This window comes from Natator depressus, chromosome 1, assembly GCF_965152275.1.
Source record: "Natator depressus isolate rNatDep1 chromosome 1, rNatDep2.hap1, whole genome shotgun sequence".
Lineage (NCBI taxonomy): Eukaryota > Metazoa > Chordata > Testudines > Cheloniidae > Natator > Natator depressus.
Genome location: NC_134234.1, coordinates 151,556,880 through 151,628,968, shown reverse-complemented (window position 1 = coordinate 151,628,968; position 72,089 = coordinate 151,556,880). Strand labels below are relative to the sequence as shown.

The window sequence follows — 72,089 nt, the reverse complement described above, 5'->3', positions numbered from 1 at the left end:
CTAGAACTTTGTAGTAAAGATACATCACTAGGATCATGTATGTGGGATGAATTGGAATCACAAACTCAAATTGCCTCACAGTACCTTCTCTTGAATAGACTACATAGAAAGTGACACTGACGATTATAAATCTTAGTGTCAAAAGGGGGATTATGTTGGATCATATTAAAGAAGTTCTGTATTAAAATCACAAATGAGTTTGATTCCCCATACTTTAAATTCCAGGGTATTACTAATTAAGAGGTCTCTTGGTTTTTGGTACTGTTTCTCTCCCTCTATGTGTGAAACTTGCAAGCTGCTAATTGTGTTAGTACATTCTAAGACAGAGTCTGCTCTCAAAGCAATTCTTTGTAACAACCACCACTCACACAGAGAGGGACTCAAAGCGATACTCTGTAACAACAGAAACAGCACCCAGAGACTCCCCACCCTTTTGTTGAATTCATCTCCTTTATTAACAATTGTGATTAAAATAGAGATAGAGTATGTATGTGGATGGATGCTTGGTGTGGATAATAACTGACTGATCAGGCAGGTGCCAGCCTAAGAATCCAGTGTCCATTGGCTGAAGAAAGCGTCAAGTGGAAATAACCAGAGGACCCCCAGAGGGCAGACTGGAATCCACCCAACAGCCTCAAGAATGAGAGAACCAAAGAACAAAGATAACATCTGGCAGCACGGAGCCGTCAGGAATGTGACATCTGCTGATTGATTCAGCAAAAGCATGATGAAGCAATTCCCATAGAATGGCACAGGAAGAAATTCCTATAAAAATGGACTCTAGAAAGTGAGAACTCTGGGGTCTGATTCTGCAAACCAACTTCCAGGAGCATCAGATGTGCATCTGACAAGGCCCTGCTCCCTTCTCATGTCCAGGCCACCTGGCCAGTGGCTTGGCATGAGCAACTCTAAGGCTGGTAACTATGATAACAACCTTGCAGAAACTGTGTGTGTGTGTGTGTGTGTTTGTATGAATGAATGTGTGAATAAATATGAGATTGAATGGAAAGTTATAGCTATAACTAACTGCTTACTATGATTCTTTCTGTATCCACAATAAATGTGGTATTTTGCCTTTTCCCCTTTAATAAGTTCCTGCTGGTTTTTATTTTATTGGTATAACAAGGTTATGGGGCAAGTGATGCTGCTTTTCTACAATTTCATCCCGTGCACGTCAGCGGAAGCACTCTATGTAGAAGTCCAGTCTGTTGTTTCGACCTTCAGGAGGAGTCCACCCAGAATCCTTCTTTTTGTAGTGCTGGTAGGAAGGTCTCTGTGGATTAGTATGTTGTTCAGAGGTGTGTTGGAAATATTCCTTGAGTCGGAGACGTCGAAAATAGGATTCTAGGTCACCACAGAACTGTATCATGTTCGTGGGGGTGGAGGGGTAGAAGGAGAGGCCCCGAGATAGGACAGATTCTTCTGCTGGGCTAAGAGTATAGTTGTATAGATTAACAATATTGCCATTGCTGTGGCCCCTTGCGGCATGTAGTAGTTTAGATAGTTTAGAGTCCTTTTTCTTTTGTAGAGAAGCAAAGTGTGTGTTGTAAATGGCTCGTCTAGTTTTTGTAAAGTCCAGCCACGAGGAAGTTTGTGTGGAGGGTTGCAGAGTAACAGCCGTGTTAGTCTGTATTCGCAAAAAGAAAAGGAGGACTTGTGGCACCTTAGAGACTAACCAATTTATTTGAGCATGAGCTTTCGTGAGCTACAGCTCACTTCATCGGATGCATACTGTGGAAAGTGTAGAAGATCTTTTATACACACAAAGCATGAAAAAATACCTCCCCACACCCCACTCTCCTGCTGGTAATAGCTTATCTAAAGTGATCACTCTCCTTACAATGTGTATGATAATCAAGGTGGGCCATTTCCAGCACAAATCCAGGGTTTAACAAGAACGTCTGGGGGGCGGGTTAGGAAAAAACAAGGGGAAATAGGTTACCTTGCATAATGACTTAGCCACTCCCAGTCTCTATTCAAGCCTAAGTTAATTGTATCCAATTTGCAAATGAATTCCAATTCAACAGTTTCTCGCTGGAGTCTGGATTTGAAGTTTTTTTGTTGAAGAATTGCAACTTTCATGTCTGTAATCGCGTGACCAGAGAGATTGAAGTGTTCTCCAACTGGTTTATGAATGTTATAATTCTTGACCAGAAGAGTTCCCAGAAGTCACCTACTACAGGACAAGCCTAACAAAGAAAATAACAGAACGCCACTAGCCATCACCTTTAGCCCCCAACTAAAACCCCTCCAATGCATTATTAAGGATCTACAACCTATTCTGAAGGATGACCCAACACTCTCACAAATCCTGGGAGGCAGGCCAGTCCTTGCCTACAGATAGCCCCCCAACCTGAAGCAAGTACTCACCAGCAACCACATACCACACAACAGAACCACTAACCCAGGAACCTATCCTTGCAACAAAGCCCGTTGCCAACAGTGCCCACATATCTATTCAGGGGACACCATCACAGGGCCTAATAACATCAGCCACACTATCAGAGGCTCGTTCACCTGCACATCCACCAATGTGATATATGCCATCATGTGCCAGCAATGCCCCTCTGCCATGTACATTGGTCAAACTGGACAGTCTCTACGTAAAAGAATAAATGGACACAAATCAGATGTCAAGAATTATAACATTCATAAACCAGTTGGAGAACACTTCAATCTCTCTGGTCACGCGATTACAGACATGAAAGTTGTAATTCTTCAACAAAAAAACTTCAAATCCAGACTCCAGCGAGAAACTGTTGAATTGGAATTCATTTGCAATTGTAAGGAGAGTGGTCACTTTAGATAAGCTATTGCCAGCAGGAGAGTGGGGTGGGGGGAGGTATTTTTTCATGCTTTGTGTGTATAAAAGATCTTCTACACTTTCCACAGTATGCATCCGATGAAGTGAGCTGTAGCTCACAAAAGCTTATGCTCAAATAAATTGGTTAGTCTCTAAGGTGCCACAAGTACTCCTTTTCTTTTTGTGGAGGGTTGGTTTTTTATGAGAGTATCCAGTTTTGAGAGCTCATTCTTAATCTTTCCCTGTTTGCTGTAGAGGATGTTGATCAGGTGGTTCTGCAGTTTCTTTGAGAGCATGTGGCACAAGCTGTCAGCATAGTCTGTGTGGTTTGTAGATTGTAATGGATTTTTTACATTCAGTCCTTTTGGTACGATGTCCATCTGTTTGCATTTGGAAAGGAAGATGATGTCTGTCTGTATCTGCACGAGTTTTTTCATGCAGTTGATAGATTTCCACTCCATACGGCTAAATGCAGTGCCTTGCATAATGACAGGTTTCAGAGTAGCAGCCGTGTTAGTCTGTATTCGCAAAAAGAAAAGGAGTACTTTACATATTATTCTATTTCAGGTCACCATAAAACCCCTTTTGGGAAGTCTGTCGTCGTCCATCCTGACAACATGACCTGTCCATCTAACCTGAGCTTTGATGATCATTGTCCCAATGCTGATTGATTTTGGTCTTTCAAGGATGTTAATGTTTGAGACTTTGTCTCATCAGTGAACCTTCAGAATAGAGTGCAGACAGTGCAGATGACTTTTTTCAAGTTGCTTAATGTGTCTGTGGTAAACTGTCCATGTTTCGCACGGTTAGAAAAGGGATGCTCTCACTGCTGCACTGTATATCAGTTTTGTTGACTGTTTGATGGCGTGCTGACTGAGTATCCTATGGTAAACTCTTCCAAAGGCCTGCCTTTCATATTCTATTTACAGTAAAAGCTTTGTTATCCAGCATGTTGGAGCAATGGGAGGTGCCAGTTAGTTAAAAATTCCAGTTAACCAAGAGTTATACTTGCCAATGGAATACCAATTTTCAAAGAATTAGAAAACAATAAAATTAATAAAGTATAAAATAATATACAGGTACTCACTAATCCAGTATTAGTACTGCAATGCAGAGTGGTTGGTTTCTTGAAGCACTTAGGTGTATACAGGTAAAGTTTTCTATACAGTAGAAACAACGAGGAGTCCTTGTGGCATCTTATAGGTTAATAAATTTATTTGGGCATAAGCTTTCATGGGCTAAAACCCACTTCATCAGATGCATGGAATGAAAAATACAGCAGGCAGCTATAAATACACAGCACATGAAAAGATGGGAGTTGCCTTACCACTCAGTAGGCTCACATGGTAAGGCAACTCCCATCTTTTCATGTGCTGTAATATATGTACCTGCCTACTGTATTTTTCACTCCATGCATCTGATGAAGTGGGTTTTAGCCCACGAAAGCTTATGCCCAGATAAATGTATTAGTCTCTAAGGTGCCACAAGGACTCCTTGTTGTTTTTGCTGATACAGACTAACACGGCTACCCCCTCTGAAATCTACACAGTAGGTTATCTTATGACACTACATATCACTGTGGGCAGTGCATGGTGTACACCCAGATCACTAAAAATACACTTAACACTAAAACTATACTGACCATAATTTAAACTTTCTTTAATGATTCAGAAGGCACTTCAGGATCTTGCAGTGCCTGAGGGTCATCATTATCAACATCAATTATCATTGTAGAAGTAGAAGGTGTAGGAGATTGGGCTGAATCTGTAATGATCCTATGACACACCCTGGAAGCTGCTTTTTTGAATAAATCCCTGATATCAGCTTGCTTACTTGTCTTCTGCTTCTTTTGCATAAAAGTAGAGTGCAGAATGTGCAATTGTATAACTTCCTGGGCAGTACACTCGTCCCAGTTACTAGATTGAAGATTTGTATTGGGAGATATCAGAAATGCTGGCTAATAGAACTTTCTGGTTGATAAAGTGCCGGATAACACAGCTTTTACTGTAATATTTCTTGATCCAGGGAATCATTACTTGAGATGGGGCTGCCAAGGTATGAAAAGTGATTGACACTCTTTAGTTCTGTACCATCAATGGTGATGTTTGGCTCAGTGGTAATGGATGATGGAGCGGGTTGGAAGAGGACTTCAGTTTTTTCCAGGCATCTGATGGTGAGTCCAAACTCTTTAGTTGCCTCTTAGAAACTGTCAAGGATAAACTTAGGTCACTTTCATTATGACTAAGTTGAGCACAATCATCTGTAAAAAAGTCTTACGGGTTCCTAAGCCTTCAGAGACTGAAGAGTTTTCTATCAGTTCTGTGCCCCTTATGTAGATGCCATTTTGAAGATTGTCCAACTGCATAACTCAGAACATCTGCAAAGAGATCAAAAAAGGCTGGTGCCAGTACACAGCCTTGTTTCATCCCATTAGATATGGAAATGGTTTAAAAAGGCCACCACCAGAGTGTACTTGACCAGTCATGTATTTATATAATTGACATGGTGTTAATGAATTTGGTAGGACAGCCAGAGTTTTCTAGAATTTTTCAGAGCCCACTTCTGCTCACAGTGTCAAACACTTTTTTTAGATTAATGAAGGATACTCGCCTACTTTGTAAAGTGCTTTGAGATCTACTGATGAAAAACACTAGAAAGAGCTAGGTATTACTAGCAACCAACTAATATATTGGCAAAACCACAGGTGCAATCTATTCTCAGTAGGTTTAATGAAAAAAGACTAGCTGAGTGGAAGCCTCAATAGACAGTATATATAGTATCTCTAATGAGTTTGCAAAACGTGTTTTCAGTGATTTTGTACATGAATGCACTCAAATAGCAAATGTTTTACAGGCTTGGCCTGTGTACTAATGAATCAGATCTACTCTGACCAGCCTCACTAAGGTCCATGCAGCTGTGAGTAGAATAGAATAGGAGAGCGTAGGTAAGGATTACTCATTTGGCAAGTGTAGAAACATTAAAGGAGATGTTATTCTACTGATTATTGTCCATGATGCCCAGGATATTCTGCGTTATACACCAATGAATACTAGCAAGGACGAATAACACTTTTTATGGGAGGAGTCACGTACTGTTGGAAGGCTACAGGTGCAATGTAAAGAATTCCCACTGGAAATCATTAGATAACTCTGACGTTTAATTCAGATTACCAGCATCCCCTTCAGGGTGTAAACTCCTCGAGGCAACAGCTGTCTTTGTTTGTGCAGCACCAAGCGCCCTGTCACTGCCCTATATATACTATATGCCCTGTATGCTATCAAGACATTGACCGCTGACTCTGCTCTGCCAACAATGCCATTTGTCAAATTTTCTAAGAGGTACTGTGGTGCTTTCTGGTATGCAGTGTTTGTGACTATTAGTCTATATAACTGTTTCCTACTTAAAGATTAACTATGAAAAATAAGTTATTTTTGATAATAAATGTTATAAACAAGTGCAAAAGAACCAATAAGTCTAAATTAGTCCATACCAAAAGGCCTACTAATATAGCTCAAGGACTATGTTAAGATTGGACTTAATAATTAAAAAATATAGGGCAACCACGTTACTTATTGCCAAATTTGGCTTTATGGAAATGGATTTAATAAGTAAACAAAATAATGAGGGGATGAACTATGCTGCCCACTTTTCCCCACCTCTTTTTTAAAGGAGACTTTAAAAAAGCATCCTGGCTTCTCAGCTAATCTCATGTTCCTTGACCCCAAGACAGAAGGAGCAGACCAGAGTGAAGGAAGGCCATGACATTGAGTCATCAGACCAGTGGGGATACCCAATTGTAATTGAACTGCAGTCTGCAGCGGAACGTAAGACCCTGTTCTGTCTCCCTTCCCTTTTGTGTTACTTTCCCCTGCCCCACTGTTTTTTTTACTTTTATGCTCTCTTAGCTTTTCAGTGGATCCCGACTTCAATTGCACTGCATGCGTTACCACAGTAAAATGAAAAAAAAAAACCATTCAGCCCTGCTCTTTTCAAGGAAAAAACAAACAAACAAACAAAAAACAACCAGATAATATCCCTGACCGAAATGTAAGCCCAAGTTCAAGCAAAAAGTGTCATGGCCGATGTATCTATCTAATGCCTTGCCTCCATCCGTGACTGGCCAGCCATGAGTGTTCCAAGAGCACCCAAAAAAGCCGTATTTCCCCCATCCCTGGCATGGCATGCCCCATCCCTGGGCTAAGTCCCTCAGGGGACTATCTAACAACCTATGCTAAATTAACTACACTAATTATATACAACTATATGCACTAAAATCACTGCTGAAAACAGATAGGAAAGACCACTGGTATGAACCACTTGCTGAGGCAAGAGGACATTCCCGTACCATCACTGGCAGTAAGAAGGAACTGAAGGGAGGCTGGCAGAGCATATGCATGTGACTCCAGAGGGCGCTAGAGCTGGCCCTGCGGATACCACTGGGGGAAAATCTTCCGGCGCTGGTGCATGTGATGAGCGCACATACCTGACCTAGAATGGACATGAGCAAGCACTCGAAGAAGAACCAGGCTTATACAGTCCAGTGAGCTCTTGAATTCCTCACCTCTATCCCCATCCTAGATTCTCTGCCTCCAGGTTTCTTCCCACTAATGGCATTTACTTCCCTATGACTGGCTAACTGGAAGGGCCTGCCTCAGGGTGGTAGATATCAAAGGGCAGGGGAGGTTAAGCCTCCCCTAACCCAACCCATGGCTCTGCCCTGAGACCCTGCCTTCACTCTCCCTCTCCTGCAAAGCTGGTGAGGGGGCTCAGCTCCAGCCAGTGGTCTGGAACTCGGGGCTTGGGCCGGTAGTCAGGGGCACTGTTCCCTCTAAGCTGATCCTAAACCCCGCGCACATGGCGAAACACCACGCGCACAAAAATTTGCACAGAAGCACAATAATTGGCACAGAAGACATTTTTTGCGCACATGGCCAGTCAAAAATTAGAGGGAACATTGGTCAGGGGTGGCGACGGCTTGAGGTGCTGGCCATGGGTGGGGGAATGTTTGGGGCTCTAGTGGATGGGGGGAACGGGTCCTTGGATGGAAGGGCCAGGGGGCTAGCCTCCCCGAAGGAGGGGTTCACCCACCGTCCAGGCCTGTCCTTTTTACTCATCCTGTTTTGGTCTTTCTGCCATTCTCAACACTGCCAGACAGTGCACTTTTGAGACACCGTGCTTTCTTGGTTTCCCTACTTTGCTTGTTGCTTCTCCAGTAGCTCCATTAGTAACTCCTTTGCCTCCTCTTCTGCCCTGTGCATGTTGCTCAGGGTTCTGTCCTCAGGCTGTGTCTAGACACCCACCATGGCTGGCTTACGTCAGCTGGCTCGGATTCACAGGGTTTGGGATACGGGGCTGTTCCATTGCTGTGTAGACTTTCGAGCTCGGGCTGGGACCCAGGGTCGAGGACCCTGTGAAGTGGGAGTGTCTCAGAGCTCAGGCTCCAGCCCAAGCCCGGAAGTCTGCACAGCAATAAAAAAGTCCCACTGGCAGAGACCCGCAAGCCTGAGTCGACTGGCAGGAGCAAGCCGTGGGTGTCTAGTTGCTATGTTGACATACCCTGTGCCACTTCCCAGGGGATCCAGGGTTCTGTGGCACCTCACCACCACTTGCCCTTCGTGCGTGTTGATGAGAGTCTTGTCTGTGCCAGCTGTGGATCAGCTCCCTAAAAACCACCACCCTGTGGCAACAAAAGCACTGGCTTCCAGGACTCTGCAACCCTCTGCCTCTCTGGCCAGGCTAGTTATATTACAGAGAGACAAGATGGGTGAGGTAATATTTTTTATTGGAAGGGCTTACTGTGGGGGGAATCCGGGTGTGGGGTGAGAGGATTCTGTGTGGGACAATCTGGGTACAGGCAGCCCCGGGGGGGGAGGAATCTAGGTGTGGGGGGATAAGACAATTACCTTTTCCGTAACTGGTGTTCTTTGAGATGTGTTGCTCATGTCTATTCCACAATAGGTGTGCGTGCTCGCCACATGCACCGGTGCTGGAAGTTTTTCCCCTAGAAGTACCCGTAGGGGGAAGCGCCCCCCCCCGCACCCCCTGGAGCGGCGCCTTCCTAGCACGGTATAAGGGGCGCTGTGCTCCCCTCACCCTCATTTCCTTCTTTCAAGACAACTCCGACAGAGGGGAAGGAGGGCGGGATGTGAAATAGACATGAGCAACACATCTCGAAGAACACCAGTTACGGAAAAGGTAACTGTCTTTTCTTCTTTGAGTGATTGCTCCTGTGTATTCCACAATAGGTGAGTCCAAGCTATATCTGTTGGAGGTGGGTAGGAGTTCACAAGTTCTCGGGATGGAGGACAGCCCTGCCGAACTTGGCATCATCCCTGGCCTGGGAGACGATCGCATAGTGCAAGGTGAATGTGTGAACCGAAGACCACGTGGCGGCCCTACAAATGTCCTGGATGGGGACATGGGCCATGAAGGCAGTCGAGGAGGCCTGCACCTGAGTTGAGTGTGCCCTCACAATGGGTGGCGGGGGAACCCCCACCAGCTCATAACAGGAACGGATGCATGAAGTGATCCACTTAGAAAGCTGCTGAGTTGAAATTGGCTGACCCTTCGTGCGCTCAGCCGAGGCAACGAACAGTTGCAAAGACTTTCTGAACGGCTTGGTCCGCTTGAGGTAGAAAACCAGAGCTCGCCTCACGTCAAATATGTGGAGACGGCGTTCCTCGTCGCATGAGGCTTGGGGTAGAGGACTGGCAGAAAAATGTCCTGACCCATGTGGTAGGCAGAGACAACCTTCGGGAGGAACGCGGGGTGTGGACAGAGATGGACCTTGTCCTTATGAAAAACCGTATACGGCGGTTCGGAGGTTAGGGCCCTGAGCTCCGAGACCCACCTGGCCGACGTGATAGCTACCAGGAAGGCCACCTTCCACGAGAGGTGAGACCAGGAACACGTGGCCAGCGGTTCAAACGGGGCCCCCGTGAGATGAGCCAGCACCAGGTTTAGGTCCCACTTCGGAACCAGGGGCTTGGAATATGGGTAGAGATGGTCCAAACCCTTAAGGAACCGGCCAGTCATAGCACGGGAAAACACCGAGTGCCCTTGCAACGGGGGATGAAAGGCCGATATGGCCACCAAGTGTACCCTGACTGATGAGGGCGCAAGTCCCTGGGCCCTCAGGTGGAGGAGGTAATCAAGGATAAGCTGGATTGGGGCGGCCGTCAGGGAAACACCCTGGCCTGCTACCCGCCTCGAAAACTGAGACCACTTCACCGCATAGGAGCGGCGAGTGGAGGGTCATCTACTTTTGAGGAGGATGCGCTGAACCTGTTCGGAGAATGTCTTTTCCTCGCAACCTAGCCACTGAGCAGCCACGCCGTGAGGTGAAGCATTACTAGGTTGGGATGGAGGAGGCAGCCCTGGTCCTGAGAGAGCAGGTCCGGACGGGGCGGCAACTGCCATGGCGGAGCTACCACCAGCCCCGAGAGGGTTCCGTACCAGTGTTGCCGGGGCCACGCCGGGGCAACGACGAGGACCCTGGCTTTGTCCATCTTTATTTTCTCCAGGACCTTGCTGATCAGAAGGAACGGGGGAAAGGCGTAGAGGAGCTGGCCTGGCCAGGACAGGGTAAAGGCATCAGAGATAGCGCCCCTCCCTAGGCCCCCCCCGGCGCAGAACTGGGGGCATCGTCGGTTCTGTCTGGTCGCAAATAGGTCCACCTGGGGAGGACCCCACCTTCAGAAGAGCTGGTGAGCTACTTCCGGGTGTAGAGACCACTCGTGCTGAGAGGAAAAATTCCTGCTCAAGTGGTCCGCCCTGACATTCCGGGTGCCCGGCAGGTGAAAGGCTTTTAGGTAGATGTCGTGGGCTATACAGAAGTCCCACAGAATGAGGGCTTCATGGCAGAGGGCAGAGGATTGGGCCCCACCTTTCCTGTTGATATAGAACATCAAGGCCGTGTTGTCCGTGAGGACCCTGACTACCTTGGCCTCCAGGTGTGAGCGGAAGGCCATACACGCCAGTTGCACCACCCTGAGTTCCTTGACGTTTATATGAAGGGGTAGGTCTTGCAGAGACCACAGGCCTTGGGTCTGAAAGTTCCCCACATGGGCCCCCCAACCCAGGTCCGACGCGTTGGACACCAGCTCCAACGAGGCTGTGTCCCTGAACGGGACCCGTTGGAGCATATTGTTTGGGGCGGACCACCACCGCAGAGAGCTCATCGCCAAGTTCGGCACGGTGAGGACTTTGTCCATTCTGTCCGTGGCCTGGGAGAACTGCAAGGCCAGCCAGAGCTGGAGGGGCCTCATTCTGAGTCTGGTGTGACGGACCACATATGTGCACGCAGACATGCGACCCAGCAGTTGCAGGCAAGCCCTAGCTGTTGTCACCGGGAACCTTGTGACTGAGTCGATGAGCTCCTTTCAGGGTCTCGAACCTGTCTGGTGGAAGAGAGGCCCTGGCCAGCGTTGCATCCAGTAGCGCCCCGATAAACTCTATGCATTGGACCGGGACTAACGTGGACTTGGTGTTGTTTATCAACAGGCCCAGGGCACTACATGTGGACAGGAGGAGCGCCACATGATCCCTCACCTGTGACCGGGAGGTGCCTTTGACTAGCCAGTCGTCCAGATATGGGAATATTTGGATCCCCTTGCATCTGAGGTAGGCCGTTACCCCCGCCATACATTTTGTAAAGACCCTGGGGGCAGTGGACAGACCAAATGGTAGGACCGTGAATTGGTAGTGATTCTGTCCCACCACGAAATGGAGGAAGCGTCTGTGCCCCTTGAATGTGTGGATGTGGAAGTACGCGTCCTGTAGATCGAGAGCAGTGTACCAGTCCCCGGGATCCAGGGTGGGAATGATGGAGGCCAGGGAAACCATGCGGAACTTGAGTTTCACCGTGTAGTGGTTCAGGCCTCGCAGGTCCATGATGGGCCTGAGCCCCCCTTTGGCCTTCGGGATAAGGAAATACCAGGAGTAATACCCCTTGCCCAGGAACTCCTTGGGCACTGCATCTATAGCTCCTAGGTCCAGGAGCCGCCCCACCTCCTGCTCGAGCATAGCCTCGTGAGAGGGGTCCCCCAGGAGGGATGGGGGCGGAGGGCGGTTGGGCGGGGAGGAGGTAAACTGAAGAGTGTAACCTCAGGAGATGGTGTTGAGCACCCATCGGTCCAAGGTGAGCCACGACCATTCCTGGAGGAAAGCACGTAACCTACTGGAGAAAAGGAGCTTTACTGGGGGTAGGTCCCTGCTGAGAACTGGCAGGGTACCCCCGAGTGTCCCGTCAAAAACGCCTTTTGCCCGCCTGCCTGCCCGTAGAAGACCCAGGCTGGGGGGCAGGCTGGGATTGCCATTGCGCACGCTTTCTATAGTCCCGCTGCTTTTTGTGGGTGGCCTCGGCGGGAGCCTGCTGCAGCTTGAACTTGGGTTTTGCCGGAGGAGGGACATAGAGGCCCAAGGTCTGGAGGGTCGTATGGGAGTCTTTCATGCCATGCAGCCTTGTGTCTGTTTCCTCAGCAAACAGAGCCTTCCCATCGAAAGGGAGATCCTGCTTCACTGGAGAGCTCAAGCCATGATGCCCGTCTCATGGACACCGCTGAGGCCATGGACCATGCAGCCGTGTCCACTGCATCCAAAGCGGCCTGCAGGGATGCCCTTCCTCCACAAGGGCCTTAAACTCCTTCTTATCGAGCTCCCGGAGGGGGTCCTCAAACTTGGGGAGGGATTCCCAGAGGTTAAACTCGTAGCTACCCAGGAGAGCCTGATGGTTTGCTACTCGTAGCTGAAAGCTTGACGACGAATAAACTTTTCTCATGAAAGTATCCAGCCTCCAAGAGTCTTTGTTCTTGGGGGTTGGGGCTGGTTGCCCCTGTTGCTCCCTGTGGTTGACCAACTCAACCAGGCTCAACCAACCAGGAGTTGGGCACCTGGTGGGTATACAGATACTCGTGTCCCTCAGTGGGTACAAAGTACTTGCGCTCCGCCTTTTTAGAGATGGGAGCCAATGAGGCCGGTGTTTGCCACAGGGCATTTGAAATTCTTGCCACCCCGCCCGGTGCTGAAGGGAACAGCACATTGAACAGGGAGTCTGAGGGCTCTTCCATCTCCTCAGCCTGGAGGTGGAGGCTTGCGCCACCCTTTTTAGGAGGTCTTGGTGGGCCCGGTAGTCCTCCTGCAGAATGGAGGGGGACGGGGCAGCAATCAGCTCCTCTGGATGGGCGAGGCCCGTGTGGGGCTTTGGATATCGTCCAGCATCGGAGGATCCACCACCTGGTCAGACTTGGGGCAAGGTACCGAGGACACAGGTCCCCATGACCTTTTTTCTGGTGGTCGAAAGATGGACGCTGATGGTGCTTCTGAGGCCCCGGCCATTGAGCGAGCCCCCACTGCGCCACGGTGACCACTGGGCCGGCCATGACGTTTGGTGCCATTGCGCTTGCTGAGGTACCGGCAGGGCCGGCTGTTCAGGCTGGCTAGATTGGCCTGTAGACGGGCGGCTGTGAGGGGATGCCGGGCTGGCGTAAGATCCGCTGCTGCCTCTGGACCAGGAGTATCGTGTGGTGCCAGGATCTACATCGGCCATGGGACCATGATCTTGACATGGAGAAGCGGCACCTACCGTAGTAGCTGCTCAGTGAATGGCCTTGATGGGTGGACCCATGTCAGCGACATGCCAGCAATTGACGCCCGGGGCTACAGAGCTTTGGTGGGGACTTGGAACGGGAGTCTGAGCGGGAACGGCGTCGACGATCATGCCACGACCAACTGTGATATCTCCTGCGAGATGAGGACCGTTGGTGATGTCCGCCACAGTCCCGTAGGTATTTGATTCGCGAAGACGAGCGGTGCCAGGAGTCCCAGTGGGGACGGCACCCATCCAGACAGTCTGGGCAGCGTCAAGGGCAATCCATGTGGACTGAGCCCTGAGCGGTTGCTGGGCGGTGTCAGGAACGTTTGCTTGACCGAGACCGGTACCAGGCCAGTGGCAATTGCAGTGATCCCAGCAGTGGCTTGCCTCTGGAGTGTGGGGCCAACATCAGCATGGACATGATGTCCCTGGCTGCCTGGAGGGCTTCGGGCATAGATGACATCCAGAGAGGCCTGCTCCGAAGGGGCTGGGCTACTTCGCTCAACGTGAGTCAGAGGCCTAAAGCCTGATGGGGATCGAGGACTACCCGACATGGGCCTAGCCTCTGTCCTAGACTTCCCTCGGTGCTGCTGCGAAGAGGGAGTCTTCGCCTCTTGGCATGCCCCGTGGACAGGGAGCGGTGCCAACTGAATGATGGTACCGGAGGGTTTCTGCTTACTGACACCGTGGTGTGCCAGGGTCGGGGCCAGCGCCGACTCCATCAGGACTGCCCAGAGCCTAATGTCCCTTTCTTTTTTGGTCTGGGGCTTGAAAGACATGCAGATCTTGCACCTTTCGCTGATATGGGTTTCTCCCAAGCAATCTGTGTGCGGGTTGCTCCTTGGCATAGAGTGCCTACAAGAGCCACACACCTTAAAGCCTGGGGCATGCCCTGGCCTGGGCTCAATGTCTAACTAAACTGACTGACTACAGGTACTACTGAGTTCTGGGGACGAACTGCAGCAAAGCTGGAGCTGAGCAGTTCTGATGCACCTTCACTGATGGCAAGAAGGAACTGAGGGTGAGAGGAGCGCAACCCCCCTATACTGTGCCAGGCAGGTGCCACCTCAGGGGTTGGGGGGGCACTCCTCCTTAAGGGTACCGCTAGGGGAAAAACTTCCAGCACTGGTGCACATGGTGAGCATGCACACCTATTGTGGAATACACATGAGCAATCAGCTGAAGAACTGGATGCACGGAGGTGCGTTTCCCAGGTGAAAGTGGTGAGGGCTCTGGGGGTAGGAGTCTCAGCAGGGGCATTGAGGCTCAATGGGGTGGTATTTGAGTATGGAGAGCTAGGGGGGTTCTGGGTTCCCCTAGGAGTAACTGCAGCTTACTAGTTATGCCTTGCACCACAGTTTGGCTGACCACACAGGCACAGTGCTTGTATATATAGTGACAAAGTTTATTAGTGCTTCATATCAGAAATAAGTGGTTATATATAAACTAGTTCTTCAACTCACCCAATGTTGTCTCTGCTTTTTTCAAGCAAGCCTGGCTGAGATTGCTTTTCCATGATGCAAACCTGCTGTCTGTTAGTGGCACCCAAACTTTTCCACTTGCACTTGTCCATCCCACCCCTGCAATGGACTCTTCATGCCCCCCTGGGGCTGAGTCATGGTAAGAGTGGAGCTAGATAGCACTCCCCGGGGAGTTTGAGGACTGCTGCCCAAGATTAAGGATGCCAGTCTTTCTTTCTTTGCACTCCTATATATATGAGCATGTGCCCCTCAGGATTTACCACTTCATGTTAGGTTTCAAAGTAGCAGCCAAAAGAAAAGGAGTATTTGTGGCACCTTAGAGACTAGTGTTCTGTGTCTGCCAGCTTTTCATTCACATTTGACATAGACACCCCCCAATTGTAGGACATATGTACACAGTGCTTCCCCTGGCAATAAGTGGCTCTCTCACTGGCAGAGTCTGCCTCAAAAGCAGGTCCCACCTAGGGCATGTGTCTTACCTACATACTTTAGACTAGGTGAGGAGGCTGGTGCACACACATTCTTTTCCTATCTACACTGGTATGAAAAGCACTATGACAGGCTTTCAGTACAGAACCAGGGGGAAGCCAATGTGCTTTGCCAGTCAGCATCCAGGTTTCTTTGGTCATTGTCTCCTCTGTGCATCCAAATCTCTCTCTCCCCCCACTAATCTCTCCTTTCAGTCTTATGGTGTAATGTGTCAGTACTAGTTCCACCCAGATTGTTGGAGGTGGTGTTGCCAGATTTGCTGGGATAAGTGGCATCCTGGGTCTGATTTCTTACCTGCCTTCTATTTGCTGGTAGACCAGAAGGGGTGGTGTCTGCTCACCCACTGAGCCTCATCCTTTGGGCTCTTTGGAAAAGGGCAGCTCTGGGTCTGAAGTGATATGTTACTCTTATGTCCCTGAATGTATAAGTCCTGCAGGCAGAGGATTTATTGGGAAATTGACCTCCCCCCACCCTAAAAAAGGCATCAGCTATGCCTATTGACCAAAGAAATGAGTCTATTAGAGGTCAGCTATAGTTTAAATCCTGAGAGTTTACATAAGGCACCTCGCTCCCAGTCCCTAGGGGGTTCTTTTGGGTGTGGCAGGTCAGGGTTAGGACTGTCAAAAGGAGGGCAAAGATGAACTGTCTCTACAAACTAGGCTAGATTAATTTGTCTCCAAGCATCAAATTAATAGACTGCTCACCCATTCCCTCTCCACCCTGGGCAGGCAGGTTCATGGGTGCTTTGCCCCTTATATGCTGACGTACAGTGCCAAGTCATTACTATGAAAAAAGAAATGATGTTCCAGGCATAAGGATGGAGCCTACTGTCAATGTTGACTAGATCAAGGACAGTTGCAGGTCATTTGAAAGTTACTGCAACTGCTCCAGAATTCATTTTTGCCATGAATCTAACTCAGATGCTATTGTGATGACCATTTTTTAGTAGTGCTTAATTCTTTAACCATATTTGTGAGCTGTCTTCTGAAAGTAACTTCTGCATCACACCACTCTTCCCTTGAGACATTTGCCTCTTACAGTGGAAATTAATCCTGTTTTACCAAGTCTGTCCACTAAAGTTCATGAAGGCATTCTGACTACAAACCTTGGGTGGGCTAATTAGCAGCTCTGATTCCATTCCCATTCAAGTCAGAGGCAAAAGCCACCTTGACTTCATGGTAGCAGGGCTAAGAAAGTGCATTGTGGTAACAGCTGAGAGTCCTTTTCCTGAGATACTGTCATCCTAGTTCCTGGTTTCAGAGTAACAGCTGTGTAATCTGTATTCACAAAAAGAAAAAAGGAGTACGTGTAGCACATTGGAGACTAACCAATTGAACATAAGCTTCAGCTCACTTCATTGGATGCATACTGTGGAAAGTATAGAAATCTTTTTTTATACACACAAAGCATGAGAAAAAAAAATGGGTGTTTACCACTACAAAAGGTTTTCTCTCCCCCCACCCCACTCTCCTGCTGGTAATAGCTTATCTCAAGTGATCACTCTCCTTACACTGTGTATGATGATCAAGGTGGACCATTTCCAGCACAAATCCAGGGTTTAACAAGAGCGGCGGGGGGGGGGGGGGGGGGGGAGGAAAAAAACAAGGGGAAATAGCCACTCCCAAGGTAACCATTTCCCCTTGTTTTTTTCCTCCCCCCCCCCCCCGCCGCTCTTGTTAAACCCTGGATTTGTGCTGGAAATGGTCCACCTTGATCATCATACACAGTGTAAGGAGAGTGATCACTTGAGATAAGCTATTACCAGCAGGAGAGTGGGGTGGGGGGAGAGAAAACCTTTTGTAGTGGTAAACACCCATTTTTTTTTCTCATGCTTTGTGTGTATAAAAAAAAGATTTCTATACTTTCCACAGTATGCATCCGATGAAGTGAGTTGTAGCTCACGAAAGCTTATGCTCAAATAAATTGGTTAGTCTCTAAGGTGCCACAAGTCCTCCTATCCTAGTTCCTGTATCTCTAATACAATTGTAACCAATTTCTCTGCAGTGAAAGGCCAGTTGAATCATTGGGCAGTAGCTGAAGCCCTACTTTATCATTGAGAGAAAAATGCATTGACCTTGTAATGTATTTTGGCAATAGTTTGTTACTTTGAGGCTCCTTACATTTTTCTATTTGGTCTGTTTTAGATTAAGACAAGAGAATGTAAGGGGAGGCTTTGCCCATGCCACCCTTCAGGCATAGGAGTTCCCCATAAACACTCACGAAGCAGCCTTGTCCTTCAAATGGCTCCTGTCCTGGTGCCTGTGGAACAACTCTCCACCACGGCTAGGCAGCAGATATGCTTTACTAGTTTTTGTAGTGTTCAGTGTTCTCAGTTGCACTCCCATTATCTACCTTTTTTTTAATATTTAATTCTTCAGTATTATATACACAGCACCTTGTACAATGGGGCCCATACATGACTGATGCTGCAATGTGGAATTATTTGAATATTTACCTCCTCTCCCCAGAAAACCAACTTAAAATGATCCCCATCTGACTTCTGAAAGTTTTAAATTTTCCTTATAATGTCAAGTAATAATTGCTTGAGCTTCACCTCTTGTCAGATGGAGAAGATTAGAATGACCATACTTGATCAGACTAACAGTCCCATCTAGCCCCATGTTTTTCAGAGGCAAAGAAAGAACAGGGTGTTTTATCATGTGATCATTCTGTCTTCTAGTCCCAGCTTCTGGCAAGGCCAAATATCCCCACATCTGCCAAATCATTTTAAAAAGCATGCTAACATTTTCAGAAATGCCACATGTAGAATTGCACCAAGCCTGAAGACATCTGTCCATTTAGCTCAAGGGCAGTCCAAGGGCCCCCATTTCAGTTCTACAGCTTTAGTGCACCACATATGGCCGGCCAGCCAGCCTTTTCATCAGTTGCACATGCCTTGCGCATTGAAGGGAGTCTATTCCAGCATTCCTTTGCTATTTCTAACTTTGAAACATTATAAAACTGATTAACAAAACTTCTAATTGTGTGTAAAGACTGCAAAGTTTTTGGAGCCACTAAAAAACAGTTCATAAAACAGAGCCTGGCCTGTTCCATTGCAGAGATGGAAATTTAGTTAGAGGGCCATGTTCATTTTAACAAACCCTTGCTAAAGACAATAGCTCTAGCTGAACAAAAGCTAAGCATTAGGAGGGCTATACCACCATTAGAATTTTACCCCATTTCCAAGACCAGTACATCTCAGCAACATGTTGGAACAGTACAATATTTAGTTCTTGCAATTTTTCTACAGTGGAAGCTCTTTCCATTAGCCAATGCACATTATCCCTGAATGTGTGGTTGTGACCCTTTACAGTTTCAATTTGGTAGATTCCACCAAGCATAGGTGGTGCTTGGAGGCATGACTAATTGCCACTCAGCAACAGTGGCTGTGCACTTCAAGATCTCACCCCTTTTCAACCTAACAGCCAGTTTTCCCTGTGTAATAGGTCTTTTACACTAGGCAGATCCTGATTTATGAAAATTCAGGCTAACCTGACTTTAAGCTGTTTCATATGTGTGGTGTACCATTTACTACAGTAAATTTGTAAGTCAAGCTGCAGCTGTAACATGTCCAAGACAATGTAGGGTTTCCTGGAGAAGCACACACTCAGGTCCTGGACATTTTTTTAACCCTATTAGAACAGCCTAATTTTTTGCTATGATCTAGTCTCTCCAGGACTGCCTGGAATCTGCAGCCCCAGGGAGGTGAAGCCTAATGTGTCTAACACATTTTTGCACCCTCCCAATTCTAGGCTACTCTAAAAGTTTAATAGCTATTACTGACAGTCAGGGGCCAGCAGCTCTGCCCAGAATCTCAGTGCTGCTGTTCCACCCTCTCCTACCCACTGCATACCCTAAACCCCCATTTGTGATGGGGTCCTCAAAAAAGACAGCTTGTGGCAATCTGCCCCAGATTCAGCAAGTTGTGACCCCTGGCCAAATCAGAGACTTTTAGAGCACCTTTACCTGGCATTCAGGGGCTGGAGTAAGGGATTGGGGGGCACGGGGAGACACGACACGACCAAACCAAACAAAAAACCCACAAACACACTCACCTTCCCTGTCTATTTACTGCAGACTACAGCTCTCCCATATACAAACAAACAACTGAGGCAACACTTACCCCTCTCAACTGATAGCTATACAGGATAACTCTGCCACTATATTTTGTACTTGCAACTTTGTAGCACAGAGCTGGCTGAGATAATGGAACACAGTCTGGCACCTGACATCTTTATGCAAGATCAGAGATTGCACCAAATTGTTCAGTTTACAGATATGACATGAAAAAGTGATGCTTAAAAATGAGTGGACTCTGTGCAGTTCAACTTTTTATTTTAATAAAATCAAGAGTAATGCACAGCACATGCAGTGCTAGCATCTAAACTAATACAATAAGCAATTACTAAACCTACAGTGACTTGAAGTTAAATTTTTACATTCAGCAAGTTTAAACCCATTCTTTGCATGTGATTTTTAATCCTTATTTCTGAACTGAAAATATTGTTGGCTGATAAAACTTGCTAAAATGCACAAGTCACTGATTATGCCAATACAACAAAGATAACCACATGTTTGAGGATTGCAATGTGCCAGACATTCACTGAAAAATAAACAAAAACAAAAAACCACACACAACTAAACAAAACTCACGCAAACAAACATCTGAGAATCTGGACACTTCACATCAGTGTTTAGAAGTGTTTCATTAATATCTTAAGACAAGTGTATCAAAACCTTGGCATGTTTAATTTTAAGTTGCCAATTTTTGTTTTACTATCAGAAAGTTATGGCTACACCGCCAATGCCGGGTCTGCTTAATTTGACTTAAGAGTTTAATATGACTTAAACATTAAAAGCTCACACTACCCCGAAATATATAATTTCACGCATACGGTGACATTCAACATTCAAGTGCCAGTGTTTTTGTACTGTCTTTTGGTCAAGTTTCTTTAAACTTTCAAAGAATCACTTTTAGGCTTACAAAAATAAATATTTGTCAAAAATGTTCAATAAATATTACACAAAACTAGCAGCAAAAAGTATCTAGAAATCTCGTGTGCAAATAGTTTTCTTCCCAGCTATCATTCCCATGGTCCCAAATAAATTTTAGAATCTAGTTCCTTCTCCTTAGACAAGCTGCGTTCAATCTCCAAGAGACAAAATAAGATTGGAAGTTAAGGACACGCACACAAGACCTATATAAAATTCTCTGAATGTGCAATAAAAGAAGTATTTTGTAAAAAGTTATGGGCAAAATGTACAAGGGCCTAAACCTAGACTAATTGAAATAGCACCATAACAAATGACCTCAATACTGTCAAGTGCACCTACTTAATAAAAGTTTTAGAACAAGGCACAATACACTTGAAAAAATCTATTGCACTTTAGGAGATTTTTGCCATTTTCCTATGCCACTGTAGATTAAGAGTTGATAATGGCTCTGGCCACAAAAGTTAGCACAGAAATTCCAAGTGGCAGAGGCATTTTACTGGTGGACAATACTTATCTTTGGCCAGATTTAGCATAAACAGACTATAAATACAATGGAAACCTATGCAACTAAAACTGACTAAAACTGCACTTTAATAGCAGAATTGAAACCTTGTGCAGTTATGTACATTTCCAACCTCTGTGATCTCAAGATTTGTTTGTTACTCTTCTGGAGCCATTTTACAAAGTCTACAGTAAGCCAGTTTAACATCTCAACGCAGCTTGAACAGAGTAATGTGAATCTGCATTAAAATAAAGCCTGCTGCATAATTCTTCCTGTTCATACCCTCTTGACCAAAAAACATCAACACTAGCATGCGTTATTAGACCAAAATCAGTCAGGCCCTTAAGGAGGACCAGTCACTGTTGTGGTCAGCCATTCTACCATTTCAATTTCATATGGCAGGCATTTTTAAAAAGTCTAAATAGATGAATTCTCCTAAAAACTATTTCAAGTTATCAGACCTTTAAACGTTCCCTGTAATATTCTGCCCACATTTGGCTAGCTCACATTAATGATCTGCCTAAACATTGAAAAAGGAATTGCTGTATTTACTTGCATTAACTTCAAAAACAGTGCTTTTAATGTATGCATGTATCCATACATCATCTCATCATGACTGGAATGGCTTATTAAAGACTATCAGGTTCTAAGTACCTATCCAGGATAGAGTGAGCAAATCAGAACTTTAACTTAGTACAGTTTTGCCACATTAGAAACTAATTCCATTGATATGCTTCAAGATGTTTGTTTTTTTTTTTTTTTCAAATCTGCAAAGTATCAAAAGCCCTAATGCAGGCTACCGCATAAGTTTTTGTAATATTATGGATGAACCGATGATTCCTGTTTAAGTTGTATCACACCTGTGTGCCAAGGTTTGATTTTAGCTCAAGTTCAGTAATTTTGATTTTGTCAACAATTGATATCTTGAGCATTACTGAGCCAACAGGACATCAAAATAAAAGTTGTCTAAAGTTAAAGGCACAGTACATTAACAAACAAATGATCCTCAGTCACAAAATTAGAAATGCAGTTTGGGGTTGGGGTGGCTGGGAGGGGAGTTAATCCTGACTACAGCAATGGAATCTTCACCTTCAAAATAGGGCTGCTTGTTCCTTTTGTTTCTTCTGTGACCTTGAGCTCCCTTAAAAAAAATTTCAGTGGAGAATCACAGCTGGTAATGTACTGCGAGTTCTTGAAGCTACACAAGGTATAGTCTGGCTAAGTTACATGTGGTTTCCATATTAGCTTGTTTGGTGGGATGTCTGCTGCAAGCAGACTCAGTTGCCCCACCAGTCAACCCCCTGGGAGTTATAGTTTCCTCCATATCCATCACTGTTGTAGAAGCCGCCTCCATAGCCACCACCTATTAGGAAAGAACAAAACCACATCAACTTACTAAAACCTTTATGTCCTTACACAGGCTACCCCCTTTTCTCTTCTTCCCTGGACAGAAGCTTTCTGTGGACCAAGATGGGGGGGAGGGCAGGAGGAAGAAGAGAGGAGGCAGCGGATGAGAACACACTGACAATACATGGTATTGTAAAGCTAAAAATTAAGATTGGGAAAGCTTCAGTGTGTAACCAGTTTACAATAATTTTGGGTACCACAACAGATATATTGCGCCAGCTAAATCATCCTCTGAATTGTAAAGTTCAGTGTAACAGGCTATAGTAAATTCACAGTCCTTACACAGACAAACATTTAAGAGTTGGCTACTTTATAAAAATTTGTTTTAAGACAAGACCTGGTTTTCCGAAAAAAGTTCCAGAGCTTGTTTTGAAGCTGCCATCACCAGCCCCCTCCTTTGTACTGGATTACAAGGGGACAGACAGACAATTACCTCCAAATCCTCTGCTGCCGCCATGGCCGCTGCTGCTACTGCCACCACCACCGCTGCGGCTGCTGCTTGGTCGACTACTGCTAAAGCTACTACTGCTGCCACCGCTACTTGTTCGATAGTCTCTGGCACCAAATCCTCCACTGAACCGACTATACAGAAAGAGAAACATTCACAGCTTGTTCTTATTGCGGTCTGGCAGAATGCAATTATTAAGACAGCTGCTTTGAAATCTAGGGCAGAGTTTTGTAAAGCTGTTTGAAATGAATTTTTGCAGAATACAGCAGTGCCCTTATTGCTTAGTTTCAGCACCACTGTTTGTTGCTTGCAAGCCTCTCACTGCGACTTGGACAGCCTCATGCTGTCCATGTTCCATTTGAAAGCAGCAAAAGAAAAGACGCTACTGTCAATCTATGTAGCTTACTTTTCAGTTGACTAAACCATAACAGATGGCAAGAATGTAGACTCCTAGACTACCGAGAGAGTTGCTTCTTTAGAGTTCAGCTATAGGTCTGATACAGCACAACCCCCCAGTTGTACAGGGGTGAAGAGGACGCAGCTGAAGAGCAGTACTAGCTATTTAAGGAACTAGTGACAAATACCACTAATTCACTCAAAACTGATAACTACAGATTAATATGAAGAAAAAATGACTGACATTTCATAGGCACTTTTGGTTTTTAACCACCCCCCCCCCCCCCCCCCCCATTATGCTGCTCATTTATTCTGCTGCACCATCTAGAGTTGTTTTTCTATACGAAGGAGTTCACTCCCTCTTAATCTAAAGATGGCTACAATATCTTCAGCCCCCATGTTCACGGGCTTGGAACCCACAGTATAGTAGTGCAACAAGAAATATTCTTGTCCATATGGCAGCAATTCATTTATTGGTTAATAGGACAGAATGAATATCTTACAGCAGGAAAGTGTCTCAGCTGATGCAATATGATTGAGACCTTGCTTTTTACTGCATAATAGTGGAAGCTATTAAAAAAATAAAAAGCACATCTATCTATTCCAAGTGGTAAAGCACACTTGGTTTTCCAATGGTTTCTAATGTGTAAAAAAAAAAAGCTTGTCTTATTTGTTCCTCTTCCCAAAATGATTATTCAGCTCTTAAAAGAGGAGTTATTCCTATCTAGTTTAACTGGATTTTGGAGATTTTAGCATAGAGGGGACTTTAATGACAAGATGTGGCTTCCTACGGGGGGCTCATTTTGAAACAAAAACTGAAGAAAAAACTTCTAACGGAAGAGCAAATTCTCAGAGATCCTTTATAGTAGAGTTGGAAATACAAATAAGGCAAATGTTAAGACCAACAACTTGGAGCAGTTTAGAGGACTCACACTGCAATCACAGACAGCAATACTAAAATATCTCAGCTAAAACTGTCTTCCATGTTATCTGAAGTTTAATTAAAGCAAAGGTTTAGGCAATAGGAACCTGAATCTGCAACCGTGGAACTGGCATAAAATGGATTATGCCCTTAAGTAGTCAGAGTCCTATTCAAGTTACCTCTTCGAACGCCCACGACTGCTACCACCCTTATGAATCTGCTCATAAGCCATGTTTTCCAACCACGATGGTACTTCCTGTTTTGCTTCAACAAGGAGATCCAGCAAGTCCTTGGTGATGTTTATGTTCCTCTCATTGAAGAATGAGGTGGCAAGCCCTTTAAAAAAATAAAATTGATTCTCAACATTAGGTAACTTAGTATGATGCTTCAAGACACTTTCTGTGTAGCTCAGATGAATGTGTACTTGAACAGGAGGAAAAAAAAAGTACTTGGTGGGTTTTATATTGAACAGGCTAGGCTTGTACTGAACTTTAAAGATATCTGAAATTGGTCTTAGGACAGGAAGCTGCCTAATAAAATAAGTATCCGTCACAGACACCACTAGGCTTGAAGTAGAGCAGACAAACTAGTTAGTTTCTCTTTACTTGAGAGCACCTCAGGCAATACAAAACATTAGAATACTATGTAATTGGGGTATTGCATAGGAAGATACCTAGCAGATGCTGAATTTCCTCTGAGATGTACAGTAAATCAGCAAACATCCAAATGTTTGTTCCTGTTTCCCTCCCTGGGAATTCACTTTGAGAGTTCTCTCTCAATGAAGCAGAAGTGTCAGTGAGCCTTCTCTTGTGGCAAGCTGCCTTATTAACCTGATGTTAGGTAACCAGCCTACAGGACTTGGTATAAATTTTATCCAGATTATGGTGTTATACTAGCCTTTGCAGCAACAACCTGACTGCATGCCTGACTGCAAATATTTTTATTTGTGTTTTAACAGAACATGCATAAATGGCAGTTGGTCCATGTGCACTTGCATGCAAGAATTTAGCAGCTTTCTTAAAAAGAAAAGCCAACTGGAGCTCTGCTATACTGGTTTCTAGGGCTGTTATTTAATCAGTTAACACATGCTATTAACTTAAAAATTAATCAGTTTTAATTGCACTGTTAGCAATAGCATACCAGCTTAAATTTATTAAATATTTTTGGATTCTTCTCTACATTTTCAAATACATTGATTTCAATCACACAACCATTTACAGTGTGAACTTCTATTTATTAAAAATATTTCTGCTATAAACAAAAGAAATTTTTCAATTCACCTCATACAAGTACTATAGTGTAATCTTTGTTGTGAAAAGTGCAACTTACAAATGTAGATTTTTTTGGGTTCCGTAACAGCACTCAAAAAACAAAACAGTGTAAAACTTCAGTGCCTACAAGTCCATTCAGTCCTACTTCTTGTAGAGTCAATCACTAAGACAAAACAAGTCTGCTTACATTTACAGGAGATAATGCTGCCCTCTTATTTACAATGGTCACCAGAAAGCAAGAACAGGCATTTGCATGGTACTTTTGTAGCTGGCATTGATTGCAAAGTATTTAGTGCCCGAGATGCTAAACATTCACATGCCCCTTCATGCTTTGGCCACCATTCCAGAGGACATGCTTCTATGCTGATGCTGCTTGTTTTTTTAAAAAAAAAAAAAGCATTAAATTTATGATTGAATTCCTTGGGGGAGAATAGTATGTCTCCTGCTCCATTTTACCTGCATTCTAACATCTGAGACTGCTATAACCAATAACCCAGCACATTGTTCATTTTAAGAACACTTTCTTTGCGTTTTGTCAAAATCTGCAGTGAAGGTACCAATGTGAGATTTCTAAAGTTCGCTACAGCACCTGACCCACTGTTTAAGAATCTGAAGTGCCTTCCACAATCTAAGAGGGATGAGGTGTGGAGCATGCTTTCAGAAGTCTTAAGAGCAAACACTCCTGATGTGGAAGCTACAGAACCCGAACCACCAAAAAAAAAAAAAAACACACAACCACACCCAACCTTCTGCTGGTGGCATCTGAATCAGATGCCAAAAGTGAACATGCATCAGTCTGCACCACTTTTGATCACTACTGATCAGAACCCCTCATTAACATGGATGCATGTCCTCTAGACTGGTGACTGAATCACAAAGATATATGAATCTTCACTGCATGTGGCACAAATATTTTGCAACACTGGTTATAACAGTGCCATGTGAACACCTGTTCTCACTTTCAGGTGAGAAAATAAAAAGCGGGCAGCTGCAACTGTAAAACTTGTTTGTCTGACTAATTGGCTGAAGTAGGACCAAGTGGACTTGCAGGCGCTAAAATTTTAGCTTGAAGCCAAAAATAAAACAGGTTTTTTGGTACATAATTCTACATTTGTAAGTTCAACTTTCATGATAAAGTCTGCACTACAGTACTCGTATGAGATGAACTGAAAAATAGTATTTCTTGTTTATATAGCACAGTTTGTAATATATAAAGTTAGCATTTTACACTTGTTGTAATTGAAATCAATATATTTGAAAACTTAGAAAACATCCAAAATTTAAACAGCATTTATTAACCGTGATTTACTTTTTAATCACTTGACACCTACTGGTTTCCCATACTGCCTTCCTACCTATTCTACCATGGCTTTAGACATGGGGGAAGGGGGAGAGACTGGAGCAATAAAAGACTTGCACAGAATTTTGCTCAGTTTAATAAAACTGGAATTAAGATTACTGCTACAAAGACTAGACGTGGGTTTGTCTGAAACAGTAGGTCAAGTAAGCTTTCTTTTGTAGTTCACGTTTACTCTATAGCTAATCTATATATAGTGTTACTTATAACCCACTGGAATACTACACTTGAAGAGCATCTTCTAGCAGACAATTCACTTTTAAGAGTCTTACCAAGGTTTCCCACACGGCCTGTACGACCAATGCGATGCACATATTCTTCAATGTCACTTGGCAAGTCAAAGTTTATGACGTGTTTCACATTTGAAATGTCCAATCCTCTTGCTGCAACCTAATGGTGAAGAAGTTCAACTGTCAGCTCTTAGCAAAGCTTCACAAGAATGAAGTGAAATTTAACATACATCTTCAGTAAGAAAAGTTAGGGACTTACTGCTGTGGCAACCAGAATTGGGCTTCTGCCTGAGCGGAACTGGTGCAGAGCTTCTTCTCTGTCTCTCTGAGAGCGATCTCCATGGATGCTTGTACAAGCGTATCCTTCGTGGTAGAGAAAGTCCTCCAGAGAATCAGCTCCCTTTTTAGTCTCCACGAACACCAGAGTCAGTGAATCTTTGCCTAATGCAAGAAGTTAAACTACAGATTTACCACCAGCAATGCTACATCTGCAAATATTTAGCACCCCCAACTGGTAAAAGGTAGTTTCTGTATCTTCTGTTGCAGTTTAATTGTGTATTTATTACATTACTTCATTCAATGAGAGATGGAGTACCAAGGCCATTCCCCCTCCCATGATCTTTATATTACCCAAGAAGTTTATTTGCATGCATACTGTTTTAAGTCAAAGCAAAAACATTCACAACATATGAAAAAACAGGGAGGAAAAGACTAACAGCTTTTCCTCCACCTAACATAGATTCTCATTACCTGAGCCATTAGAGCTGTGTTGAAATTCTCCCAAACAGTCTTTACCTGTGGCATTTAGCAGGTCAAGCAGAAATGACCGTTTGTCTGACTCTTCCACCCACACTACTTTCTGTGTGATGTTCTCAGATGTAGAGCCAACTCTGCCAACAGCCAGGAAGATATATTCATCCAGGAAGTCACGGGCAAGCATCTAGGAGGTAGACACAAAAAATTCACCATTTTTCCCCCCCCACAAGGACTGGGGGAGTTCAGAAAGTACTACATTAAGCTTGTAGGTCAAAAAAGCCGCAAGCCAGACAGTACCTGGATTTCCTTGGGAAAAGTAGCACTGAACATCATGGTATGACGAACTCCCTTTGGTGGCATAGTATCTTGTTCAACAATACGGCGAATTTGAGGCTCAAACCCCATATCAAGCATGCGATCAGCTTCATCCAGTACCAGGTATCTGGGAGTAGATGAAGAGGATCAAAATTGCTTAAAATGAGGAAAACCTGAGGTTTTTTTTTGTTTTAAAAAAAATCCACACACACACACACACCAGGCTATTTTTTCCAACCGCCATTAATTTAATGTAGTATGCCAGGATTATTCAATGATAGCTTGTACAACCCAATGTGAGTCAGGAAGTATTTATGAGCTATATGCAGCTTTAAAATGACAGACATAGTCAATTTAACAGTATTAAGGCATGCTTTTACAAATGTTTGGCAGCAAAATTCTCTGCACATGCAGTATGATCATTCCCCCTGGAACCTCAGCTTGGAGCAGGGTTTCTCAACAAATTTTGGTTGCCTCAGAGCGTGGCCACCAACTCTTGGCTTACTATTTTTCCTAAAATACTAATTAATTTTAGGAAAAAACCAAACATGCATATAAATGTCCCAAACCATTGTAATTTATGAAGAGTCTGGGTTTTTTGTTGTTAACTCAGTAATAAAAATAAAGTAAAGTAGTTGTCTCTATTCTTTACCTAACCTAAACAGAACAGAAACAAGAATAAGGTGTTTTGCATGCTCTTATCTTTGGTTTCTTTTGCTGGCCTTTAAAAAAAGGCCACACATTTGCTAGCTAGTAAGCCTGCTGCTGTGAAAAGTGGTATTTGTATGTTTGCTCCTATGAAAAATATTAATGAACATACAAATATCACTTTTCACAGCACATTTACTCAGCACTGGCAAGCTAGGGAACAAATTAAGCTGTGGACGGGGAGGAAGGCAGCAGGGGCCAGCTCAGATTTGGAAGGTGGGGGATGAGCCTGGAGCCAGCACCTGAAGCCCTGTGACCAGGAGCCCAGTGTCATGCAGCTGAAAGATGCAGCAGAGGCCAAGGGTGATAGGTGAGCCTGGGACCAGAGGCCAAAGCCCTGTGGCTGGGGCCTTGGGATGGAGTCCACTGCCACACACACCCAGAGCCCAGGAATAGATGAGGCAGCAGGGGGCCATAGACTACAGGCAGGTGGTGGTGAGCCTGGGGCCAGCACACAGGCCACTGCACGGCTGGGGCCAGAGCCTGCTGTCCTGTGGCTGAAGTCCAGGGCCGAAGGAGGCAGCAGGAACCAAGTGTGGGTTTTTTGGGGGGGGGGGAAGGGGGGAGAGAGAAAGTGATAAGCCTGGGGCCTGCTGCTCACCACCACGTGGCTGCAACCACAAGCCCAAGCCCCACCGCCCCAGGAAGGTAGAGAACACACCAGCTGCCTGCTCCTCCAGCATTTCTGGCTCCAGAGGGGGCAGGACCCAACTCCTTCTGGCAGGCCCAGGGGACCCCCCCCAATCACCACCCAGGAAGCAGTAGACCCAAGAGAAGGCTCTGGTGGCCATGTTTGAAAAACACTGGCTTAGAGTGTCCCCTAGCTTGCCAGTGCTGTGTAAATGTGCTGTGAAAAGTGATATTTGTATGTTCATTATTCATACAACAGGTATAAAGGATTTGCATTGTGAAATCTAACTGTTCAACTAGTAAGCCTTTCCTAAATAACTGTCTAGCAAAACATCGGACAATCCTATGGATTACTATTATTTACAGTTAGCTGTTGTGTTTGTACACTGAAAAAACATCTAAGTCCCAGGATCTTGTCAGAAATTCTATAGACATTTGTAAGACTGTCAAATTCTGAGACCATTTCACCTACTTGCAAAAGTCCAATCCAATCTTTCCCCTCTCCATCATGTCAACCAGTCGTCCTGGAGTTGCCACAAGCAAGTGACACCCACGTTCCAAGTCACGTATCTGTTGACCAATGTCAGCACCACCGTAGACAACACAAGGACGAACTTTGGAACGATATGCAAACTGTAAGAACAGAACTAGTTATTTTCTGTTTTTTTAAAAAGCTCAGGATATTGTACTAACAAGTTGCCAAAGATACCTTTCTGGCTTCTTCATAGATCTGCACTGCCAGTTCTCTAGTTGGAGCCAGGACTAGAGAGATTGGGTATTGCTTACGGCGTCCATACCTTCCATTTTCCTGAAGGACAGACATTTAGAATAAATACTTGAAACTAGAGCCATTTCAAACCCTGCACACATGCTTCTCCCATAATTCTGAAACTTTGCCACCAGCACAGCACTCTTGGCTGAGCTTGGATCACAGACCAAATGGACCATCAGCAGCTTTCTTTGCTCTAAAGTGGACCACTACCTGCAACTGAGGCTCTCAATGCTATTTATATTTCAAAGGACCTGTTGCTGAGTTGTTAAAAAGGAGGAGTACAGGAAGTCTTCCACTGCAGAACGTCTCAATCATGCTTTAGGCACTGGTTCTAAAGACTTGTGTCCCAGGTACACTATCAGGTATACCAGGTGACAATGCTAACAGCGTGTCTTTAGGGGGCAGAACTGCAGAGATTTTAAAAACTCCTGGTGAACATTACTTATTTTTAAGTCTGAAAAAAGGGATTCAATACTCTGACTTTTTTATGGGGGGGGGGGGCGGTCTTATTGCTGCACCAGGGAGTAACTTTACTTAGAAATAGCCACATTTCAGGGTGGACGGCTAAGGCTACAAGACATGCTTATTACCAGTATGTTCCCCCCCCCCAACCTTCATTCTGGAAACCACACTGCAAGTGATCCTCTCTTCTTGAAGATTATGTGACTAGTCCTAAGAAGAGTTTAGTCCCTAGGCTATCAAGAATTGCTCTGTAGTCCTCTACGGGCATAAACTAAATAGAAATTTGGCAGCAAGCAGTTTTGTTTTAAGGTGTTCCTCTTGTTATAAGAGCCTGATAATTATAGTATGAATGTCTGTCTGAATGAAGACAGGATTTGTTCATTAGATGGTAATACGCTTTTTGTTTGTGAGCCAATACAAAAAAACCAAGAGGACCATGATGCCTATAGGTGAGCAGACAAGCAACAAATGAGCAGCTCTCTGAAACTGCCCTCTAAATTATTGGGGGCAAGAAATTGGGCACAGGCCTCTCTGAAACAGACTGCTTGTTAGTATGAATGCTATAACTGGACATCTCTAGAAAGATGAAACAGAAGAATTGCAGACAAGGAAAGCATCCTTTGGTGGACTGAGCTTGTTTTAACATTTCTGGGATTGCACATCTAAGAACTTGCCTTCATAGCCCTCAGAGCATCACCTGGACCATCTGTATAGATCTGACTCAATATTGGTAGAAGAAATGCAGCAGTTTTCCCAGAACCTATAAGAAATACAAAGGTTAATCTTGACAATAAAAGCATCAATACTTCCATCGAGTTATCAGCTGCAACACCTTACACAGTATTCTAGACACCTAGCTGAACTAGACTGTGCTCCTGACATTGCTAACAAGGCAAGAGATAAAAACGGTTACCTTTTTGTAACTGGTGTTTGAGATGTTGCTCATGTCCATTCCATTTTCGGTGTGTGCGTGCTCACCACATGCACTGGAAGTCCCCCCTGCCAATGGTATCTGCAGGGGACGGCTCTGGTGTGGCACATGTATGCACAGGCATAAGTAGTGCTGCTGGCTCCCCTCCACCCTCAGTTCCTTCTTGCTGGAAACTCCAATAGTGGGGAGGAAGGGGTGGGGTGGGGTCATGGAATAGACCTGACTACTACCTTATTGTAACTGGCGCTCTTCAAGATGTAACAGTCTTTTCTTTGAGGTCCATTCCATTGTAGGGGACTCCCAAGCAGTACCACTGGAAGCAGGTAGTGTTCATGGACATGTTGATTGGAACAGTGCTCTGCCAAAGTCAGTGTCATCTCTGGCCTGCTGAGGAGTGATGGTGAACTGCACTGTAAACATGTACAGTGAAGACTGCATGGCAGCCCTGCAGATGTCCTGGATAGGGACATCTGCTGCCTTCCTGGTGCAAAACACCTGAACCCTAGTCAAGTGAGCCTTTGCTATCAGAGGCACAGCCTCCACTAACTCGTAACAAGAATGGATGCAGGTGGTAATCCAATTTGAAATCCTCTAAGAGGACACCTGGAGGCCCTTCATCCTGCCAGCTGTCATGATAAAGAGTTGGGTTGGTCTGTGGAAAGACTTGGTGTGCTCCCAGTAGAATGCCAGGGCATGCCAGAAATCCAGAGTGTGAAACTGCCTCTCCCTATTGGTTGAGTGAGGCTATGCACAGAACACCAGGAGGAAGATATCCTGGTTGATGTCGAAATGCAACACCACTGTAGGCAGGAAAGCTGGATGGGGCTGCAACTGGACCTTGTCTTCACAGAATACCATATACAGTGGCTCTGAAGTGAGGGCTTTAGTTTGATACATGCCTTGCTGAGATAATTGCTACAAGGAATGCAAAGATGGCATGACAGATGGGAAAGGGAGCAAGAAGCCATGGGCTCAAAGGGAGGGCCCCGTGAGCCTGGAGAGGACTAGCTGAGGTCCCATTGGCAGAAAGCTATTCAAGGCCCTTCAGGAATCTGGCTGACATCTCATGCGAGAATACAGATTTACCTTGGATGTGAGGATGGAGAGCCAATATGGCTGCCAAGTGCACCTTGACTGAAAAGGCAAGACCCTTGTCCTTTAAGTGAAGCAAGTAATCCAAGATTAACTGTAAAGATAACTGGGTCAGGGAGATGTTGTGCTCAGATGCCCAGCAAGAGAAATGCTTCCACTTTGCCAGGTAAGCTGCTCTGGCGGAGGGCTTTTTGCTTTCTGAGAGAACCTCCAGTACCTGACTAGAGCCGACTTGTTCCTCTGGATTCAGCAATGCAGCATCCAAGCTGTGAGGTGGAGAGGTACAGTTGGCTCCTGCACCCCCAACAATGCTCCTGTGACAGGAGGTCTGGGTGGTTGGGCAGAGGCCATGGCCAGTTCCATGAGACAGTTGGAAAACAGGAGAGCAGGATCCAGGACACAGGCTGGAAAGTCACCCTTGACCACACCCTCAAAATGCCTGCTTACCACCCACTTGGTTATGGGTGGAGCTCAAGTGAGCAGAGGATGGTGGCTGGTGGTCTTGCTGGTGCTTTAGCCCTTGCCCTTCTTACAGAAGGGCTCTGACTGTGGTTGGCTCTCAAACCTATAGGTCTGTTGCAGCTTAAACCACTTCCTTACTGGCACGTACAGGCCCAGTGTGCAAGGTAGCCCTCAAGTCTTTCAGGCCGTGCCATTTACTGTTTGTCTGCTCTGAAAACAATGTCAGACCATTGAATGGAAAGTCTTGGATCGACTGTTGAACCTGTGTTGAAAGGCCTGACAATGGCAACTAGGACCCCTGCCTCATTGAAATAGCTGAGGCCATGGTTTGGGCTGAACCTCTGCGTCAGTATCCCTGGCTTGCATCTGAGGCCACTTGTAGGGCTGCCCTGGCCACCATCCTGCCCTCATCTAGGATAGCCAGGAAACCCTTCCTGGGCTCCTCTGGCAGGGAGTCAGAACTTGGCCATGGACGGCCAGTTATTAAAATTATAGCAGCTAAGCAAGGCCTGGTGGTTGTCCACTCAGCTGGAGATGCAGAATGTTTTTTTCTACCAAAGAGGTAGAGCCGCTTTGCTGCCTCCTTCAGCATTGAGCACAACACAAGGCCAACCAGGATCATTAGCTGCTGACACAATCAGTGAGCTTGGGGCTGGGTGGGTATAAAGATACCACATCCCTGTTAACTCTGCCTACTTGGAAATGGGGGCAGTGAGGCAGGTGCCTGCCACAGGGCCTTATGATTTTCATCACTCCCTTGTGCACCAGCAATGCCACTGGCAGGGGCTGCTGCACTCAGTACATCAAATGAGAACTCCTTGACTTCCAGCCCCATGTTTGAGGTGACCATCTTCAAGAGCTTGTGGTGAGCCTTTGCATTGTCCTGTGGGAACTGGGTGAAAGGGCTTTGCTATTGCCTCATAAGGTGAGGATGAGGAGGCAGATGTGTGTCTGCCAACTCTGCCATGGGATCCTTAGCCAAGGCTGGCTAAACCCAGGGAGCCTGCTCTGACTCTACATCTGAGTCAGGGGGTGGGCAAGAGGCTGTTGCTGACAATTTGTTGGATACCTATGATCCTGCGATGGTTGGGGAAATCCCTAGGGGTTCCAGGGTTGGCAGGGGGCAGGCCACTGGCCCTGGGGCCATGCTGGCAGGAATGCTGGTGCCCTTGATGGGTGGTCCTAGGCCACAGGCAGAATCTCCTCCCTGCTGTTGGAGCCTGAGGAGGGAGGGAAATACACATCTGGGGGACCAGGATGGTGCCAAGGCTGCCTATCTACCCTGATCATCAGTTCCGGCCCTGAACCTCTGCAGAGGATCTGTACGAGGGTGATGGCTCCCAGTGCCATGATCCTGGCCCCAGTACCCTGGCAACTGACACCTTGTGTTTAGTGAGTGATGCTGTTCTGTTGAGCAGGAATGTGAGTAGACTGACATGTCTGAGACTGCCGACATGCTTGTGGTGAATTGTACCAGTGGTCCAGCAATGGGGATCTAAGGACAGGTGTCTCAATCCTCTGGATTGGTGCCATGTGCTGGGAGGGTAGCTCAGGTGCTCAACTGCTCAGCCCTCTCAGATCTTTGCTCTTCTCCAGCCCTCTCCTTCCCTTTACAGGATGTAGGAGAACATCCCCTCCCAGCCTCTTTGCTTTTTAGCCAGTAGCAGCAGATGGGTGCTTGTCTGAGGCCGGCGCCAGCAGCACGCTCTGCAACCAGGCAGTGGTGCTAGGAGCAGAATCCAATCTGGTTGGCTCCGAGGCTACGGAGCACCCAGAGACGAATATCCCATTCCTTTGTGTTCTGAAGCTCTTACAAATGTGACATTTGTAGCTAATGTGAGTTTCCGCTAAGCACTTCAAACAGCTCCTATGGCAGGGATCAGCAACCTTTGGCACATGGGCCACCAGAGTAAGCCCCTGGCAGGTCAGGCCAGTTTGTTTACCTGCAGCATGTGCAGGTTCCCACCTGACCACTGTTCACTGTCCCAGGCCAATGGAGGCTGTGGGAAGCGGTGGCCAGTACATCCCTCAGCCTGTGCCCCTTCTTGCAGCAGTGAACTGTGGCCAGTGGGAGCCACAATCTGCCGAACATGGCAGGTAAACAAACCTGCCTGACCCACCAGGGGCTTACCTTGGCAGGCCGCATGCCGAAGGTTGCTGATCCCTGTTCTGTGGGAACTCACTCACTGGCATGGGTATCTTACAACAGGCAGAAGATTTGAAGCCTGGGGACCAGGGCCTGCCCTGTCCCTACGCTAAGTCCTGTTTGGGACTAACAAATGCACTAAAACTACACTAAGGGAACTATAAAATAAAATTTCTAACTATATACAGAAAGTTCACAACTAGCCACAGCTGAAAGGAGTAAACTGGCACAGGCAAGGAGACATTCCAGCAGCGTCACTGGCAGTAAGAAGGAACTGAGGGTGGGGGAGCCAACAATGCTCCTTATACCAATGCATACGTGTGCCACTCCAGAGGGCGCCAGAGCTGGTTCCCTATGGATACCACTGAGGGGAGAAAAAACTTCTGGCATGAGTACATGTGGTAAGCACACACACACACACCCCCCCCACCCCCACAATAGAATGGACATGAGCAACCACTCTAAGGGCATATCTAAACTTACTTCCAGTGTGATCAATCCCGCAGGGGGTGGGGGGTTGATTTATTGTGTCTAGTGAAAACACAATTGACTGCTGAGTGCTCTCCCGTTGACACCGGTACTCCACTGGAGTGAGAAGCTTAGGCAGAGTCGACAGGGGAGCAGCAGCAGTCAACCTACTGCAGTGAAGACACCACAGTAAGTAGATCTAAATGTGTCTACTTCAGCTATGCTATTTTCACAGTCTAAGTTAGGCAGCTTCAGCTGACTTAGCTAGCCTGCCACCACACCTGCCCAGTGTAGACCAGGCCTAAGAAGAACCAGGTACTCAAGGCAGATAATTTTACTCCCCCTACCTTTCACTACATTCTGAGTTAATACTGATCCCACTTGGGCCAAAGAAACACTATAAAAACATGGCAGTTGTCTCAATAGACAGAAGCCACCATCTGCCATTAAATTATGTACTAAGCCTTAAAAATGCTGTATTCTAAGTACTAAGAGGCACCTGGCACCCTCAGAAGAGGACATGACAAGTCAGTCACCCTCACCTCTATTATTGGTCAATCCAGATTTTGTGCTAGTGTGTTCTTGCTCAAAGGATAGCAGGCTACAGTTCCCAATATGAGGGAAACTCAGGAGCACTAAGTTTGTCTGTCATGAGCAAGCAGCTGCTTCCTTTTTATTAATTTTTATCATCTGCAGTTTGAAGATTTGATCCAATTCCCACCCATTTCAAGCTCAACTGGAAAGTCAAAATTGTTATAGGTGCAAGGTCAGAAACCTACCTGTCTGGGCACAGGCCATCAAATCTCTCTTGTCCTTGATGATAGGTATAGCATGTTTCTGAACTGGAGTAGGACGGGTGTAGCGAGTGAGCTCAATGTTGCCCATGATAATTTCTCCCATGTCAAGGTCACTGAACTGTAACAGACATGGGGGGGGGGGGAACGAAAGGAGAGTTAATGGAGAATTGACTTCAGAACCTTCTCACTGAAAATATAAAAAAAACTCAGCCCAAGTGACTCATGTATCTATAAGATTAATCTGCTCAGTACATGTACACAAAAGAAACTTAGCAACATTTTAAAAACTTGACATATTCAATGATGTACTTGTTCCTCTTTGCCTGTGTATAAGCAGCATAAAAGTTTAAGACCAAGTAGAAGTCAGGCTTCCAAGCAAATGAGACTTATGCATAACCATGGAACTAGTGGTCTCATCATGTGACATCCCATCTAAAAATCATCTTAGAAACAGCTTTAAAAAGTGATAAAGCCCAACCTCATCCCTACAACTAAAGAAACAAGCAGCTCTTGCACCACTTATAGACCAAGGCACCTTCCAGTAAAATCTTTCAAGCATTTAAACTGTGCCCCACCTCCCCCAAAAAACCCCCACACACCACACGCAGAAGAGCATCACTAGCTCCTTCTCTTCCCCCTTCCCTTGAAATCTTTAAAGTACTGCAGTGATCCTTAATTCAGAGTTTAATCTTGCACAAAAGAACAGTGTGGTCAACTGAGAAACCTGCAAGTCATGATTAGTTCATCATAAAGAGATGCTAGAAAGGCAGATACTAATCAGATATTGCAGAAGTTTATTAGTTGTCCCAAAGCTCTTGTGGACTGACTACATGGCAGGTCTCCTGATCATGGACATACTGGCAGGCCATCACATGTGCTGAGAACCACTAAAGTCATAAAAACCCCAGAAAGCAGTGTTCAAGCAGTATCCAGAAAGCAGTGTTCACCTGTTGCTGCCCTACTTCGCCACAGAGTAGAATTTATCTATCTGTACAGTAACTGAAGTTGAGATGTTTTATCCCTATGGGTGGTCAGTCATAGGATTGATACAGAATTCTGAAAAACACTCAAGCAGGAAACAAGGATGGGGTATAGGGTCACCTTGTCATGGTAAAAAGGCAGTATAGAAAAGGTCAGCCATGAGTGCCCCCAGATTCCCTACCCTTCTGGCCAAAGTTATGGTGATTAAGAATCAAGTCTTCAGGAACAGGTGGAGGAGTGAACAGCTACCCCACAGGTTCAAACAGAGGGTTCCTTAAGTGAGGAAACAGATTATACAACACGCTAAGGAACCTGGCTATGGTAGAGCGAGGAAAAAAAAAAAGTCCTTTGACTGGTGGATAAGAGGCTATAATAGCAGCCAAGTAAATTACACTAGAGCTTAGGTGATAACCCTGGTGCTTTATAAATCCAGCAGGTAAATCAAGTATATCTGAGGTGAGATTCAGAAAGGAATCCAGATTGACGGATACACCAGACTTGAAAGCACCTCAACTTTTGTAGATCGGTTCTCTCCTTGCTGCTCAGGAGTAGGGAATGAACCTCAGGACAGTAGTGCAACTCTATGCCAGAGAACCAGTTAAGGAACTATGCCTTATAGTATAGAAGTGAGATGGGTTATGGTACCAGTGTCCTGCTGTCTCCAGAGATTTGCTACAAGGGAAAGACAAAGGCACTCAGATGTGAAGCAGGTCCAGGAATCATTCTTGCCTTAGCTAGGAAGATGCTATTAGGATAGCTACTACTTGCTTATTTCCATTTGTTCAAAGCCCTGAAGATCAATGGTGTGGAAGCAGGTGTACAACTGAGTGGCCTAGGGATAGAGAGGGTGTCCCCACCCATGGAGATTAAACTATTCCCTCAAGAGCAGAAGGGCTGCAGAGATCTACTTCCAGGAAGACTTGATTGGCAAAGACTTTAAAATACCAAGTTGCTGAGTTCCAATTCATGGCCTTGGAATTGCCTGCTCAGACAATATGCTATGGAGTCCATTAAAAAAGGGACCCCCCCCCCCCCACACACACATCTCCTTGCTTGCCTCCCCCCTAGGACTTTCACCTCTGGTCCAACCCACACAGCTGGTCATACCCTGGACCTGTGCTTAGGCCTAAGCACAGAGGACATTACAACCCAGCCACAACCTTGGACAATTACCTCATTATGGCAAATGACCTTCCAGTGCCTGGGCAACAAATAAAAACGATCCTATTCAACCAGACACTTATGGATTCCAACAAATTCCAACACCTGCTAAAGGACAACAGCTCCCCACCCACAGGACAAGGAGTTAAGGACTGAACTGTTACCATTCTACACTGGCCTCCAAACAGCCCCTTTCATCCCCACTGCCTACACAAAATGGGCATGTGTTGCAGGGTATCAAAAAAACCAAGAAGAGGTGTGGAAACTCAAGTGCCCATGGTGGGAAAACAAACACTGACTCAGACATGATGAAACAATGAATCCAACCAAAAGCCTACCTGCATTCCCAGAGTTCAGCATAGGGACTCATCAAGTAGTTCTGCACACCCCCTAAAGGAGTTCCAAGGAAAGACCCATAATCCAATCCTTGCCCTTCCTGGCTTGTGAATGGGTCATGCACAACTGATTCAGAGGAGAAGTCTTCTGTTCCTCCTTCAAAACATACAATAGTCTGACCAACAAAGAAACCCAACCTGGAGATTTCAGCCATGGCCATCTACTGCCCAGTGGCAAAACTCCCATTCCCAAGCAAGCTCAGAGAAATGAGCAAGAGACCAACTACAAGCTCATCTAACTTAAGACAGCATTCTAGACCAGGACATGGAACTAAAACAGCTTTAGAGAGCATTAGTGCCACTTTCAGTCAATAGATACAGGACAGACATCCATTCTCATTGGCCTCTCTGCAGCATTCAATGCAGCTGTCTTACTAGAGATGTGATGAGTCCAGGGTAATGCACTAAAGTGGCCTGAGTCCTTTCTGGAGGGATGCACCCAAAGAGTAGTGATGGAAACTACACCTGCACCACTAGAACCCTTGCTTGCAGGGTTGTACAAAGATGGTCCTTTTCAATATCAACATACAACTAACAGGTGAACTGTAAGATCACATGGACTCAAGTACAGCAAGATGCAGATTACAGCTCTACCTATCCTTCAGCACAAACACCACAAGATGGCCTCATCCAAGCACTGGGCTAACTCACGGATTAAGCTGAACCTGTGTAAAAGACAGGTGGTGCTAGTGGGCAGAGAAAACTATTGAGTTCACAACCATGGTGTAGATTGCAAGTTCCCATTTATAATGGGTCAGTTCATGGTTTCACATCGCAATAGCCACAAGTAATGCTTTTTTTATCATCTCCAGTTGGCCAGGAGTCTGTCCCATGGTGGTGAAGACCTGGCCTCAGTCATTCATGACTGTCATCTCTCAGCTGGACTACAGCAATACACCACCACACTTGGGCATGAAAAAACCTTCAACACTTTGTAAACTCTGGCTAGTATAAGACACTGCAGCTCATCACCTCACAACACAAGCTACTGTGAGCATATCACATCTGTCCTTCACTCTAAGTTGATTCAAAATTTTATGGGAAGCCAAGTTCTAGGTCTCTGTTCCACTCCCACCATACCACCCCCTGCACTGCCCCAATGAGCATCCCACATCTAGATCCCCAAACAGCTGAACCCATACCCCCACCCAACCAAGCCCCAGCACCTTGACACCCCCTGTGCAGCATCCCATTGTCCCTGCACCCAGAACCTCCCAACAAGCCTGTGCCTCCAGATCCCCACACTGAGCTGCCCACACCCAGAACCCTCTCACCCCACACTAGGATCCTGCTGAGCTGAGCCTGTCCCATACCTGGTGTGGAGGGGCAGGCCCTTGTGCTGCATCACAGTTGGGTGCAGCCTCACTGCTGAGTTGGGGGGGGGGGGGAGGGAAGGGGAGGCAGGACCAGCTACAGGGTGCTCCCCATTGCCATGCTGAAGCCTCTACATTTTATTTGACAAATAAAATTTGCGGAATTAATATACTGTGCAGAGATTTTTTTTTTGGTGCAGATTTCCCTCAGGAGTACACAACAGAATTCAAGGGAAAAAAAAAAAAATCTGCACAGGAGACAAAACCTTCTCCATGGGTGATGAGACAGTAGAATGAAGTCTCCCAGGAACTGAGGGCCATAAACCTCACCACCTTCTACTCTAAGTGCAAGGTGCATTTATCTACTATAAGCACATTGCAACAGGTTTCACACACAAAAACCCAACAACTTACAAAAGACACTTCACCACATATGCTTTGAGTGAAATCTTTCCAGCTGCACACCTATGATGGAGCTATTAAAACATAATGGAAGCTGTCAAACAAGTGAATCTCACCATTCAGAGCTTGCTTACCAACTGCTCGGTCATGCTTTCTGATTCAGCAAAGTATGGTGGATCCGCTATGTATCAGGAGGAAAAAGTTGCTGGACATAGTGTAAGCATTAGAAGAACCACCAACTCTGATTCATCAAGTTTCACCTGGAAGTTTACTTGGTATATGGTAACAGTCTAGATTCAATATTAAAAATTTATAAAAAGCTTACACTTTCAATATGTGGAGGACAGTTGCTGCCTGTTGCCTCAACAGGAATGTCATCATATTTCTCAAAGTTAATGCCTGTATTGCCTCCGGAAAAGAGCTCTCTGAAAGCAGAAGAAGATCGAAGAAATCAGTATTCCACTAGTTAACCTAGATTTGATTGGCATGCCGATACCTAAATGGAGTTACATTACTCACTGTTCCAGACGATCACTTGGTGGAAGTGGTTTTGACCAGTCATCTTCATCTGACTTTTCAGACCAGCGACTATTTCCACCACGGTCAAATCTGCCAAAGCCACCCCTATCACCACGACTGCCAATGCCATCATAGTCACCGCCTCTTCCACGGTCCTCAAATCTAAACACAGCAAAAAACCTAGTTAGAAATCTAGCTCAACAAGGGTGGTTGTCCGACATGGAAACTGAGGCCCATTATGTTTAACTGCATATTAATTCCACATAGTGGGTAGAATAAGGTAGTGCGATTCCAGATTTGGAATATAAAATTCAACAAGCAGGGCCCTGCCCATTGAGCTGGTGTATATTACATATACTTTGTTTGGTAAAAAAGTTAGTGACTGATGTTTTTTGGGGAAACCTTAATAGTGCTGCTTCATACATTAACTGCTCAATTGTTTGTAAACAAGAGCATGGACAGCCTAATAATCAAAATAGGAAGCTAACTAATTACAGGAGTTAATTTTTTTTAAAATACTGTTACTTAGGAAGCCTTAAGTTGAGAGAAACTGACAGTTTACCTGTAGAATGGCAATTCAGAATTCTCCCTTTTACGTGAGTTTGAATTACAGGTTTTAGTGGACACCTGTTCTAGAAAGGTGAGAGTTTTGTACAACGGGGAGGCACATTAAGCAAAGTCATTGAATTTACTTTATAGTAAAAAAAAATTCACAACCGGCAAGTTTAACTTGCTCCTACATTTTATTCCTCACACAAATGGAAATTTTCCAAACTGAAGTACACTTGGCCCTTTGTCATGTCAATAAGTGCATTATACAGGAAAGCTCCCTCTTTGTAAAATGGGCTTTGGATAAGAGGTAGGGAAAAAAAAAGTCCTTACCTGGGTTGCGTTTAGTTTTAGGTCTGGTAAACCATGTTTGAGAAAATTCAGGATACAGGACTAACGAGTCGAAAAAGGTCATTCTCACCACACTTGTGCATACAAACATGAGGTGTTTAGAACTGACCAAATAAAGGAAGAGAACCTGCAAGAGTCTTGCCCAATTGTTTTATTAAATTCACTAAGATTGTTCTCAGCTACACTTTTAAAGAGAAAAATTGAGAACACTCTAACTTCAATTTTGTCATTTTACATTAAGCACTTCCTCCCGATAACTAGTAAGTGTTCATCATCCTATTGCCATTTCCACAGAAGTGGCAAATCACTACAACTCAAATGTCATTAGCTAGTCCAAAGACTCAAGCCAATTCACTCAGTATTTCTCAACCTTTGTACTGGCAACCCCCTGCCTTAAGCTTGGGGCTTCAGCTGCCCTGCAGCGTGGGGCTCCAAGAATCAGCTGCCTCACGGGGCTGAAACCATGTACTTTAGTTTTGTGGTGCCCTAGGCAATTGCCCTGCTTCTTACCTGCTAATGCCAGCCCTGCTTACAACCCCTAGGTTGAGAAACACTGCTTTAAGTTATTTACAACCCTGCCCACCCTGAAAGACTAGTTTTCCAAGCAGGGTTCTCATTCTGCTGCCCCAAATTACTAAGTAGCCCTGTTTCCATGTCATATTGAGACCTGAAGCTAGAGTGAGGTAAGATCACAGTTCTACCATAAAACTGGTATTAGTGCAGATGTTAAAGAAAAGTTTTGCACTGCATGGAGCACGAAGATACTAACCTGCCTCCTCTTGACCCACTCCCACGTTCACTAAAGAAGCTTGATTTTCCACCACGGTCACTCCGAGCACCAAAGCTGCTGTATGCATCCTTGTCTCTACCAGAATTCCACCCACTGTCAAATCCTAGACATGGAAAAGAAAACGCTTACTTTTCTAGTCATAAAAAGTCAGTACGTCTCTGTTCAGGGTAACAAGCCAATTTTAACACACAAGAGACTCCATTCAATCTAAAGCCACCATGAAGGTGCACACGGGTTAGGAGCTAGCCAAAAAGAAAACGTCAGAGTGCATTCTCCCCACCCCCACACTTTATTATTAGAGTGATTTAGCACAGGAAATAGATTTCAGACACATGGCTTGCTATACTCATGTAGTTAGAGGATATTGGAAAGTGGTACAGTATTAACAAAGTGACAGGTCAAGCAAGAGACTCACATTTTAGAGTCCAACTATGCAGTTATTTAAATCTACACTACACAACATAAAAACAAGGACTTAGTACAGGGATAGTCAAACTATGGCTTGTGAGCCACATACAGCTCTTAGTGTTGAAGTGTAGCTTGGAGTCCCCCCACAAATTCTCCACCTACCAGATGGAGGGTGGGCAGGGAGAAGGGAAGCTTGGGACCTCTGCCTTACAGCAGGGTGGTGGGGTTGGGACTTCTGTCCAATGGGGAGGGGGTCTTGGAGTTTCAGCCCCATGGAGTGCACCTGCCAAGGCTTGGGGCTGTAACAGGAGCAGAGCTGAAGCCCTGAGCCCTGTCAGGTGCACCCCAGCTCTTGAACTTCTGAGACTGTTGTATGTGGCTTGGAGTGTCAGTAAATGTGGCTACCCGACTTAGTATAAAATAGTCTCAGTATGTTGTGCTCATAACATCAATACCTGAATTGTTGCAGTTTAAAAAAAAACCCAATGGAAAGCAAATTGAGCTCTAATTTACTAGTCTAATCATATTCTGGGAAGGAATGTCCACAGGTACTTAATGAAGCCACTCTTCACCACTCCCCAGCCATAGTATCTCCTTCCTTAGAGTTCCACTGTACTGCAAATAATAAGACACCCATGACTGGCTCAATCGCTATGTTAGCATACATTGTTAACAAAAATTGGAACTACTAGCAAACTGCTACCCTTGAAAAGTCTAGCTTTGGAGCTGGGGAATCAAGCTGCTTCTCCCCCCTTCTTGTGCATAAGTCTGAGTTCCAACCTCCTTTGGCTGCTGAACAAAACAAATTTCTCCAACCCCTACAAGAAAAGCAGGCAAAACTCCCCAGTCCCCATCCAAAAGTGAAGGGGTCAGTATGTCTGTGTAAAATGATATCTTTGCATCCAGAAGTTTTGAAATTGTGACCTGTAGGATCTATTTTGAATGAGCCTTCTGACCTTCAAGAGCAGGAAAATCAGACTATAGACTGTCCCTATCTTTCTTTGACTACCTGTTTTGAGACAAGAAATGAAATACTAAGTCAAACAACTCCCCTTTCCTGTAAGCACACCAGGAGGGTTAAAAGTGAAATATCTAATATGAGACCACAAATGCTAAAGACAGATTTGCAGATGTATGGAGTCATGAAGAACAAAGTTAAAGTTTTTTTGATAGTTGTAAGTAATTCAGAGAGACTAAAAGCACCGACACATTGGTTTTGATTTGGGAATAGTTCTAGGACCATATTTGCATTTTGGTAAGGCAACCTGCAGTCTAACATCTCAAAAACCTTTATCAGCAAGACAGTTTAATGACTAGAAAAGGCACCCCTTACACACAAGCAACAGTATGCTGTCATTTTGTGGGTGCTTTCCAGGGACAAAGTTAAGAATCTGAGATTTTGATTACTCAACTTGAGCTAGAACACTGGTTTGTAGTTATGGCACTGGACTGGGAACCAGGAAATCAGTTTAATTCCTTGTTTAAGTACAGACTTCCTGCATGACCTTGGGCAAGTCACTTTGGTAGCATTTCTCTCGTTTTAGACTGTAAACTGCAGCAAACTCCCACCTCTTGTATTCTCCATTTACAGTGTAAACTCTTCAAAGCAAACCTTCTATCCATGTATAATATAGCAGCAGCAAACATAATGGCACCCCAATCTCAATTAAGGCCTGTAAGCCCTACTGCTTGTATCCTGGTATGTGAAGACAAGCAGATCAGCACTAAACCAGAATTTCATAAGCCACAAGCATTCATGTGAGATCTGTCTCACATGCTACAAACTTAAAGGGAACTGAAACTTTCAGGAGTAAAACTTATTCTAAAGTTGTTACGGCAGAGTAGTTCTCATCGTGTCTCCTGCAATTTGGTGTGAAGTACAGTTGGCTGAAAGGTGACAGTTTAACAATCCCCTCGCCCACCTCTGTCATCATGTCCAGATCCTCCTCTAGATCCAAACCCACTGCGATCACGATCATAGCCATTCATCCGGCTGTCTCGGTCATAGCCATTCATATAGGCATTACCTCCGCGACCAGAGTCCCAGTTGGGGGAATCTTTGGCAGAGAATAAAAAGTGAAACAATTAAAGGAAAAATGTCACTCATGCCAGTGAGCAGTTTGCAAGCTCCATAGCACCAATCCAGAGGTGGTGTGTAATCTTTACTGCCAGAATGCAAAAAGCTGCAGCAATACAGAATCCTTCCAAAGACAGGGGATCCTTTTAGGTCGCTATCCTTAATTGGGGTTACAGGCCACCTATTGGGAAGGATCCATGGCAAGAACACAGTTTCTAGTTTACAAAAACTTGTTCACAAACTGTTAACTCTTATTGAGGAGATTCCAAACTCAGCCAAAATCAAGTCTGAGTTTGTTCAAAAGGCTTCTTTGAAAGCTAGTTTAGTTAGATGGGTCAGAATGTTAGTGACCTGGAGCGAACATCAAGACTATCCTGTGCACTATGGTTATTGTCATACTATAAGTTGGAGCCTGCTGCAAGAACTCTGGGTTGTTGAGAATAGCTCCAGTACTTCATATGAAGGTAATTGAAAAATAGTAACTGAAGGAGATTTAAGATTCTCCCCCCTCCAACCTTATGTGCTCCTTAGTTAACAGGTTAGAATAAAGAAAGCCTGACAGCTTGGTTTAAGAGTCAGGAAAGCCAGATTTTAGTATGTTACACAGGATGAACTCCTAAGAATTTTGGATTATTACGTAGTATACTGTGTCACATAAGCAAAGCTTGTTAGTCAGACAAGCCTTACTAGCAAGGCAGTATTGGAAGTCAGCTCATCGTAAGAATGGTTTTAAGAAAGGGGAATAAATGTGGTTAGCAATGAATCAATGACTGGGTCCAGAGAGAGTTAACAGCTGCATTACTGGAGAGGTCTCAACTGTTAAGATTTCACTGGTGCAGAAAGAAACAGATCCTAGGAGGTAAAGATTTTGATATCCTTATTTCCTATATGGAATGATGCAGCAAGACATGGGCATAGTGAATTAGTTTCAGCAAGGTTTAGACCCAGTCTCACTACACAAAGCTGTGCCAGTTTTAAAAGTCAGTCCAGCTTTCAGTTGAAATAGCACAGCTTTGTTTCAACCAGGCCTTAGTAAAGAGATATGCAGCCACTCAAAGACAAACATCTATACCAAGGCAGTCAATGTCATACTAGCTAGAGAAAGTAGTATTCAGAGCAAGTCTTCAGTCTGAGTGAACTGTAATCTTAAACTTGTGAAGGCAAGCAGAACAGATTACAAGTTTAAGGAATGAGCTGTGCAGTTAATGCGCAAGAACTAGGAGACAGTATTTTAAATGGTGAACTACACTAGTGATGAAAAAACATGGCAAGCAAGATGCAGGATTTTACCTAGTGTCATTTATACCCATGCAAGTGTCCAAGTTAGACTGCACACACTTTCCTCTGCATGAGGAAGTGCAACTCAAATAAGCCAATGGAAGTCAATTTTAACTTTGAGTCTCATTATGCATGGCGGCTTTCATCAGTTTCCAAATACAGAGAAGTCTCAAACCTTGGTGCAAATAGAACTGCAATGTTAGAAATAAAAGTCTGATGGGAGTTGACTTACTCTGCAAGTGTTTGTTGAGACCTTGGCTTTATAACTATTTACTGGCAATCTTTGCCAAAGTCATTTTACAAGGCTTTCCCAGTAATAGAATGGCAACCTTTCATCCCCCAAATTACTACCAGACCCCACTGCCTCAGACAGCAGTTCTAGAGAAAGCCATGCTAAATGTTGTACTATGGTATAGTGGACAAAGGCTTGGGGGAAAAACAACAATTAAAAAACCCAAACATGCTTTTAAACCTACTCTTCATCCATCCATGGTGATTAAATGCAGAATGGTGCTGACTTAGGGTAGTTGCGCTCTTAGCCAAATTAGCTAAGGATAAAAGTCTACAAGGGTGCCATTTCTTACCAGTGTAGCCCCACTGTACTCATGAAAAGCAAGAACTCATCTATACGCATGTTTTTCTACTGCTTTAGAATTGGTATAAAGGTTACCATTAATTACAGCCCATGAACAATAGCCAGCATCAAAATGCTTTGTTTTGGAAGCTTGCTTGGATACCAGATACATGTATATTCTTAATATGTCACTTTAAGGTAGTCAAATATATCTTAGGTCTGTAGAAGCTGTTAAAGTGTTACATAAAAACATTTTAAGCCAGGCAGCAGATAGTATACATGTATCTCCAGAACAGCTGAAATGCAGTCAGCAAGGACGTGGTTGTCAATTTATTTAAAATGAAAAAAAAAAAAAAGCAAATTCAAATATCACTTGTTAGTTCATTAAGTCACTGCTGTATGGCCAGTTCCAATTCATGCTATAGAATAGCATAGTTACACATCATTGCACTGATGATATTGACTTACAGCTTCTTGGTAGTGGCCCTGAATTGGAATGGTGGTTTTTCATGTAGCTACAGATATTTCCTGTCGTAAAGAGAGCCATGAAAACTCCAGGGATATAGCAGAGTCAAAACCAAAAGGCTTAAAGAAAGCTTAAGACACAGAATGTATTCTATTATTTCTCCAATCAAGCACAGTTCCATCAACCTGATGATCAAAGACGCATTACAGAGAAGCTAAACATACAGAGATAAATTTTAACTGCCTGGTATGGCTACAAAAGAAAGGGGGAAAAAAAGGCAGATTTCCTTAGAGGACAGACAAAATTCCACAAGTTAAAGGCTTTTGTTTTCTCCCATGCATGCCACAGACAGTGGCTGGCACATTCATGAGTCAGCTGAACAGTATAGCATCTCATTTCATCCAGAAAGATTGAACAGTGATTTAGCCAGTTAGTGATATGTAAACCCTATTAAAGAAAGATTTCTACCATTGCTCTTTAAGTAGTATTATCTTGGGCCAGCAAGCATTTGAATCACTTCCACTTCAGAATTACTTGAACACTCCGCCTACTCTACCAGAGAAGGATTTAGTAGCAAGATGGTCTCCGTAGGCTGTTCAGAAGAGGATTTTAAGGATGTACCCACATTAGAAATAAGGCAAATGCACAAGCAGCTCTCTTCTACCCCACAACATGGCCTTCGATCCACAGCACCAGGATTCTCCGATCAGTAACTGCATCCTGAAGATTAGAAGCTATGTATTTTTTGTAACAATCTTGGAAGCAGGCTAGAGCATTTTCTGCCATCTGTAGTAAGGTGAAGTAGTGGCAACCCCATAATCTCAGGGCTATGCCATGGGTAAGTTTGGAAAGTTGTGGGCTAAAGGAAAAAAAAAATCTAATGTCCATAAGCAATGACAATCGGATTTAGAATGAGTTACCATGCATAGAAGGGGAAGTATCAGCAGTACTTTGGCTCCACCTTCCTGTAGCTGAGCAGTCAGTGAGGTTTGGGACTTCAGCCTACTAGGTCTGGCCCATCCTATTACTTATTAATCCATTATTTATATGCAATATTTTCAATTTAAACATGAATTGACAATTTTCTTTACCAGACCACTCTTCAGCCCCGAAGGCTCTATACATTCCAGCATATTCAACTGATAAGCAGGCTGACTTGGTGCTGCTTTAGGCAATGCCTACCTAGGGAAAAGGTGTACTTTAGTGCTAAGGTAAAGGTTAGTCATAGTATGGAGGGGTATGCTTCAACAGCCACAAACCTGGAGATAAGCAAGTGCTCTGCTCAACAGTTTTAACCTTGAATTTTAGAAGTGCTTGCAAGCAGAATAAGTCAGTTTATGGTTTTTGCTAAATGGCTCCAGGAGTACTAGGCTGAAAGGTCAAATTAATTTCCATTTCAGTATCTCCAAAAATCAATTGGTGCCATTATCCCAGAAATACTAGTATTTCAGACTACCTAATGTTGAGAAGTGAATTAATACAGGGATCTCCATCAGAGTTCACTAGGTTATCAGAAGTTGCTAAGTAGCATTCAAGATGCTTTGTATTTGTTTTAACAATAAAAATCTATTTTAAGTCACTCTCGTAATTAATGAGTAACAGAATACAGAGTTTATTGATTACTGTTGTGGTTTTGCTAAATTTAGCACGATACCAGATTCGAGCTAGTCAGTCTTCTTTCCATTAGCAAGCTGCAGGAAGTAATGTGACACAGCTGATTGACACTTCAGTAATACCCATTGCCAGGTGCTGTAGTTTTAGTTGCCCAATTCTAACTATTAGGCCAGCGGTCACCAACCTTTCAGAAGTGGTGTGCCGAGTCTTCATTTATTCACTCTAATTTAAGGTTTCACGTGCCAGTAATACATTTTAATGTTTTAGAAGGTCTTTCTATAAGTCTATAATATATAACTAAACTATTGTTGTATGTAAAGTAAATAAGGTTTTTAAAGTGTTTAAGAAGCTTCATTTGAAATTAAATAAAAATGCAGAGACCCCTGGGCAGTTGAGTGCCACTGAAAATCCCCTCGCGTGCCACCTTTGGCACACGTGCCATAGGTTGCCTACCCCTGTATTAATCCGTTGTCAGAAATGATGCCTGTGCCATTTTTGCTCTACCTGTTCAAGTGGATATCATGTCCACACTCTACTGCAGTAGTGTGCAAATACCACTCATTGAGCTGTTTGAAGGACTTACCTCTTTCAGACTCACTAAGAGGGAAAAGAAGAAAATGAAAGAAGGCAGGATTCCCCTCCTATGTATTACATTGACAGGGATACAATTTCTACCCTCCCTCCCAAACTGTGAACTATCCATAGATAGGTAAAGATTAGACAGCTTCATTTTATCTGATGCCTCACAATTTTATTCTACCGTAAGCAGCCCTCTTCATAAGCCATACATAAACCACAGTTTATCATATATTTCATGTTTCCCTATGGCAGCAGGAAACAGGTTTGTGGTTTTGGACCATAGGAAAAACAAGGGTATACCACTGATACTGCACTGCTGTTATTACCCATGAGTTTTTGTTTTTTTTTTTTTAAAAAAAAGACATTACACAGAATCTTAACTGAAGTGTACCAGAACCATTTTTACTACTCATGCCAGCCAGCAACAGTATGAATGTTATCAATCTCTGGTGTAGGGAATCAAGAAGTGCCTCCTATCCACAGGAAAATGGATCCAGACTGTATACTTCCTCAGAAGCGACAGCAGGAGTGAAGTTAAACTAATTTTTTGCAGATATCACACTGCACTCGAGATATCCCCACACTAGCACCAATGAGGGATTAGAACCAATACTGCTGACCCCAGATCAGTACAGTGAAACAATCATTTGTAAGACTAAGAGTCCATCTTGCTTCAACATGGTCCATTTGTTTATGACCTATGCAGCTTGGAAGCTGATGTAGTCTCAGGCTCCCATTTCACAAGTAGCTTGGTAGACATCCTGTGCAGTATAATCAAGTGACTGTTCAACTACAACCAAGATCAAATTTAGTGTTTAAGCTAATGATGCAGCCAATGAAAGCCAAGGACTTGTATGACTATGTAAAGAACAATCTAGCAGGATACATAGTCATTTACACTATGAAGAGTAGTGTAAAAATGTCAAAAAACCTGAAATGTGTATCTTACTACTGAGATGAGTGTTCAATCATGATTGGATACTTGCAGTTGTTCTTTGCTTTATATTAGCATTAATTAATGCCACCACATTAACAAAAACACATACCCTGTTTTGAAGGTTCTCTATTCCGTAAATGAGGAGGAATATATCGACCTTCTAAAAAAAGGAAAAAGAAAAAATAGTTAGTTTTGTTAAAGAACCACATACAAATGTGTAGCAGCAACATCTGTTAAAACTGGTCTTCTCCACCAAAAGGGTCTTTATCCTGAGAAAAATCTGGTTCAACTACCTGCCTTAGTCAGGGGACTCTTCATACAACCACACCATCCCAATTAAAGCCCATAGAACCTGCCTCAATTCTAGAGGCTTCAAAGGCAGCCCAAGACAGCAGTTATGGCAGGCATTGTGCTGTACACTGTTTCACAAGAATGTATTTGCCAACCCCTTCTACTCAACACAAATGTAATAGTGCTGTGTGGCCTCAGTCATCTATGTGGCTTTATGGCTTCATAGCAGAGAATTGGCTGGTTCTCCAGTTTTCCTTGGTCAGTGGAGTTTGACAGCATTTTGGCTAGCTAGATTGACCCAACCCTCTCCTCTGACTTTCGACTTCTGAGACTAAGGGTAGAACTCTGTTTTAGCATGTTGACACTTCAGGAAGCATTGACCTTACATAATACCATTTTAGAGGACTTTCCCTAGTAAGTCCATTGAAATGCTTCTTGCTGGCCTCCCCAATAGGGACCTTTCAGAAAGGACATCTTGTTGCATCTCTCTAGACAATATTGTTTATTTGGTGGGCTTGAGTACAGTATAGTAAGATGTTCTATCTCTATAGTACTCTACTACTTGAGCATCATCATTCACATACAGATGCTGTCAGGAGATGCTGAGGTCTCTAGATATCCAGAGACAATCCCACCCCTTTCAGAGCACTACTAGAAGCAAAATGATTGCTCCTTTGCTCCCAATTCACTACCTCAGCAGAAGAGAACACCAAGCTACCCTTGCTTCATAAATGTGAAATTCCCTACTGACACCACCCATATCAGGGCCTCAATCCTGTGGTGCAGTTAAAGAGCCTCCCAGAAATGCAATTAATTCCATGTGCCAGAAGATGCAATTCATGTCTTCAAAGCATCACTTAACTGACTTAAAGAGGAAGTAGATTGGCATCCCAGAACCACTATGAGAAGATGCCTACGCAAGACAAGTAACAGCCCCAGTAGGCAACTAAATTTGAGAGTTGAAGGGCCCCTCATGCAGCTTAGCTTCTAACTAAATGCCTGCTTCAAAGACTTATCCAGTGGTGAAGACCAGAACAACTAGTCTCAACCTTGGAGCCCAGCTTCTGTCAAGTTAAATCCTTAAGGATCTAACTAGGTTTTGCCTTTAAACAGAGAAGTATTAACCCATACTACTCATTGATTCAATGCATCCCCTTTCCCCACCAAAACAGTCAACCCCTTTGATTTCCCTCCTTACATTAAAAGTCACTTTTAAAATAAAAGCCCAGAAATGGGTTGTTTTTCAAAGCTGTACATAACAAGCAACAGCTATTTTTCTACCTATATATCTGGGTATAGCCAAAAGAGAATAAGTTATATACTTACTTGCTGTGCTTCCACCACTCTGAGAGTCTGAGGAATTCAGGTCTAGACCAGCAAACTACCAAAAAAAACCAAAACATTCCTGTAGTTTATATTAACACATTGCCATCAATTCATATCATGGCATTAAGAATTAGATTACTAATGAAACCTGGGTTGCTGTTTGGAGCACTGGAGAGGTTCATAAGAACAAGTAAGCTTCTAATGTACAGGAAGAGCAATTGTAAAAGAATTATTAAGAATGATCTTTGGTCCTATTCTACTTCCATAGCCCAGGGAAAATTCACTTTTTGAATGCTTTTATGCTCACAAATGAAAGTGCATCACATGCAATAGCTGCTTGGTAACCAGAACTTAGCTCCCAGCACTTGCAATTCGACAATTAAGATGATCAAACCAAAAACTGCTGTCATTTCCCTCTTATGCTACTAAATTTTCTTTAGGACCATGGGAACACTTTAGAAAATGCTGCAAGGATGCTTTCTATAATGAATATCAAGGTTCCCAAACACACAATTTTAAAAAACCATGATTGTGCCAGAAGTGAAAAGAGCACAGAACAGTTTTAAAGCACAATAAATAAACATATAAGACAGCTGTCTTCCTCTTACTAAACTAAAGAGTATGGGGGTAGGGAGCCACTGCTTTAGTAACACTTGCAAAGTAACTATATGGCATTCAATCTAGGCCTTAAGCACTGTTTTAGAATTTTATTTTAAGTTTTCTTTTACGATAGAAAATACTAAATTGAAAAATTAAAATATATTCAGTGGGTATACAAGCTTTTGATACCAGTACATTACTATGTGTTAATGTATTAATCTGCCTGTATTCGTAGCTTTGATTTCATCTATATTAACACAGGCAAAAAAAATCTTGCTATTACAAGGCAAGCTGTGATTTGCCAATAGTTGTCACAACTCGAGATTCAACTTGGAGTGGGGTTAGGTAGCCTACTAGTTGCACAAACCAACTACCATTTATAAAAAAAATATTCTGAGTAAATCTAATTCCTGGAAAAGCTGAAGTACATTTAAGGCTGCTTACAAGAATGTCTACAAGTGTTTGCTGAAACTACGATTGTGTAAGACGACAGCTTTTTTTATGTAAGGGGAGATGGCATGCTGCCAAAAGCCAAGTGGAAGAAACCTTCGATGTGCACACTGTTCTTGATGTCACTCTATGTAACTTGCATAAGGGGGGAATGTTTCCATTTAGGTAACAGATGCTCAACTCCCACTTAAAAATAAAATTTGCTAATTTTTTCCAATCTTATGCAAACAAAGTACACAGCATATGGACTGTTAGTTTCAGAGGCATGGTGTTTACACTTGCTGCCTACTGACACCACTGTTGTGGCAAGGAAGTGTCACTCCAATTCTGGGGACGGGATCGGGGGAGAAGGTAAGGCAGCGCAGAGATTTCTCCGATTTGGAGTTTCAATTGTATCCTTAACACGGCCTGCCATTTTAACCCAATGCTTATGGACGGGGCGGAGTCGGGAACGGCTGCAGCCGCTATCCTGGCTTTTCCTCTCGAAGTAGGTCAGACAGCCGGTCCCGGCTCCGAGGAAACACGTGACCAGTTGCCGGATTAGCCGGGAGGCTGCTCCCTGCAGTATCTGAAATCCCCGCCTGCAGCGCTTGCTGCACCGCCGCACTGAGATGGCTGCCGCAATGGCAAATGCCGGGAGGAGGGGAGCGGGTTCCCCGTCACAGCGCCGCCCAGCGAGGGCCAGACTCGGGAAACGGGCGAGTGCGCAGCGCGAAAAGGCAAGGCCAGTCCAAGCAGCTCCCCGGGCTACTTGCCCCGCTTCCTTTCCGCGCTCCCAAAGCGCTGCTGAGACACGTGGCCAGAATCACCACCCGACCCCGCGGCACGAGTACATTAGACCTGCGGGCCCCTGGCGACACAGGGCTCCTCCCCCCCCCCCGTTAGATGCGGCCACCAGAGGCTCCGCCCGCGGGGAGAGGGGAGGAGAGGAGGCGGCAGCGCGAAGCCGGGTCCGCCCGTGACACTCGCCGGCAGCGTCTCAGATACGTCCTGGCCCAGCTGCGTCACTGGGGCCCAGGCAGGAGCGGGCGCGAGAACAAAGACCCCCCCCCGCCCCGGAGCGCGCGAGACAAAGGCCCGGCCCAGCCCGCCGCCTGCCTCCGTCACTCGCACAATGGCCGCCATTGTCTCCTCCCCCCCCCCCCCAGCCGTTCCCCGCAGCCGCCGCCAGGGGTGCCGGGCCTGACACAAAAGCCGGGCTTGGGGCCTGCTCGCCAGGCCACAGCGACACGCGCAGCCCGGGAGAAACCTCGATCCCTCGCCCCGGCCCCGCGATCGAGACCACCGCGGCGATTAATCGCAACAATTAAATGCGCAAGAAGCCGGCGGGGGGGGGGGGGGGGGCGGGCTAAGCAAGAAAAAATATCGCGACGTCATCAGCGAGGATTGAGGCCGAGTTCGCAGGTTTCAAGATAATCGTGACTCGATGCTGCTGCTCCCTCCTCCGCCCCCATCGTCGCTTATCTCGCGGCCCCTCACCTGCTGGTCTAGACTGAGGGCATTTTCCACCGCCACATGACTCATAACGAGAGATCGTCTCGGGAGGTCGCGCTCCGCGTCCAGAGAGTCAGATTCGCCGGGTCTCGAACTCGCCGCTACTGCCGCTTGTTCACCTCGAATCGTTTCGCCTCTCTAACTGAAACCCCCCCGGCTCGGGCCGCCCCTTATATACCCCCGCCCCCTCCCTGCCAGCGCGCTGACTTCAGCACGCAAACTACGCCCCCTTTCGGCTCGCTCCCTTCCCCCGCCCCTGCAGCAAGGATCCCGCGAGAGAACCGGCAGCTCTCGATTAAGGGAGGGGAGGAATCCAGAGCTATCGCGATATCTCTGCAGGCTCGTCTCCTCGGTTTTCGATGGAGGAGGCTCCGGAGACGTCGCGCGAGATCTCCTATCATGGGCTTCTATGACCCCAAGCGGAGCCGCTCGACTTTCCTGGAGGATACCGCGAGATCACCTCCTAGTTGCCCCCCCACACCCACCCCCGGATTCTATGAGAAAAGACTCCCGAAGTATCGCGAGATATTTTCGCTCTCCCCGCCCCCCCTCGACTCAGAGCTCGCGACAGCGCGCAGTCAGCCTTTCTCTCGCGAGGCTACGGAACGTTCTCTCCAGAAGGGACCCGAATCTAGGTCACGTGGGCGGCCTGGCGCGGGCCCGGCGCCATGTTAGGAGCTTCGCCGGCGCTGCTGCGCAGGGTCTAATGGAGGCGCAGCCCGGCCCAGGCTCGAGCGCTGCGAGCCGCGGTTGGGTGCGGGGCAGAAAATGCTCGTGTAACCGGGGCGCGGCGTGACCCGCCCGGCCCGAGTGTGACCTAGAGCGGGAGCCCGGGCAACGGGGGGAGATGACCCCCCCCGCGCGGGCTAATGCCCCGTGGTAGCTGTCCACGCCGGCCTGTCCCTGCCGCCCCCAGTGTCGCTGTTTCTTCCCGCTCTAGAAGATCTGCCCGGCACATGGCCCTGAACCTGGCAGCTCTTGTTGCCTCCATCTCCCCCTTTAGCGTCCCGCAGCGGCTGCACCTCCAGGCGCCCCTACCCCAGCCAGCCTGTGCCGGCTGGGACCAAGATTGAGGGTCTACACAGAAATGCACCAGCTTGTCTTTTGAGACACCCGCTCTACCCATCAGATCTCTTACTTTGCAGCGATGTCCGCTGCGAATTTTGGTTTGGCAGTGATGGTAGCCTTGTCTCACCTCTGCTTCTGCCATAAGCACTGTTCTCATGGTTCCCATCAAAATCCATAAAGTCACCCACCGCCTTATTCTCAAGATTCAGCTGCGCTGTAATGTCTGTGGCGTATTGCTAGCCAGCGTTGGCGAGACAGACAGGCAACTAGCTCTTGTTTATTATGCAAGAGCATGATTGTGTGCAGAAAGTGCAGTAACAGTAAAACAAACTTATGTTTCATCCACCTGCTGTATCCACAAACCTTGAATCTGGTCCTGTAGATATTAGTAATGTCAGTCACTTGAGTAGTCCCATCAAGGTCAATGAGACTACTCAACTTGTAGGTCAGAGCCCTCAGCTATAAGTTATCTGGGCCAGGAATTGCACTTTTACTACATATTTGTATAGGATTTAACACAACTGGGCACTGATCATGGCCTGTAGGGCGCAGATCCACCAAAGGCCGTAGGCATTTAAGTCCAAAAGTTTGGCACTACCAAATTCCCCAAAAGCTGCTCAGCTGCTGCTTAACATCCCTTGGCCCCTAGCTTTTTGCCATAGAGAAGGGGTTCTCATACTGGGGGGCACGGAATGTATGGGGGGGACACATGAGAAGCTTTAGCGGAGGGAAATTGCACACATTCAGAGCTAGGTGGCTGGAGAGCAGTGGCTGCTGGTTGGGCACCCAGCTCTGAGGGTAGCACCGCCCCTGGCAGCAGCTGAGAAATAAGGGTGGGATGGGATTGCCACCCTTACTTCTGCACTGTTGCTAGCGGCGGTGGTGCCTTCAGGGCTGGACACCTGGCCAGCAGCCACCACTCCCTGCTCTGGCTTTAGAGCTGGGTACCAAGAGAGGCAACTGTTGGCTAGGTGCTGCAGGGGGGAAGGCATAATCTAGTACAGACACAAAGGGGGGGGGGTGATCAAATAAGTTTGAGAACCAGTTCTTTGAAGTCCCACGGCATGTACAATACTGCTTCTGGGCATGTGTGAAACACCTATCTCACACTTAAGCCCCAGCAAGCACCTCAAGCCCAGTGAAGATAGCTGTTACCCTACCTATCTTGCCTGCAGGACCTGATCTGGTAAGTGAGCTCTGAGCACATGTACTGGATCATCGGACCATATAAGACTCCAGAGGAGTTGGTGCCTCCCTTGTAACCTTTTGTCTAGTTAGTGGTTATAGCTCTCACCTGAGGTATCAGCGATCTTGGTTCAAATCCCCTCTCTGCCTGATGGGCAAAAAGGATTTGAGCCGGGGTCTCTGACCTCTTGAGAAGTGTCCTAACCATCACTGTGGAACAGGTTCAACAGGAGAGACTGAAAAAGACACACTCCCATCAGAATATCTTATAGTCTATGGTTAGGACACTCCCAAGAGGTGGGACTGGAAGTCCCCTCTTCAGATAATTTTTCCCCCTGCTTACTGGGATGAAAGGAAGCTGGGTCTCCTCCATCCCAAGTGAGTGCTCTAACTTGACCTGGGTACTTTCACAACATAGATACACCCTTAGCTTGTGGGTGGGGGAGGCACATACCGCCACATCACCCATTTCACAGGGGCCCTTCCTCTACAAACACAGGGAAGGAGAGCATTCCCACCTCATCATAAACATAGGTAGACTTACTACTCTTATTTGTACTATCCCTATAACACCTGTGCATCAAAATCCTTTCTCTCCTATTCAAATGTGATTTGCAACCACCTCCTACCCCAAAATTCATACACAGGCTTCCCCCAACTTTCCCTAAAATTGAAACCCTACAATTTGAAGTCCTCTCCTAGGATTAAACTCTAGCAGACTTGGGTACAAGCAAACAACCTTCCAAATGAATTGTACATAGCCCCTTTCACAGACATATAACAACTATTTAAGGAGCATTATCTCTGTTTTTAAGCAACATATTTACCATTCTTCTGCTTTGTTCCTCCATAAAGCTCTCCTAGCTGAATGTGTCTCAACAGAGTTAAAAAAGCATGTCTGTTTTCCCCCCAGATGTGTCTATTTATGTAATTTAAATGTTTGTAGGTGTGTCTCCATCATCGTTGGTGCCTAAGATTAAAGGAAAACTGTTGGGTAGTTTAGAACCCAAATTTAGTGTTTAGAGGGGAAAGGGTTCTAGAAAATGTATTGTTAACAAGCGTTTTAATTCATTTTCTTCTACATTTTGTTTGGATTTAAACTTCCCCCTACAATGTTTGCCACCCTGACACACCCTGCCTCCCTCGGCACCCAGCCCCCACTGAGCCCCAGCCACCTTCACCTGGACCCCCCCCCACAGATTCCAATTCCCACTGCACCCTGAACCCCCCCAATGAGCCCCTGTGCACCCAGGTCCCCGACCCCCCCGCATCTGGACCCCACACTGAGCAGCCCACACCAAGACTGCCCCACACAGAACTCTCTCACCTCACACGTGGATCCCCCCACACTAACCCTTCCTCCATACTTGGATCCTGCCAGGCTAGCCCCACACCTGGATTGTGGGGCAGGGCTGGACATGCGTGCAAGATTCTGTTCCTCTTGCTCGCTACCTTGGTGCACCTGGCATGGAGGGGCAGGGGACAGGCTTCAACAATACATTTGTTTGATGTGTGTATTGCATGTGCTGAAGAAAACCATGATTACTGGACAGGGTCTGTTTTGTGCTGAGAAAACATCTTAGACTTATTTTATTGAACAACAACAAAAGGTAGTAGCCCTCCCATCCCAGAAGAACAGGGTGTATATCTTTCTAAAAATATAGGGAAAGAGAAAATCTGATCTACCGGTCTTTCTGAAAGACATATTTTGACATATGTCATATAAGGATTTCATTTCAGTTTAGTAAGGTTAATAAATAGAAAGTGGTTATTAAAAATGAGATTAACTCTGTGGCAAGTGATGCAAGCAGATCTGCTTCATGCAGGATACGTGTGCCATAAGGAGAACTTATGTGCAAGATAGAGATCTCAGTTTGGAGTGGGCTGTACAAATCTTGTTTTGTTGATGTTGCTTTCCCTTTTCTTCTCCTCCTGCATGTTTGCCTGGAGTTTGGGGAATAAACTGAAAGCTGAATTCAACTGAAGTTCATCTGATTTCAGGTCCTCGTACACAAATGGACCCAGGTTCACTCACTGGACACCCAAGTGGAGTAGTTGTGTGGAATAGGGATGGAACCAACAGGTATCTTTAGAAACATCACGGGACTCTATAGCCTCTTCTAGTTCCCATAGAAAGAGCTAGAGGTCAAAGGGCAGGTCTACCCAAGAAATTTGCATCAGCGCAGCTGCACTGATGTAGCTGTAGCACGTCTGGGGAGGATGTTTTAAGCCGATGGAAGAGAGAAGCTCTCCTGCCGACATAGCGCAGTCGACACAGGATGGGTTAGGGTCAATATTACTATGTCACTCGGGTTGGATTTTTCACATCCTTGAGTGATGTTGTTATACCTCAGTAAGGGTGTAGTGTAGACCTTGCCAAAGATTCCTGTGCCTTCAGTGGGAATTAAATCAAGCACCTTGAGAAATTACTCTAAAAACCTATATCGAGGATATAATTTTCTATTACATTCCATAGCAGAGATGGGCAAACTACAGCCCACGGGCCACATCCGGCCCTTGAGTTCCCAGTCGGGGAGGCTAGTCCCCAGGCCCTCCCCCACTGTCCACACGCCACCAGCACTCTGGCCCGCCACTTCTGCTGGGTGGCGTGGCTGCGAGCTCCTGCCGCTCTGAGAGGCATAGTAAGGGAACAGGGAATGGTGGGGGGGTGGGGTTTGGATAAGGGGCAGGGGGGTTTGGGGGGCAGTCAGAGGACAAGGAGCGGTTGGATGGGGCGGGGCAGTCGGGACGGGGAGCAGGGGGGGTTAGGTAGGGGGTGGGGGGGCAGGGGACAAGGAGCAGAGGGGTTGGATGGGTCAGGGGTTCTGAGGGGGGCAGTCAGGGGGCGGGAAGTGGGAGGGGGTGGATAGGGGGCGGGGGCCAAGCTGTTGGGGAGGCACAGCTTTCCCTACCCGGCCCTCCATACAGTTTTGCACCCTGATGTGGCCCTCGGGCCAAAAAGTTTGCCCACCCCTGTTCTATAGGATGATGCAAAACATCTATGGAAAAGTGACTCTGTGACCTTTAAAAGTTTTAATTTAATTAAAATATTACTCTGTTTTAAATTAGGTCCATCAAATTATTTTACTATATCTAAAACCAAGAAAAGCTAACAGAAGGGAAAGACAATTGCATCTACATTAAGATAAATACAGTATTTCTATATTAAGACAATGTTTATGTAACTCTAAAACCAGGGAGACATGATTCATAGTTACATGAAAGTGCTTGGTTCTGTTTATTCAATAATTTGTTTTTATGTTAATGTTGATTTTTAACTGGTAGCTGGTAAACATGGCAAATAGTTAAGTTAAAATTTTAAAAAGGGTGATTACATAATGAACATAAACTGTATTTGTGATTTCAAGTACATTGTAATTTAACTACCACTAACAATTGGTAAATCCAGAAATTAGACTGATTCATATTAAGCCCCTTGCCCCCCCAAATATAGAAGTCAAATTATGCCTATGATCCTCCTTACCCCACAGAGCAAAGCAAGCAGAAAGGAGGTACTACTTCCCCTCTAAGGGGAATGAGCATTTGTACTTTCACTATCACCGACATTTCTTGGTGGTGGTGGCTGCTACGAATGGGAGAGACGACACCAAGCATTGATGCTAAAAGGCAAAAATGTGAAGAGGCTGGACTTGTTTGGATGCAAACTTCATTCTACAGGTAGTCTGCAACTCAGAATTGCAAACCAACAGGCACTTACCAACAGGGACTCGTGAGCACTATGACTTCATCTTCTGGGAGAACATTCTAAAATTTGCAGTAATGGTGGATGAGGGCAAGCCAGTTGCCAGAACTGCTATCCAGGACACTTTGGAGGATGTAAATGCAGCCCAATCTCAAGATCTGCTGAAAAGAAAGGGCAAGAGTTATAGGAAATAACATCCGCCACCCTCTTTTTCAGCATCAGTGTGCTCATCCCATCCAGCCATCTCGTTCAAACAGACTCTACCAGGGGAAAGGATCGGGCCCAGACTAGGAAGGAGTCTAGTCTGTGAAAGAAGCTTATTGGAACATCTCTGAGGGTGAGAGTTCAGCCTGCCATACCTCAGTGGATAATAGATCCCTTTTTCTCAAACCTATCATTACCAGATTCCTAAATGGATTGGTTAGATTGTACCCACATGTGCAAGATCCTATACATCCTTGGGATCTGAACTTGGTCCAAGTAAAGTTGATGGGACCACCATTTGAACCGCTTGCAACTTGCTCTCTGCTCCACCTCTCTATGAAGGTAGCATTTTTATTTGCCATTACCTCAGTCAGAAGGGTGGGCGAGTTGAGAGCCCTAGAGTCCCCTTATACAGTTTTCCATAAGGATAAAGTTTATCTTCGCCCTCACACAAAATTTCACATGATGGTAATCTCTAATTTGCATGTTAACTGGGCAGGCTATTCGCTGACTTTCTTCCAAAACCCCCATGCATATGGAGATGAGGAGAGACTTCATTCACTGCATGTGAAAAGGGCTTTAACTTTCTACCTGGCGCATAGTAAGTCATTTAGATCCTCCATGCAGTTATTTGTTGTGGACAGAGATAAGGACCAACCTGTTTCCACTCAGATAAATCTCATCTTGATTATCTGGATCTCTTCATGCATTCTTTTATGCTACTAATTGGCTAATATAACCCCGCCAGCTAGAGTACTGGCATATTCTACTTGCTTCCAGGCATCTTCAGTAGCTTTCTTGGTGCACGTACTGATCATAGACATTTGTGAAGTAGCAACTTGGTCATTGGTCCACACTTTTGCTTCTCATTATGCCAGTTCCCATCAGTCTAGGGACGATGCCAATTTCAGGCAGGTTGTCCTATAATCAGTGATGAGCTGCCAAAATCTTAACTTCCCTATAAAATCTTAACAAAATCTTAACTTCCCTATAAAAAGTTCTGATTTAAGGGATGTGCCCCAGTATGTATTTTTTGTACCAACAGGGTTACCATACGTCTGTATTTTCCCAGGAGGAATTTTTAAATTCCTGGGCGGCGATTTAAGAACCAAAAAGCCTGACCTGTCCAGGAAAATACGGATGTATGTTAACCCTGCCTAAAGTTCTTTTTTAAAAAGATGGGCCTGAACTAGAAATGAGCTCCGTTTCACATGTGTGGGTCCCCGCTACTCCCTGGGGGTGTGCTAGGGTGACCAGATGTCCCGATTTTGGGGTCTTTTTCTTATATAGGCTCCTATTACCCCCCACCCCCTGTCCTGATTTTTCACACTTGCTGTCTGGTCACCCTAGGGAGTGCACATGTGTGGGTCCCAGCTGCTCCCTGCCCCCCTCATTGAAGCAGGTGTGCAGGGTTACTGCCCTGGGAACTGCAAGGCAGGGGGTGCAGAGCTGGCTGGAGACAGGGGCATGGGGCAGGGCTAGCTGGAGGCAGGGGGTGTGGGGCTGGCTGTGGGCAGGGCAGGGGGTGCGGAGCTGGCTGGAGGCAAGGGGTGCGGGGTTGGCTGGAGGCAAGGGGGTGTGGGGCTGGCTGGAGACAGGGCAGGGGCTGACTGGAGGTAGGGGCTGGCTGCAGGCAGGACAAGGGGTGCGACAGGGGCTGGCTGCAGGCAGGGAGTGCGGGGGTGGCTGGAGGCTGGGGCTGGCTGTGGGAAGGGGCTGGCTGCGGGCAGGGCAGGGGGTGCGGGGGTGTCTGGAGGCAGGGCAGGGGGTGGCTGGAGACAGGGCTGGCTGGAGGCAGGGGGTGCAGGGGGTTGCTGGAGATGGGGGCTGGCTGCAGGCAGGGAGTGCGGGGGTGGCTGGAGGCAGGGGCTGGCTGCGGGCAGGGTGGTGGGTACTCACGAGGAGAGCAGCAGGACGCAGCCGAGGCCCACCAGAGCAGCCGGGGACCCACCAGGCAGCATCGGGAGCCCCAGGGCCAGGGGAGCAGCAGCAGCAACAGGGTTTGTGCCCAGGGCCAGGCGGCAGCCCACATGGCTCCCGCAGCACCCCCGGTGGCTGGAGGAGGAATTACATCACTTCCTGGCCGGAGCCCATCAAAGCCTCAGCACTCCCTGCAGGGAAGCAGGTTAACAACCGGTTCTAAAACTGCTTCAAAATTTAACTGGTTCACGCGAACCGGTGCGAACCGGCTCCAGCTCACCACTGCCTATAATCACTGTTCAGGTAGACGCTGAGCCCACCTCCATGTTTGTCTGCTTGTAATCACCAACAGTCGAATGGACATGTGCAAAGACTCAAGAAAAACTGGTCACCTAGCTTCCTATAACTGTTGTTCTTTGAGATGTGTTGCACATGTCCATTCCATGATCCATCCTCTTTCCTCTCTCTGTTTGAGTCTATCCAGTACAAAGGAACTGAGAAGGGTTCTGGTCGACTCTGCCCTTTTATACCAGCACACAGTGATGTGTGGTGACAGAGGGTGCTTGAGCCACCCTGATGGGTACTGTTGAGGAAAAGAGTTGTCTGACAACTGAGCACGAGGCACGCAACTACAGTGGTATGGACATGTGCAACACAACTCAAAGAACAACAGTTACAGAAAGGTAGGTAACCATTTTTTATTTAACACAAAATGGAACATTTCCAACAGGAGAGAGTGAGAGAAGCCCACCCCAGAATACCTAATAGTGTGCTGGTTTGGACACTCACCTGAGCTGCGAGAGACCGGTGCTCAAGTCTCTGCTCCAAATCAAGCAGTGCTGGAATTTCAATCTGTGCCTCCCACATTCCAGGTGAGCACCCTATCCAATGGGCTGTTGTTGGTCTTGCTGTTTTTTTCACAAGAAAGGGCTGGTTTAGGTTCCCTACTCTAGGAGAGCATTCACAGCTCAGAATCCCAAGCAGAACAAGGCACCTCCCTCCAGTCCATTGGTCAGGAACCTAAATATCTTTGAGGATTTGGTCCTATGCCCTGCCCCTGTTTTCTGCATTTCATTCCTGGTTAACTTAGGTGACACCCTGCTCATGTTGGCTTCTGAGACTTCCTTTCTTGGATGCCTAAGTCTGGCCATACAATGCAAGGAGAACCTGGGTGCCTCACCTAGGGCCGAGAATTCCACCAGGCAGCAGAGCACATAGGGGTTAGATATTGCAACACTTAAGTACCTTTGTGAATCTAGCCCTTTATGTATAGCCAGTCACTCAGGCTGCAATCCTGCAAGCTGCTCTGTACATAACATGGGGTCTGCCCATATGGAACTGTCCGCAGCATTATTAGCATGAGTTTCCCCTGTTATTTTTATGGGATTTTCACACAGCAACAGGGAAAAAATAAAATAAGAAAATATGATTGTCCAACCACAAAAAGTAGCAAGGGCGGGTCAGGAGAAGGGGTAGTTCATGAAGCTACTTTTGATTTTGGTTTTTAATTGTCTAGATTTAAAGTTGATAGTTTTAAGTGCAATGTAAAAAGTAAATAAATAACGTAAATTATTACCATTATTTTTTAAAGTTCTTCCAGTGTGAATAATTGGTTGAGCTTATGAGGCCTTAAACTAAATTCAAAGGCATTTCTCTGCTCATCTGAATCATGATAACATTTGAATACCATGTCCAATCAACTGCAAAATTTCAGGGAATATTCAAGGCATCATTGGGCACAATTTTATTGATTTAGGGGAAAATTGGGAAAACGGAAGAACTGGGGGCACACAAAGCCCCGACACCTGGTTAGAGCCACCAGTCTCAACCAGATTGATCACAGAATCCAGTTGAGGCAGCCATTACCACCTTCCACAGTAACAATACCCCCATCTCAAATACTGACACCCTGAATGACTTATCTCAGAGCCAGAAACAAAAGAAATGACAGTAGGTGTGATGTGGTATACAAACTCCCCACTCGACAACCAGGGGTTAGGGAGCTGCTCTGGGCTTAGCCTGCCAGACCTGCAAGGCATGCACAGGCTGGAGGAGAAGATTAAAAAGGGAGCAGAGCAGCTCACTTGTGGGTATACCTGGGAAGAGGACAGACTGTCAACCCTCAGCCCCTGAGCAAAGGACTGACTGAATGCAGGAGCTTCCCAGACAACCACTGCCTGAAGCCATCCCTGAGGGAAATGAGGGCCAGACTCGACACACCCTGAGTGGGATTCATTCCCCTCCGACTCTTATTAATTCAGTTTATTTACATTAATTCCCCTGGCTTTTTGTTCACAGACAACCCTGGAAGGGGAGAGACTTTTAAGTGACCTGGTCAGAGGGCCAAGTCACAGGAAGAGGCATGTTGCTGCAGAAGTGGAGCAGCCATTAGTGTGAGACCTGCAGTGGAGAGAGAGCTGCTATGTCATGCCTGGCCACACCGAAGCACCAGCAGTGAGTGGACCCCTTCACGGGGGCACACAAAGCCACTGCCGTAGGGGGAGGGAGTATACAGAGTTGATGTGATTTTATGCTTTGTTGTGTCTGGATCATCTGCCATATGAGATCTCACTCTGACACAAATTTAATTAACAATCTCCAGCTTTATTGTGGCTGCTTACAACATGGCTTCTTCAGCCTCATAGCTTCTCAGACAGTTCCCCAGGAGGTGTCGCTTCCAAACAGTTTCCCACAGAAAACAGTATGCTGCCTGAAAGGGGCTGCTAGCTTTCATATTGTTACATCCGTTCTCTTTAAAAGAAAACTGTCTAGCACCTGACCCCAACAATAACTGATAATCTAATCTAACATATTCCTTTCTGATGCTGACCATTCTTGCAGTTACTGCATTCATCACCTTACGAGTTTGTTTAGCTATATAACTGTCCAACTGGGAAGTCCATCACACAAAATCCTTCAGATGAGCAGATCTTTTAACAATCTGCCCTCCTCTAGTACAGTGTGATTCACTGGTACCGCCCTGGTGCTGTCTTCCTCCTGTCTGGTCAACTACAGTCTCTAGGCTTGGTGTTCTTGGAGTCTCCACCAAAAGACCCTCTTCTTCCTGTTTTTCCTTTGGTAGGCCTCTGACACTGTCCTCTTCTACAACTCTGGCTTGGGATTCTCCTGCAGTAGAACACTAGCATGTGTTGTCTGTATTGTCCTTAGAGGTTTCTTTTGTTTTCTTGAGGTGCCTACAGTTTCACCTCACTATCTGTCCATTGTTCGTGTTGACTAGATGAAACCTCTGGTTTCCTGCTTGCACCACTGTAGCTTTGTGCCAGAACTTATCCTGTTTTGTTAATGGTTGTATATGCTCTTTGTCATCTGACATCTGGCAGATCTGTTATAGTAAAACACTTGTCTTTTTCTGTTGGCTCCTCCATAGTCACCAAGGGAAGCCCCGCAGTACCCAAGCTCTAACAACCTTCTGCTTGTCGGCAAGAGTGTCTTCGTTCTCTGGCTCATCAGCCTTTGGGACGGGTACAATTTAGGTCTTGTGAGGGAGTATTCCTATGATCTAGCAGTGCTAAGTATGGGTCAGCATGTGCAGTTTTTGCTTTTCTCAACAGTTACTTTAGCAGTTTTTACTGCTGCATCTACTTTGCTGTTGCTTTGAGGATACCCTGGTGAAGATGTTATGTGATCAAAATCCCAGTTCTTACTGAACTTCTGGAACTCTTCTGAAACAAACTGTGGTCTGTTATCAGAAAACACGATACCTGGTATGCGATTCCATGCAAAGTGTGCTTTTCTTTTCCATATGACTGTTCTGGGTCCTATGTTTGGTAAATAGTCTATCTCTCAGAAACTGGAAAAATAGTCCACAACGATCATTTATCCTTCATCCCCAAAGGTAAAACAAATCCACTCCCATCTTTGCCCATGGTCTTTCTGGAACTTTTTGTTGCCGCAGGGTCTCTTTTGGTTGACAGTCTTCCCAGGATCTGTATACCTCACACTTTTACATGAATATCCATAAATTGCTCATTCATTTCTGGCCAGTATAAAGTCTCTCTGGCTCACTTTAAGCAACCTTCAATTCCCAGATTGTGATGTATGTATGTATAATCTCATTCTTTAGAGCTGCTGAAATAACTACTCTTTTTCCCTGAAATATAACATCATCTGTACGCACAATTTGTCTCTCTACTGAAAGAATGGTGTTACCTTTCTAAGTACTTGGTCTTTTGTCCCTCACCATCCTTGTGGGATCATGAGTTTCAATGTCTGCAGCATTCTCTCTTGCACTGTATCTCTATGTATATCTCTCAGCCTTTCTTCCAAGATAGGTAGGGACTGTACCATATTTATTTTCTCCCTCTCAGTCTCTGCAGATCCTTCCTTACTGGGTTCTGGCAAGTATTCATGGACCTAAGATGTGCACCAAAACCAAGTCTCTGCCTGAGCAATACTTGATCTGTATGTCGTACATCTGAAGTCCTATCATTATCTGCTGTAAGCACTTTGCTACACTGAGTAATGGCTTTCATCCAAATGCTTTTGAGAGGTGTATGGTCAGATCATATATCCACAGTGCAACTGTAAGTATATTGATGATTTTTTTCCATTCCAAAGAGTATTGCTAACAACTCTTTTTCAATCTGAGCATAGCCCTTCTCTGTCACAGACAATGCTGTGCTTGTAATCACAACAGTTTGTCCTCCTTGCAACATGGTAGCCTGACACCCCAACTCGGATGCATCACATTGCAGCATCAGGGGTTTCTCTGTATTGTCATATTTCAGAACGAGAGCCTCCCCAATCATGTTTTACTTTCTGGAATGCTTGCTTGTGTTGGTCTGTCCATTCCCATAAGGTGTTTTCATGTGTCAGCTGTCTCAGGATTTCGCAGCTCTCAGACAGATGGTTGAAAAGCTTTACCATATAATTGGCATTGCCAGGAATTTTTGGACTCCTCTAACATTGCTGGGTCTTGGTATTTCTCTAATTGCCCTCACTTTCTCAGGGTCTACTTTCAGGCCTTTGGAGGTCAACAAATGTCCAATCTGTGGCACCTTGGTTATGGTCAACCTGAGCTTGCTAAATTCAATTTAATATTCTTTTTTATGTATCGCTTTAAAAATTGTAGTAATTTGTAGTCATGATCTCGTTGCATTTGTTCTGGATTGTTACCCTCTCCCACTATCAGCACATCATCTGCTATTGTCTGGATTCCCATCAAGTCCTCCAGTGCTTGGGTCAGTCTGCTCTGGAATACCTCTGTCTCGGACTGATTCCCACTAGCATCTTTAACCATTGATTAGTATCTCCCAAATGGAGTTGGTTGTAAGTAATGTGATTCTTCATCCAGTTCAATATCCCAGAATCTCTTTTTTATATTGCATACTGTAAAAAGTCTCGCTTACGACAGATTTGGTAATAGCAGTCCTCAATTGTCCTCAATAATGGTCCTCAATTGTCGGCAGAGGGAAATGCTCCCATTTCAAGGCTTCATTTAAAGGCTTTGGGTCTATGCATATTTTCAGTTTTCCAGATGGTTTTCTTGCCACCATGAGACTGCTTATCCAGTCTGTGTTCTTCTCTACAGGCCGTATGATTCCATAGGCTCAGCAGTTCCTCATTTAATGGCTGTAGTAATGCACTGGGTACTTTTTTCTTTTTGGCAATTTAAATGGCTTCACGCCGGTGTCAGTCTCTATTTTATAAAAAGCATCTAACTGTCCATCTCCCTGAAACACACTTGTATGCGCCCTCTATATCATCTTCTGGGCCCAGGTAATACCATCCAAGGTATCTTCAGTTACCCTGCTATCTGCTTTCATTATGTTCTGGAACTGTACTTTTATCAGGTTCATGGCTTGGGCATCCTCGCTGCCCAGAAGTAGTACTGCTGTCTCACCATCTATGACCACAAAATCCAGTCTGTATTTCTTTTTGTTCCTTGGATTTCTTAATTAAATTTTACATTTTCCCATGGGCTTTAATGTGGTATGATTGTACATTGTTAACAGCTGGTTAGTCTCTTCCAATCATATGTCTGGGTTCACCAGATTGATTGGGATAATGTTACAATTTGCACCATAATCTAACTGAAATCGTATCACTTTCTTGCCGAGTAACATGACTGCATACAACCGTTTCTTGTGCTTATTAGGGTTGGTCTCCTTTCACTGTGTTTACCCGCTATTCAGTCACCTACATAACGTCCTCATACTCAATATTGTTCTCTTCAGTTACTCTGTGTGCCTTGGATTTGTTTTTCTTTTCTCTGGACATACACATGGCTGCAAAATTATTAAATTTGTCATAGATGTGGCATTTTTTCTCATAAGTCAGACACTTATTTTTGTTCTATCTCACATGTTTTCTCCCACAGTATTTGCATGTGCCTGTACTGTTGTCATCTACTGATGTTGTATCTGTTTTTTATTTCTCTTATATACTGTGTGGGCAGTTTCTTCTGCCTGCCTTTCCAGGCTTCTAATAGTCTTTTGTATAGCTCTGCAGCCCTACATATTTCCAAGTTTCTTCCCCAAATCAAGTCAGCTTCCCTCAGCAACTGCTCTCATACTTACGAGTTTCATCCCACATGCTGTCCAATCTCTTATTAATGAATCTTTAATAATTCCAAAATTAGAACTGGCTGCTAGCACCTTTAAATCAATGCTGTACTCATCTATACTCTCTGCAACTGCTTGTTGGGGTTTCAGTGAATATCAAAACAGCCTGTTATTCTTTCTAAGGTGCGTTGAGCTTCGGGAATTTCCATGCACAAAGTCTCACTTATCTTTCTCCCTCTTTCTCCAATATGGTAATAAAACAGTTTCATTTTCACAGCATCCTCTATCTGCCAGAGCAATAACTACATAGAGGTTAAAATTCCTCTTTTCAGCTCTTCCATGCCTGAGCTAAATTCTTAGCTTGCAGATTTAATGTCCCTGAAGCGTTCAGACTCTCCATTTTCTGTTATTAGCCTTTTCTCATAAGACAAACCATGTACTCGCAGAAGTATTCTGCCCTCTGCAGTGAAGCTCTGAATGTTCTTTCCTGCCGTTTCAGATTTAATTACCACTGCCACCATGTTTTATGCTTTGTGTCTGGTTCATTTGCATTTTAAGATCTCACTCTGTCACAAGGTTCATTTACAAACTCCAGCTTTATTGTGGCCGCTTACATCATGGCTTCTTCTGCTTCATGGCTTCTCAGACAGTTTCCTAGGAGGTGTTGCTTTCAAACAGTTTCCCCCAAGAAACAGTATGCTGCCTGAAAGTGTCTGCTGGCACTTGCATATTGTTACAGAGGGAAAGGGTGGCATATAGAGTCCTGGGAATCAGGGGAACACACAGAACCCCTGGCATGGAGGGTTCTAGTTGGTGGCAGTTGGGATGGTGTTTTGTGATATGGACAGCTGACCAGTAGCAACAGAACTGAGACAATTAATTTATTTCACATAAGTCACCAGTCTTCAGAAACTCAATTTCAAATCCATTTGTTTTAACAGTTAAGGATAATGAGATCCTGTGGCTCCATGGGTTTCAGCTCACTGAATTTCCATCTTTTGAAAATGTGGCTCTTAATAGTATGAATCTTTTTATCAAGTGGTGCTTAGCCATCTCAAAGGAAATTTGATGTCAATTGATACTTTAAAAAAAATTATTTTGACTCCACAGCACATCTATAACTTCTTTAGACCCATTACACTGTGAATGGAAGCATTACCACTTGTCTGTCTGTGTTGATATAATAGTTGGTTTGCCCCTTTGCAGATATGAGATATAATTAAGGTTTCATAATGGAAGATTTGACAGGGCATAACCTATCCCCTGCCTCATAACTTGTAATAGTCTAAAGGTCTCTGATATATTATCTTCATTTGTTACCCTTGTCACCAGGGAGTTATTTATACATAAAACCTTTTTTATACAGAATACTTCATGCTGCCCTGTTAAAGATTCTTCCTGCAGGAAGAGATGTTGCAACTACCAGGTCAAGAGTTTCTTTTGCCACCACCTTACAACTATCAATCTGTGAACCTGTCTACACTACTGCAGAATTACATAGCAAGAAACCCATCTGGTCCTTGTGAGCAGGGACAATAGGTATGTTTATAGCTTCGCTTAGGAGCTGTAGAGGGCTGAAGCCTGAAGCTAAGTTCCTGCAGAGCTCTTAAACTCTACAAGAGTGGAATCCTCTTCAGTTCCACACTTGGGTTTGGTCTGCACTTGCATTTTTCCAGGATATCTCCCACCAGTGCCCTACCACCAATGCAGTTCTACGAATAAGACCAGTGGTGGGTGCCCTAGTATAGGCAGAGCTCAGGTGCTTTTACCACTGTGCCATCTGGTCCTGCTTCAAGCAGGACTAATTGACATAGTGTTAATGCGTGTGTCAGCCAACAGCCCATCACACTAGTGCTTTCAGTGTTACTAACACCAGTGGAGCTGAAGCATTGTTAACAATGCTGGGAGATTTTTAGAAAAATCTTAGTGTGGACAGGGCCTCTGTGAAGAAGTCAATATCCCCTCCCACAGCAGAGGGCTGGAAAAGCTGGAGATCAGTTTGCAGGCTGTTGTGATATCATTGTCCTACTCTATTTCTCAAGTCCTCCAGAGAGTTCTCCATCAAAAATCAGTGACGTCATTGATTTTGCTGCTATTTTTAAGCTTAAAAATCAGTAGAATCCCTCAGTCTCTTTTTTAATTACATGGCCTTTATACATAATACAACAATAAAATGTGAAAGCAAAAAAAGTCTAGTGCACCATCAAAGTTGAAATATAGTTTCCATTCTAAACTCTGTTTGTTAATTTGATTTTTATTGCTGTAGAATAGTACAGTATACAGGCTCAGAGATACATTACAAAATACAGGGTGGAAAGCTTCGCTCTTCATTACTACAAAATAAGGGAAAAGGTTTTTGACTTATTTTTTTAAAAACCATTAGGCACAGTAGTCAATACTTTATTCGATACCCCCCCTCAAAATTGAACAGGAGTGAGAGGAGCTGGGAAAAGAGGAGACAGGAGAGGATCAATGTGTCAGATTTAATCTTAGGATATC

At 45.2% G+C, this 72,089-nt stretch overlaps 1 protein-coding gene across 4 annotated transcripts; it reads right to left on the bottom strand.

Moving 5' to 3' along the window:
- Positions 1 to 21,604: 21,604 nt before the first annotated feature.
- Positions 21,605 to 55,132, bottom strand: DDX3X (DEAD-box helicase 3 X-linked). Of its 4 annotated transcripts, none has more exons than XM_074969050.1 (18): positions 54,972 to 55,132; positions 52,443 to 52,497; positions 50,935 to 50,985; positions 45,223 to 45,357; positions 42,872 to 42,995; positions 41,203 to 41,364; positions 41,009 to 41,108; positions 36,414 to 36,549; positions 31,210 to 31,295; positions 30,011 to 30,109; positions 29,774 to 29,934; positions 27,946 to 28,090; positions 27,643 to 27,832; positions 27,152 to 27,333; positions 26,935 to 27,052; positions 24,214 to 24,370; positions 22,702 to 22,850; positions 21,605 to 22,224 (listed from the first exon to the last, which is right to left on the bottom strand). In XM_074969050.1, exons 1-18 carry the CDS (start codon positions 55,014 to 55,016, stop codon positions 22,139 to 22,141), a joined length of 2,181 nt encoding a protein of 726 aa, XP_074825151.1. In that variant the 5' UTR covers positions 55,017 to 55,132; the 3' UTR covers positions 21,605 to 22,138. The 4 variants fall into 4 exon arrangements, with proteins under 4 accessions (XP_074825151.1, XP_074825158.1, XP_074825165.1 ...); XM_074969057.1 differs by having other exon boundaries at positions 27,688 to 27,832; XM_074969064.1 differs by lacking the exon at positions 45,223 to 45,357.
- Positions 55,133 to 72,089: the final 16,957 nt, after the last annotated feature.

What these genes read in the sequence shown, in the direction of transcription:
- DDX3X (XM_074969050.1), bottom strand. Translation starts at nt 55,016, where the DNA reads ATGAGTCATGTGGCGGTGGAAAATGCCCTCAGTCTAGACCAGCAG. An exon ending in TCTATGAAGAAGCCAGAAAG is followed by an intron (nt 29,935 to 30,010) that starts GTATCTTTGGCA and finishes CTGTTCTTACAG; the next exon opens with TTTGCATATCGTTCCAAAGT. An exon ending in ACACAGCTCTAATGGCTCAG is followed by an intron (nt 27,334 to 27,642) that starts GTAATGAGAATC and finishes TTCTTGCATTAG; the next exon opens with GCAAAGATTCACTGACTCTG.